The 71613-nt window shown below is 34.1% G+C and overlaps 7 protein-coding genes across 12 annotated transcripts; 4 read left to right on the top strand and 3 right to left on the bottom strand.

Moving 5' to 3' along the window:
* The first annotated feature begins 6651 nt into the window (after window positions 1-6651).
* Window positions 6652-10399, top strand: LOC132037623 (transcription factor PRE6-like). Its single transcript, XM_059428164.1, has 2 exons — window positions 6652-7014; window positions 10010-10399. The coding sequence occupies exons 1-2, from the start codon at window positions 6886-6888 to the stop codon at window positions 10160-10162; spliced, it is 282 nt and encodes a 93-aa protein (XP_059284147.1). The 5' UTR covers window positions 6652-6885; the 3' UTR covers window positions 10163-10399.
* Window positions 10400-14462: 4063 nt separating this feature from the next.
* Window positions 14463-15237, top strand: LOC132047590 (secreted RxLR effector protein 161-like). Its single transcript, XM_059438614.1, has 2 exons — window positions 14463-14937; window positions 15020-15237. The coding sequence occupies exons 1-2, from the start codon at window positions 14463-14465 to the stop codon at window positions 15235-15237; spliced, it is 693 nt and encodes a 230-aa protein (XP_059294597.1).
* A 16670-nt stretch (window positions 15238-31907) lies between these two features.
* Window positions 31908-37295, top strand: LOC132037641 (binding partner of ACD11 1). 5 transcript variants are annotated; one of them, XM_059428182.1, is made up of 5 exons: window positions 31908-32042; window positions 33270-33427; window positions 34005-34080; window positions 35812-35925; window positions 36563-37295. In XM_059428182.1, exons 2-5 carry the CDS (start codon window positions 33312-33314, stop codon window positions 37028-37030), a joined length of 774 nt encoding a protein of 257 aa, XP_059284165.1. In that variant the 5' UTR covers window positions 31908-32042; window positions 33270-33311; the 3' UTR covers window positions 37031-37295. The 5 variants fall into 5 exon arrangements, with proteins under 5 accessions (XP_059284165.1, XP_059284194.1, XP_059284172.1 ...); XM_059428211.1 differs by having other exon boundaries at window positions 36566-37295; XM_059428189.1 differs by lacking the exon at window positions 31908-32042 and adding an exon at window positions 32051-32132.
* LOC132037632 (uncharacterized protein At5g39865) lies at window positions 37126-39012 on the bottom strand. Its single transcript, XM_059428173.1, is given in 3 exon segments — window positions 37126-38318; window positions 38320-38673; window positions 38675-39012. Coding segments are annotated over 3 exon segments (981 nt in total). The 5' UTR covers window positions 38924-39012; the 3' UTR covers window positions 37126-37940.
* Window positions 39013-43641: 4629 nt separating this feature from the next.
* On the top strand, window positions 43642-46381 carry LOC132048049 (homeobox-leucine zipper protein HAT7-like). Of its 2 annotated transcripts, none has more exons than XM_059438995.1 (3): window positions 43642-44120; window positions 44629-45005; window positions 45597-46381. In XM_059438995.1, exons 1-3 carry the CDS (start codon window positions 44000-44002, stop codon window positions 45903-45905), a joined length of 807 nt encoding a protein of 268 aa, XP_059294978.1. In that variant the 5' UTR covers window positions 43642-43999; the 3' UTR covers window positions 45906-46381. The 2 variants fall into 2 exon arrangements, with proteins under 2 accessions (XP_059294978.1, XP_059294977.1); XM_059438994.1 differs by having other exon boundaries at window positions 43653-44120; window positions 45591-46377.
* A 1078-nt stretch (window positions 46382-47459) lies between these two features.
* LOC132048051 (ubiquitin-conjugating enzyme E2 2-like) lies at window positions 47460-50760 on the bottom strand. Its single transcript, XM_059438996.1, has 5 exons — window positions 50595-50760; window positions 50425-50462; window positions 49718-49798; window positions 48666-48754; window positions 47460-47675 (listed from the first exon to the last, which is right to left on the bottom strand). The coding sequence occupies exons 1-5, from the start codon at window positions 50723-50725 to the stop codon at window positions 47547-47549; spliced, it is 468 nt and encodes a 155-aa protein (XP_059294979.1). The 5' UTR covers window positions 50726-50760; the 3' UTR covers window positions 47460-47546.
* A 2699-nt stretch (window positions 50761-53459) lies between these two features.
* On the bottom strand, window positions 53460-56958 carry LOC132037669 (probable WRKY transcription factor 72). The gene is made up of 3 exons (XM_059428218.1): window positions 56452-56958; window positions 55102-55644; window positions 53460-54366 (listed from the first exon to the last, which is right to left on the bottom strand). The coding sequence occupies exons 1-3, from the start codon at window positions 56542-56544 to the stop codon at window positions 53611-53613; spliced, it is 1392 nt and encodes a 463-aa protein (XP_059284201.1). The 5' UTR covers window positions 56545-56958; the 3' UTR covers window positions 53460-53610.
* Window positions 56959-71613: the final 14655 nt, after the last annotated feature.

A 71613-nucleotide genomic window follows, 5' to 3' on the forward strand; every position in this document is an offset into this window, starting at 1 on the left:
CTCAGAACAATATTTTGGGTTTCTTAAGACATATGTTCTTTCTGTAGATGTTAATTCTCTACCTGTTGATGATGCTTATTCTTCGGCCAACTTTAGCATGTAAAATCTACAACGTCTTGCTAGCATTCTGTTGTTTCTTTTCTAATCCTTTTTACGGCATGCTTGCATGTTTCTGGACCTACTCGAGGCATGGTCATTGAGTACCTTGTTGGGATTTGAGCGTTGAGATTTTTCAAGTCACGAACAAGACGTTCTGATTCGGCATGCCGATATGCCCATTCTCGGCGTAATTCACAATAATATTCTCGTTGATCTGAATATTTCACGCTGCAAAAATCATCATTACACTCTATAAGAAGGCGGGGTTTCAATCGATTAGTTTGAAATCATTGTTATCAAGAAAACTTGTTTCACTGGATCGGAATAGTTGCTGTGATTTGAACTAGTCACCACTCCTATTCAAATCATTTGGAAGGAATAAAGACCAATTTACATTTCTACTACTTGACATTGAATATGTTGTAGTCTAATAACAAATGAAAGGCTACTTATATAGTTGCAAACCCCCAAGTACCCTCGGGGGTGATCATTATGACCCTACCTACTTACTTTATTATAAAAAAATATTAATCTTCATCGGAAATCTCACAGTCCGAATCCCACTTGGATCTGAATCTTACGTAACCATGTTGACCATATTCTACCCTTAGGCAACGTATTTTCATCCGATTGTTCTCTTCGTGAAAAAGGTTAAGAGCAAAATTCAACTCTTGTGGAGTGTCCCGATGCATTGACATAACACCTTTTTTTGGGCGTTTAAGCCCTAATGACATCAAGTTTTGTTTCAGTGCTACAGCCTCCCTGACACGCCAATCTCACTCCTCACTCATTGTATTATTGTATTGTCGATTGAATCTATTGTTCGGGCTATTTGAGTATTTAAAATCATCATCTAGTTCCCATGTCCTACCCATTGCTTCGAATATGTATGCTGGGGTAAAACATGTAATAGAACCAACATCAGTAAATTGGGTATAGAATGACATGATAACTCGTTTTAATGTGAATGCTAGTTGTTCGTCAATCATGCTATATACTACTCCTTGATTTGACAACACTATGCTTGATTTGACAACACAATGCTGCATTATTTGACCGCTTTATATGACACTTAATTATATTGCGCAACATTTAAATGCGCAAAATATGAATTTTCAGAATGACATGCTTCATTTGACAACACAATGCTGCATTATTTGACCGCTTTTTATGACACACCATGCTTGATTTGACAACACAATGCTGCATTATTTGACCGATTTTTAAGACACATTAATATTGCCCAACATTTAAATGCGCAAAATATGAGTTTTAGAACAAAATGCTGCATTATTTCAAGAGTATTATCCTATTGCGCAGTGTTTTCATGCGCAGTAGGAGTATTGCGCGGTGGTTTCCTACGCAGTAGGGATCCCACGTTTTTAAAATGTTCACTTTTGCGCTCAAATTTTTCCTATTTAATATGAATGTTGGATGAGGTAAAAACTCATCCATTTCATAAGTTTAAGTCTTTTAAGTTCTTGAAAAAAACCAAACTTCAGAGAAAAAATGTCTTCTCCTCCTTCAACTGTTAAGGTTTCTTTATTTTGGGATGAAAATATACTTGATGAAAATAATACCGTTCGTTATAGTATCAAACCATAAGCCCATGTAAAGTCTCCACCAACCTTGAATTACGAAACATTAGTCAATTATATACACAAAAAAATGGAAACTAATCACAGTCAGTATGGAGTATCTGTAATAGGCAGTTATTCACACACCGTTTCACAAGGTTTAGTGCTTTATGGTGTATGGAATATCAATGTTGATGACTCTTTGAGGGATTATTTGAGGGCGCCGGAAGAATATAGGGATTTAGTTGTCATCTTGAAATGTATATCGAAAAGATATCTCAAGAAGTCCTCAAGTGCAGCATACCCATGGTAACACTTATGGAGACTTTAGTTCTTATGGAGACATTTTGAGTGGTTAAGTGCCGCTGGAAACTCTAAGCCAGCAATTTAATCAAACTTACACTGAAAATTGGTAAATATCCATTTTTGAATAATTATTTTATGTAGTAGCTCGTGTTTATTTTATTTATTGATAAATATCCACTTTTTGTATCTTTGTAGGGGTTATACACCTGATACGAGTAATATTGGGCAATCCTCTCAGTTCGGTGGAGTTGATCTTTATCCAAACCAGCAATTTAATCAAACTTACAGTGAAAATAATTCACAAAACTCGCCAGTGGTACCAAATGTTGATTTTGGGAAGTCCTCTCAGTTCGGTGGAGTTGATCTTTCTCCAAATCATGGCAATATAGATCAATATCGGTAGGTTCATCACCTTGATATTAAATAATCCATATATATTTGATGTTGGTATTTAAAATATATTACTTTTCGTGTAGGAAAAATTTGAGCGCAAAAGTGAACATTTTAAAAACATATTATTGTGAGACATCATCAAGTGATAGCGAAGAATCACTAAATAATGCATAAGTAACCGATGATGATGATGATGATGATGACGAAGAGGTCGATGCTCAATCTGGTATGCAGCAAGCACATTTAATTGATATGATGCAAAGTCCGATGCCGGAAAACCCAACACCCGAAAGCGCAATGCAGTGGCATTCTGACAATATTCCATATCTTGACAATCTTCAAGGTCGTGTTGATGCCTCTGTCTTCACCAGAGAAGATGATCAAAGTCGTCAAAAATGTGGAAAGAACCGGCCAATCTTATAAACGATGATTGCTACCTTGAAAAAGGGATGATGTTCGAATAAAAAAAGGCATTGTAAAGGACAATAAAAATCTATAGCTATAAGGAAATGAGGGAGTTAGGGTTGATGATTCAACCAGAAAGATATGGAGACTAATTTGTAGACGACAGTATCAAGGCTGTCAATGGATGCTTCGGGGCATTGTTAAGCCCGATGGTATGTGGGTTATCATAAAATTCCACCAACGTCACACTTTTGATATGGGAGAGAATCGAGCAGATCATTTTAATTTAGATACAAATATGATTGCTCAAGTGCTACTTAAAGGAATTGCCGAAACCCCAAGGTAACCTATTCGACCTAGTTCATTCTAATTCTTACATCAATTAAATTATCATTGCTAAATGTTGTTTGCTTAAACTTGTGCAGGATCCCCATCAAAGATTGCATTAGAAATGTTAAGAAAGTATATCATAAAACGATAAGCAAGAGAAAGGGATATCTCGAGCGTAGGCTGCTTTTGAGATGATTTATGGAAATTGGGAGGGCTCTTTCCAGACGCTTCCGAGGTATATGGCAGCTCTACAAAAATTCAATGCTGGTACTGTTGTAGAGTGGAGGCTTCTGCCCGGTAATATTTTCAACTTTGTGTTTTGGACATTCAAACCATGTATTGATGGTTTTGCTCACTGCCGGCTAGTCATATCCATAGATGGAACACATGTATATGGTGTATACGAAAGCTACTGATTGCAGTAGGAATGGATGCCAATGGGATGATATTCCCTCTTTCTTTCGCGCCAATGGGTTGATATTCCCTATTGCTTTCGCAATTGCCGCTAACGAGAGCAACGAGACATGGGGGATGTTTTTGACACATTTGAGGCGGTATATTATTAAGGATCGTTTGGGAATATGCGTGCTATCTGATCGACATCAAGGCATATTGCACAATATGTCTACTTTGGTGGGGTGGCAGCCTCCATTTGCTTACCATCACTATTGTTTAAGGCACATAAAGGCAAATTTTCAAACGAAGTTTGGAAATAGCACACTAAACAAATTGATGTGGGTGGCTGCGATGGAGCATCAACAAAAAAAATGGCTTGTAAGGATGAAGATGATCAAGGCAGTGAGTCCAAAAGTATATAATTGGTTGAAGATAATTAAAGTTGAAAAGTGGACATTACATGCTGCTGAATGCAGGAGATGGGGGATGCTTACAACAAACAGCTCGGAGTCATTCAATGGTTTGTTAAAATCTGCTCGGGGATTGGCCGTTACTGCAATAGTGAGAATGAGAGCGGTTTGTGACAAGAACAAAGCATGCCAAAACCTAAAAAAATGATGGAGCATAACAGGAAAAAATGTGAGCTGCACAAGATGGTCGAGTATAATTATGCTGAACGTGTGTATGAAGTCAGGACAGGTTATTACGAAGGTCGGGGAGGAAACTTATATAATGTTTATGAGGGCGCGAGAACGTGAAGTTGTTGTAAGTGGCAAACATACCACATGTCGTGTTCTCATGCCGACAAGTGTTTCGAGGCAATGGGAAAAATGGTATCAAGTTATGTGGCATCGAAATACAGCGTCAAAAGTTACCTTAAAGCATATGCCGGCCACTTCTAACCACTTGGTAATCAAGCTTATAATTGGCCAAACGAACCATCTTCAATGGTTGCTAACAAGGAGTATATCCGTAAAATTCGTGTTAACGCACGAGCTCGGATTCACAATCAAATAGATGTCAATGATAGGACATACTCTCACAGGTTCTCTACGTGTAAGGAGTTTAGCCATGATAAGCGTTTGTGTAGCCTATGAGGCCGTGGTGGTGGAAGTACGTCACGTAGTGGGAGAACCTCTCATAGTGAAAGAGCGTCTCGTACTTGAAGTATTATTTTAAATATTTTGTTATTGTAAAGAATGATGTATTATTTTGTTATTGTAATGAATTATTTTGAACCTCTCGTATTGGACGAATTATTTTTGAATATAATATTTTTATTTGTACATTCGAAATAAAGTAATGCCTTGACTAACTAATAAAACACTTAAATCAACACCTTATAAAATAAAACACTTAAACCTAAAGATAACAAGATTCAAACAAACAAAACTTACTTCGGGGCACATTACAACCCCTAAAACGATGATCCAAACGTTTAGGTATACTTGATGTAATGAGCCGACATTATTGTCCACAAAAAAAGATATCAAGTTCTATATAAAATATTGATATTTTAGAGTTTTGAAACATGACTAATCTTTGGTCAAAGTATGAAAAAAATGTGAATTTGAGAACTTTAAAATTGTACAAAAAAAAAAAGATAACACCTATTGCGCACTAATTTAGTGCGCAATAGGACTAAACTGTAAAAGTGCAGTTTAGTCTTATTACGCACTAATTTAGTGCGCAAAGGTTAGTTTGATTACTTTTTTTTTACTGAGTTATTTTTGTAGGGAAAGGGGACGAAGAGAGCAAAAACGATCACATGGTGTTGTACATGGGGACATGCACAAGAAGGGACACCTTGTTAGTACAATAACAAACATATTTAAGCCCACTTGAGATCAAATCCAATCTTTGAACACACACAAACACCTACTTCAAATCCAAGTTTAGGCCCCCAGCAAAGTGTCCCTTACCCCGTTCCCTCTCCTCCTTCCTCAGTGTATTTAATTCACATATTGATATATAGGTTCAAATTAAATTTGTTAAAAATATACTCTTAGCAGTTTTAGTCTTTTAAATTTAGCAAAAGTGAACATTTTTTATCTCTGTCAAATATCAGAAAAACTCTGTCTGTTAGATTTGATAACAACTATGAAAAAAAGAATTTAGCACGAACTCACAATTGGATGTGCAATTTCTACTATTTTTGATTTATTTTCTGGAGTGTATTTTTTTTTCTTTCATATTTTCACTCAAATCTAACAGACAACAAACATGCATAATTTGTTAAAAATATTTGACAAAAATAAAAAATGCTCACTTTTGTTAAACTAAAAGGACTGCTATAGAGTATATTTATGGGACTTCTTTGAACCTACCTATAATATATATATATAATATATATATATATATATATATATATATATATATATATATATATATATATATATATATATAGACCTTTCCTTTTTTTATCATTTTCTCTTTTTTTTTCCCCACATATTTCACGTCAATTGGTTTTGTGACCCATTATAATTTTTTTGTTTAAAGTTTTATGCCGAATATATCAAGAGATTTTTACATGTAAAGATTTTAAAATAAAGTACAAAAGATCTTACACGGCTATTCTCTTCTATTCAAATTGTAAAGAGTTATGTCGAACCATTTTCTCATATATTTCATGTCGGGATTTTTGAATTTATGAGTTTTGGATTCTAAAAACGCTAGCTTATTGAGTTCTGAATAAATTAAGTGAATTTATTAATACAAATTCAAAATACGACCAAAAAACTATTAGGTTCTTTAAACACTGTAAGTAGAAGACCGGATAACTCTACCCCTCTTTCATGTTGAAACTATTAGGTTAAATTGAACCATTGAATATAGGTTGGCTCCTCGTCTTGGTGAGCCTCTTGTTTTGAAGTTAAAAAATAGTAGTACATTAATACCAGAATACCAGTAGTTTTTTAGCAGAAGTATAGTACTCTTAACCCCCCCCCCCTCACCCCCCCCCCCCCCCCCCAAAAAAAAAGGTATAGTAGTCTAGAAGGAAGTGGTAGAAAAGTTTCAGTGACATAACAGGAAGGTTTCTTGGGCTGCTTTTTCCCATGCACTTGTCTTCTTCACATACAACATCACTGTCTATGTTTTTGTATGTGTACGTACCATCACTCTCTCTCTCTCTCTCTCCTTCTAATTTCCTCCTTTCGTTGTTTGTGGTCCTTACCCTCCTTTATAGCTTGATCATTACCACTTTTCCTCCTCCTCCTATTTTCTAACTACCAGTACCACTCCTCTTTACTACTCATACTACTACTACTACTTGTTCTTCCACTTCCCACTTGCTATTCAACACAAGCTTTAATTAACCTATATTCATTTGTATCAACTAACAAGAAATTAAAATATTACTTGCTAGCTGAAGAGAATTATGTCAGGGAGAAGGTCGGGGCAGTCATCAGAGGGAACGTCGTCGAGGATTTCAGATGATCGGATCATTGAACTCATGTCCAAATTGCAGCAACTTCTTCCTGAAATTCGCAATCGTCGCTCCAACAAGGTTATTTTCAATTGTTCTTACATTTTCTCATCTTGTTACCGTATACGTTTTGTTTCTTCTCCTTTAATTCCATGTTAATTGTCATAAATCTGAAGTTCAGTTGAATGTTTATTACTTGCGTCATATTAATCTTGTATGCACTATATATACAGACGTCCTCGAAGTTCTTTATAAAAGGTTTCAGTGTCGTACTCAGAGATTTTGTGCGAGTGTAGTATGTTGAAGTGTGTAATCGTCTCACTAAAAGCTTAAACTGTTAGAGAAATTACACTTTGGTTAGTAGTTGATTATGTCTTCCACATAGTCGACCTATATCATAATTTAGCTTGTATGTTGGTTTGAGTCTGGAGTTGTAAATGTTTTAAAATTTAATTCTTGTACTAAATTGATGTTTTTTGGTGAACGAAAAAAATTTATTATCACCTGAATAAAAACAACACAGTCTCCTCTGTACAACTAAATAAAGCATATGCCAAGAGCAAGTGGCATCCCACTGCTCAGGCCAAACTTCCTATTCCACTATTGCTATCTATGTATGTGTTATATTGTATAGTCCCTGTATCCAGTTCCCCCTTAGTGCTATTTATGTTTCTATCAATGTGGTTATATACTTTGATTCTGCAGTACCACATAAAATTTACTTTGCTTTATTTTCAAGTGATATGGGTCTAGTAAACTATATACATAGAGAAAGATGATTTTTTTAAAAGAATATGTTATTTATGTATATATGTGAAGTTTTACTGCAAAATGACGTTGAAAGACAAAACATGTAGAAGAGTGTATCCTAGAGATGCACTGTAAGAAGTCTTACGCAGAAATGTCAGTTAACCGGAGTTAAAAATATTTGGTGTCATATGGATCTTTGATTTCTGTGCTTTTACTCCCATTGGTTATATTGTACTTGAACGAACAGCTTATTAGCTAGTTTAATTTATCAATCAGACATTAAAACTAAAATTTAACTTATATACACTAATATAAGTATGATTTAACTTGATATAGCATATTGTCTCCGTTATTTTTTCAGGTAGGCTGTTCCACCGTAGACCTTTTAACTTATTGTCAAAATTTAACTTATATACACTAATATAAGTATGATTTAACTTGATATAGCAGGTTGTCTCCGTTATTTTTTCGGGTAGGCTGTTCCACCGTAGACCTTTTAACTTATGTCTATTTGGTACTCCCGTATTTTATCTAGAAATGACAACCGCTCACCGCTTTTCTACCCTGTCTTTGAAATAACCAGTATATGAAATTTCAAACTCAACAGATGAAACTCCATAACAACAATGTCCGGAAGTTTCAACTGTCTGAATTTAAAACTCCATTACAGGGATTACTTTTCAATTACTAAGTAGGTTGAAAAATGGCTATTTGTGAATTCTACCCATTTTTCCACATATCGTAATTTGGTTTACCAAAAAAAGAGAAAAAAGGAACACTTTGTATGGTAGAACATTAAATCGCCGCACACTATTAGAATACTGATTAAAATAGCATGGTTTCTTTCGCTTTTCAAGTACAATCTGAAAAGAGAAAAAGTTTGTCGTTGAAAAGGCACTACAAAAAAATAGAGTAATTTGTGGAGGTTAAAAGTTACAATTTGCGGGAATTTTAGCCTCCGCTAATTGCTTGAGGAGGCGAAAACCCCCACAAATTGTAACTTTCAACCTCCGTAAATTACCCATTTTTTTTTATAGTGAGGAGAAAATTATTAGGTTCATGGAGTAATTTTTTCGTAATACCAGAATGATTGAATGATGCTTTGGGTCCCAAAATGTACAGACATAGAGCCAATTTAGAATGTAAGTCAAGATTTGACTTTTTTTTCAAAGATCTGCAACAACCTCGTTCCACCAATTAAGGCATGTTTTGTCTACGAGTTCAAATTTTGTTGCACTAATATCTACATGTTTGAGTAAAAAGTGGATGCATGCTTTAAGTTCAGTTTTTATAGTAGAAATCCATATTGAATTTGCGAATCACCAGCAGATCCACGTTATGATTTTTTGGTGCGCGTGAATCTATCCTACTTATACATACAAGTAAATGGAAAAATATTCCTTATAAAGGTTTTCATGTTTTCCTATATAGTGCAGAAGGCACCCATCATCAAAGTTAGGCATTTGGTGCCCTAGGTTCAAGACCCTATGACACATATGATATTTTGTTTTTAGCTCAACTTTTCTTCTGTTTTTGCCGTTTCAATATTTTTTCTCTTTTGCCCTAAATAGGTTTAAGATAAATATTAGTATTCACTGATTGATTATACCACCTCCGTCTCAATTTATGTGGCATTCTTTCTTTTTTAGTCGTTCAAAAAAGAATGATACCTTTATATATGTGGATAATTACAACCCAATACCGTTGGGTGATGTAATTTATAAAATAACTAGCAAATGTTTATTTATATCTAAATATACATATACTATACATGTACTATACATATAATATACATATGCTATATGTATAATATACATATCACTGTACATGTTTTGCATATTTGGGCTACTGCCGGTAATTAAGTTTGGCTGAAGGGACATAAATGAAAGAATTTTTTTATATATTTAGTAGCAATTTAACTTTAAGCTTCACATTTTACCCTTAATGATATGATATATAGCCACACATTTCTTTATGGCTTGTTTTAAACCACACGTTTCAAAAGTTTGCCTTGTTTTCCTTAAACTTCGTGCGCAGTCAAACACCATACATAAATTGGGAAGGAGAGAGTAATTGATAGTAATATTAATGAGAAATAAAAATAAGATTAACAAACAGTTATCTCTTGGATAATATTATCAAAATTAATTATAAGTCATAAAACACTAAAAACAATTCACATCATTTGACAATATGACAATTTTATGCTAGCATCCATGGTGTACCCATGGTCTTAAAATTCTGGATCCTCATGAATAGATTAAACATTTGGTAAGACGATATTTGATTAATTACTCTCATATTGGTTGATAAATTGATGTTGCAGGCATCTGCATCCAAGGTGCTACAAGAAACATGCAACTACATTAGAAACTTGCATAAAGAGGTGGATGATCTCAGTGATCGACTTTCTCAGTTACTGTCCACCATTGATGCTGACAGTCCTGAAGCTGCAATTATTCGTAGTTTAATTATGTAACTTTCAATCATATTTCTATTATATATTGGATGCATTCTACTATATACCTAGTTCTGTCTTTCTTCTTCCTCTCTAGACTTTGGTCAATATTTGCTAGACCAATCTCATTATTTAGAATTTAAATATGCAGTAGTATATATATTGGACCTAATATCTATAATCTAATGTATGTTCTCCTAGCTATATGGACACGTGCTTGTAATGATGTTTCCCAATTTTAATTATGGACTTGTGCTCTCTACGGTGTTATTCTTTGCTCTATTTTATATTTTTTAGTTTCAGTTCAAGCCTATCGAAGCAATAAAGAAACTTAGAAGCAGGAGGAAAAAAAATATATACACAAAAAAGGAGAAGATATTGCATCAATCATCCCGAAGAACGTCTCAATGAGAATTGATCTCTAGAAAGAACTAGCAAAATCAACACATCCGTATAACTTCATGCCAGACGAAGATTGAATTAAAGAGAAGAAAAATGAAGGCATGGATGAATAGCGTATGTATGACCGTGATCATTGTTTATACAGAATAAACATTCATTTCAAGAATTTCTATGTAATCAGCTGTTAGAATATGTCCCAAAAGGGTTTATCGAAATTGTCTCATTCCAACTGGGATTCGATAATTGTCTCATTCCAACTGGGATTCGACTTGGCTTGTCCCATTTCAACTGGGATTTTGAACGTCTTCAACCCCTATTTAAAGGAGATTTTCAGCCAGAACATCAAGAAAAAGAGAACAACTATCAAGACTATCAAGACTACACACAAGACTAAATTCCACACTTAGGTTAGAGAGAGTTTTCATTGAGAGATTGTAATCTTTCGTTTCCTTTGATCTCTTTGTGCTTCGACACCCTGTTGAGATCATTTTGTACTCCTCACCTTATAGTTGATTTCTCTGCTCTTCGCGCCCTGTGGTTTTTTCCATCTTGGGTTTCCACGTAAATCTTGTGTTCATTACGTTTATTGCTTTCTTGCATTATTGTTCTTGTGTTGGTGCATCCTAATCGATTCCGCTGCATCGCTCGTTTAATTCTTAACAAGTGGCATCAGAGCGTTCAAGATCCAGGATGTCTACCATAACCAAGTTTGATATCGAGAAGTTCAACGGCAAGATAAGCTTCAGTATCTGGAATGTTCAGATGCAAGCCGTTTTCACCCAGAACGGATTAAAGAAGGCTCTTCTTGGGAAATCCAGGAAACCCGAGTCTATGACATATGATCAATGGGAGGAATTGGACGAAAAGGCGCTTTCAAATATCCAACTATGTCTATCTAAAACGGTTCTTCGTGAGGTTATTCATGAGACTACTGCTACAGGCCTCTGGCTGAATTTAGAGTCTCTCCACATGACGAAAAGTCTCGCAAATAAAATTCGTCTGAAGGAACGGTTATACACATTCTCTATTGTTGAAGGTGACCCCATTCAAAATCATCTTGATGAGTTTAACTCTGTTATTCTTGACCTAGAAAATTTAGATGTTAAGGTCGAAGATGGGATAAAGCGTCTCCCTATCCTCTACGTATAAGCACGTTAAAGAAATCATACTATATGGTGGTAATGAAACACTGAGTTACGAGGATGTCAAATCTAATTTGTTGTCCAAAGAATTTTTTTATTTTGAAGTGCATTCTGAAGACAAAGGACAAGGTTTGTCTGTTAGAGGAAGATCCCATGATAGAGGGAGTAATAGAAAGAATTTTAGGTCCAAGTCTAGAGGCCGTAAATTCAACAATGATAAATTCTGCAAATACTGCAAGAAGACAAACCACGTAGTTGGTGATTGTCATAAATTGAAGAATAAACTAGAGAGAGAAGAAAATAACAAAATGCTGCAGAAAACCGCTGAAGCAGGAGTTGTTGAAAGTGATTCCGAAGGTGATGTTTTGATGGCTATCTCTGCTGATAAGAAAAATTCTTCTGAATGGGTTTTTGATTCTAGATGTACATATCACGTGTGTCCTTATAAGGCCTGGTTTTCAACATATGAGAAAGCTTATGGTGTTGTCCTAATGGGGAATGATGCCCTATGCAACGTTGTTGGGATTGGTACTGTAAAAATTAGGACCCATGATGGTGTTATCAGGACCTTGACCAACGTTTATCATGTTCCTAACTTGAAATGAAACCTTATTTCTCTGGGTACTCTTGAATCTCTTGGATGTAAATATTCAGCTGAAGGTGGAGTTCTCAAGGTTTCAAAAGGTGCTCTGGTCTTGATGAAAAGAACAAGACGTGGGACTCTCTATTACATACAGGATTCAATTATGACAGGGTCTGTAACAGTTTCTACTTCATTATCCGACGATGATCTCACCCGTTTATGGCATATGCGTCTGGGCCATATGAGTGAGAAAGGTATGACCATTCTGAGCAAAAGAGGTCTTCTTGGAAAACTGGTACGGTAAACTTGACTTTTGTGATCATTGCATTTTTGGGAAATAGAAGAGAGTTAGTTTCTCTATACCAAAACACTGTAAACAGAGCATTCTTGATTATATTCATTCGGATTTATGGGGTCCCTCCAAAGTTCCTTCCCTCGGAGGAAAACGTTGCTTGTTGACTCTCATTGATGATTTTTCTCGTAAGGTCTGGGTTTATTTTCTAAGACAGAAAAGTGAAGCGTTTCTTTATTTCAAGAAATTCAAAGCCCTTGTTGAGAACCAGATAGGCCGAAAAATTAAGAAGCTCGAACTAATAATGATTTGGAGTTCTGTAGTAATGAGTTTATGAGTTCTGCACTATTTAGGGTATTGCTAGACATAAGACTCTCGTTCATAAGCCCAACAAAACGGAGTTGCAGAACGTATAAACAGAACATTACTTGAGAGAGCCCGTTGTATGCTCTCAAATGCTGGTTTATGGCACCACCGTGATTTCTGGGCCGAAGCCGTTTCTACGGCTTGTTACCTCGTCAATTTGTCTCCACATTCATCTATTGACTTTAAAATTCCCGAAGAAGTTTGGTCTGGTAATCCCGTTGACTACTCTATTCTTAGAGTTTTTGGATGCACTGTTTTTGCTCATGTTAATGATGGGAAGCTAGCCCCCAGGGCTGTTAAGTGCATGTTTCTTGGTTATGCTTCTGAGTCTAAAGGATATCGTTTGTGGTGTCCTAGCTCCAAGAAAATTATTCAGAGTCGGGATGTAACTTTTAATGAAGTTGTTATGTTATCTTCTGGGAAAGAGTCTGTTGTTTCCTCTATGCGTAATGATGATATGAAAGATGCCAGTGAGAAGGTGGAGGTAGAAATGAGCCATGAAGCTCACGAAGTTGGCCCTATTTCTTCTACAATTCCTCAGGCTAGCAAGGAGGCTCCTGTTGATGAGCCAAGTACTAGTACCACATGTCTCGTCGAGCCACAGGTGGAGGATGATCATGTTATTGCTCGTGATAGACCGAGACGAGTTATAAAGAAGCCCGCTCGATATGCTGACAATGATGATGATGGGCTTATTGCTTATGCTCTTGCAGTTGCACAAGAAATTCCCGAAGGAGTTGATCCTTCTACTTACTCTGAGGCAATTTCTTGTCCTAATTCCTCAAATTGGTTAGTGGCTATGCAAGAAGAGATGGAAAGCTTGCACAAAAATAATACATAAGAGTTATGTGATCTGCCCACAGGCCGTCGAGCATTAACTGCAAAATGGATCTACAAACTAAAAGATGGTATTCACGGGTTGAAGAAGCAAGATGGAAATCTCGCTTAGCGGTTCGTGGTTGCCACCAAAAGGAAGGTATTGACTTTAATGAAGTTTTCTCTCCTGTTGTTCATCATACCTCCATTAGAGTGTTACTTGCTATTGTTGCTCTTTTTGACTTGGAGTTGGAGCAACTTGATATTAAAACTGCGTTTCTTCATGGAGAGTTGGAAGAAGAAATTTATATGAAGCAATCCGAGGGTTTTCTTGTTCCTGGCAAGGAGCACTTTGTTTGTCAGTTGAAAAGATCTCTTTATGGCCTTAAACAAGCTCCAAGACAGTGGTACAAAAGGTTTGATTCCTTTATTATTGGGCAAGACTACACACGTAGTAAGTATGATAATTGTGTGTATTTTTTGACAATTTTCTGGTGGTTCCTTCGTTTAGTTGTTGTTATATTTTGATGATATGTTGATTGCTTCGAAAGACAAGTCTTTGATCAACAAGTTAAAATCTCAACTTAATTATGAGCTTGGGATGAAGGACCTTGGTGCAGTTGAGAAGATTCTAGGTATGGAGATTCACAGGGATCGAAAATCTGGGAAGCTTTACCTGTTTCAGAGGAAGTATTTTGAGAAAGTCCTCATAGATTTAATATGTTTGATTGTAAACCTGTTTCTACTCCGTTTGCTGCTCATTTCAAACTGCAAGCTGACTCTTCTCCTAAGTCTGAGGAGGACATTGAGAGGATGTATACTATCCCGTATACTAGTGCTGTTGGTAGCCTTATGTATGTTATGGTTTGCACTAGACCTGATTTAGCTTTTGCACTAAGCATGGTGAGCCGATACATGTATAATTCTGGAAAGGATCATTGGAATGCCGTGAAGTGGATTCTTTGTTATGTGAAAGGGTCCTTTGATATTGGTTTGGTATTTGATAAAGCCAAGGCATCGTCTTATGATGTTATTGGGTTCGTTGATTCTGACTATGGTGGTGATCTCGATCGTACGAGGTCTATTTCTGGTTACAATTCTTCACTGTGCTCTGGTGCTATCTCTTGGAAAGCACAATTACAGTCTATTGCAGCCCTTTCTAGTACCGAAGCTGAGTATATCGTTGCAACTGAAGGTGTTAAATAAGCTACATGGTTGCGAGGTCTCCTTATGGATCTTGGTGTTCAACAGGGTACTACCATTGTATTTTTTGATAGCCAAAGTGTTACTCATCTTACCAAGGCAGATTCTCATTGCTCGAAGACCAAGCATATTAGCGTTAAATACCACTTTATCAGAGATACTATTTGTTGCAGGGGAGATTGTGGTAAAGAAATTTCACACGTCAGAGAATTCCGCAGATATGTTCACCAAGCCGCTTGCTATTACTAAGTTTAAGCATTGCTTAGACTTAGTTGGTGTTCTTTATGCTTAAATTACCCTTCGGGGCTTTATGGGGTGACGAGTGTTGATGTTGATGTATTTTGGTCCAAGGTGGAGATTGTTAGAATATGTCCCAAAAGAGTTTATCGAAATTGTCCCATTCCAACTGGGATTTGATAGTTGTCCCATTGCAACTAGGATTCGACTGGCTTGTCCCATTCCAACTGGGATTTTGAACGTTTTCAACCCCTATTTAAAGGAGATTTTCAGCCAGAACATCAAGAAAAAGAGAATAACTATCAAGGCTATCAAGACTACACACAAGACTATATTCAACACTTAGGTTAGAGAGAGTTTTCATTGAGAGATTGTAATCTGTCGTTTCCTTCGATCTCGTTGTGCTTAGACACCTTGTTGAGATCGTTTTGTACTCCTCACCTTATAGTTGATTTCTCTGCTCTTCGCGCACCGTAGTTTTTCCCGTCTTGGGTTTCCACGTAAATCCTGTGTTTATTACGTTTATTGCTTTCTTGCATTATTGTTCTTGTGTTGGTGCATCCTAATCGGTTCCGCTGCATCGCTCGTTTAATTCTTAACATCATCTTATTTCTTCGCTTAAGGATTATTATCAACGACTATATTGGGTAATTTACAAGAATGAGCTTGAAGGTGGTTTTGAACTTTTAACCTTGCTTGTCCTATGGGCAAAATTTCAAGGTCAACAAGTTTTGCCTTTTGACAGGTTCGCCCATAGGGCAAACGATGGGTCAAAGTTTAAGACCACCATTTCCAAAGTCATTAGGTGTAATTTCTTGAACTCTATTTAAGTAAGCCTTGGTTACCTGGTAATTTACAACACTACTCTATCTAGCTTAACGTCGTAATCCTCAAACCATTCAGTTCACTATTCTTATAGAGACTAGATGATGAAAGCCCGTGCTAGCACAGGCCCAACACAAAAAATAGTACCACACTTTTTTTTTAGTTTGTCTTAAAAAGAATGATATATTTTTATGTTTAGAAATCATTTAACTTGAAACTTTCCCTTTTACCTTTAATGAAATGATTTAAATCCACACAAATATCTATGACTTGTTTTAGACCACAAGTTTCAAAGATCTTTCCTTTCTTTTTTAAACTTTGTGCCTAGTCAAACTATGTCACATAAATTAGGACAGAGAGAGTACATTTTAGTAATATAATTATGGAATTTTTATTATAGAAAGTATTATAATTCAATTAATTGAAAATATCAATAAATTATTTTACTCAGTCCGCTTCTCCGATATATGACTTTCCTGGTTTAGTTCTCCAATTGAAAGATTTGAAATACACCTTCTCCTATCGAGTTTCATGCCATCAGCTCTTTCTACTCAACGACGCTAAAAAGAGCTTTCATGTGTTAGCACGTGTTGTAATCTTAAATTTTTAAGTATAGACCAACTTCATCATTTTAAGAAAATATGTGTATACGTTTCTTGATCGTTTATATTTCGTCTTCTTGATGTTATTCCTCATTATTTATGTGAGACGTATGTGTCTAAACTTATACCTAGGTATAAGTTTTAAATCTTTTGGTTTTATGACTTCTTTAGCAGTTTTTGTGTTCAATTTAAATCGTTATTTCTTTTTTCATGAATTTCTCTTCTTTAAATTTTCTCTAAGCATACCTTTACTATTTTCTGAACTTATTATCATTATTTAAATATCTTTTTTTTTTTTTTACAATTGTCTCCTACTACTTCACGTGGAGCCCACCTTAAATTTTTTAATTTTTTATTTCTACTATTGTAGAAGAGTGAACCCCACCTTAAATTTTTTCTCCTATTTCTTCACGTGGAGCCTACCTTAATTTTTTTTCATTTTTAATATTGTAAAAGAGTGAGCCCCACTTTAATTTTTTTTATATTTATTTTAACTATATTAGAAGAGTGGGTGGACGACGATCCAACCGACTCTTCTAATACAGTAGAAATGTCATATTCAAGTCCTTTGACAGCGGCATTAATTAACATTTATATCTAGAAGTCTAATGAACAATCTAGCTAGTAATAGATCTGACGTAATAGAGTGATTAGATTGGTTTAATTATCTCGTCATGATGTGGGAAAATGACTTGGTAACTAGACCACATCAGAGTCCACAGTAAATTACTCTTTTTATGATTAAAGTTAATTAAATGAAGGAAAAATATATTTGGCACAACTACAAATGGCACAATTTGGCACAACTTTACCTTTTTAGGGGTATTAATGTAATTCCACATAGCTTTTGAGAGTGTACTAGTAAATTTCTCTTTTTTTTATTCCATTGATACCCTTCCTGAAAAGTTAGAGGGAAAAGTCAAAATAATTCAATTTTTACTCTCTCTTACTTCAAGACCATAATTACTCTTTTCTTCCCAATAACATTCAACAAGAAAAAACGTGCAATACACCTATTCCACGTACATATTTGCATGCCTATTTTTTTTTAAATACGACTCTAAAAATATCTTCATTGGATAAATCAGATAATTATCATATGCAACATATTGTTGACATGTTGAAAAAATTCAAGCTCAATCCAATGGCTAAGTAATTTTTTCTTCCTTCTTATAATAATCGTGGTGGTGATCAGATGCTTCTCACTAACTTTGTACCGGCTAATAAGACTGATGATTTTCAATATAACAAAAAGGGTATATATTTCGTTTCTTTGTTATTTTTTTTTTTGGAAATTGATGTTTTTGCCTGTTTTGTTTTATGGGTTGATTCAAAATTGAATTAGTGCAGATTAACTAAGATTAGATTAGGATTGAGTAAAAAAAATTGCTAAGTGTTGATTAAATTTCGTCAATTTAAAAAAAAATGTATGTAACAAGTAGTCAACACTATGGTTGAGACGAAAAAATGAATCAACTAGAACATAATCTAATCTAAAACCTAACGTTCTCTTCTCTCTCTCTACACGGAGGCCTAACGGCGTAGCCATTGCTGCCACAACTAGTTGACTTTAACTGAAACATTAAATTATCGCAATTTAGCTAAGATTAGATATAATTGAGTAATAATTAGCAAGTTTTGATTTAATTCAATAATTATTATTTTTTTAAAATAGTGGATGTAACAAGTGTTCAACACTATGGTTGACTTTAATTGAAATATAGGATTGATTCAATTTAGCTAGGTATTATATAAGATTACATAAAACAAGTTGATAACTATTGATTCAATTTCATCAATTTAAAAAAAAAAAAAAAAAGTTGGATGTAAGAGTTTGTCAACACTATGGTTGACTTTAATTGAAACATTGAATTATCTCAACTTAGCTAAGTATTAGATAGAATTAAGTAGCAATTAGTAAATTTAGATCTAATTTAATCAATAAAACAGTGGATGTAACAAGTACTCAACACTATGATTAACTTTGATTGAAACATTGAATTGTTTCAATTCACCTAAGTATTATATAAGATTGAGTAGCAATTAGCAGCTTTTGATTTAATTCTATCTATTTTAAAAGAAAAAAGTATATGTAATTAGTAGTCAGTACTATGGTTGACTTTAACTGAAACATTGAATTATCTCGATTAGTTAAGTATTAAATGGAAAAAAGTAACAATGAGCAACTTTAGATCTAATTCAATCAATTTTTTTTTTTAAAAAGAGTAGAAGTAACAAGTAGTCAACACTACGGTTGACTTTAATTGAAACGGGAATTATCTCAATTTAGCTGAGTATTAGATAGAATTGAGTAGCAATTAGTAAGTTTATATCTAATTCAATCAATAAAACAGTGGATGTAACAAGTAGTCAATATTACGATTAACTTTAACTGAAATATTGAATTGCTTCAATTTAGCTAAGTATTATATAGGATTGAATAACAATTAGCAACTTTTGATTTAATTCAATCATTTTTTAAAAAGTAGATGTAGCAAGTAGTCAATGTTATGGTTGATTTTAATTGAAACATAGAATTATCTCAATTAGTTAAGTATTAAATAGAATTGAGTAGCAATTAGCAAGTTTAGATCTAATTCAATCAATTTAAACAAAAATAAAGGATGTAACAAGTAGTCAACACTATGGTCGACTTTCATTGAAACATTGAATTCCTTCAATTTAGCTAAGTATTATATAGGATTGAATAACAATTTGCAACTTCTGATTTAATTCAATCATTTTTTTTAAAAAGTAGATGTAACAAATAGTCAATATTATAGTTGACTTTAATTGAAACATTGAATTATCTCAATTAGATAAGTATAAAATAGAATTGAGTAACAATGACCAAGTTTAGATCTAATTCAATCAATTTAAACAAAAAATGTAGATGTAACAAGTAGTCAACACTATGGTTGATTTTAATTGAAATATTGAATTGCTTCAATTTAGCTATGCATTATATAGGATTGAGTAACAATTAGCAACTCTTGATTTAATTCAATTAATTTTTTTTAATAAAAAAGTAGACGCAACAAGTAGTCAATATATGGTTGACTTTAATTGAAAAATTGAATTATCTCAATTAGTCAAGTATTAAATAAAATTGAGTAACAATTGGCAAGTTTTGATCTAATTTAATCAATCTAAACAAAAATAATGAATGTAACAAGTAGTCAACAATATGATTAACTTTAATTAAAACATAAAAATTATCTCAATTTAACTAAGTATTAGATAGAATTGAGTAGCAATTAGTAAGTTTAGATCTAATTCAATCAATAAAATAGTAGATGTAACAAGTAGTCAACACTATGGTTGACTTTAATTGAAACATTTAATTGCTTCAATTTAGCTAAGTATAGGATTGAGTAACAATTAGCAACTTTTGATTTAATTCAATCAATTAAAAAAAAAGAGTAGATGTAACAAGTAGTCAATACTATCGTTGACTTTAATTGAAATATGAATTATCTCAATTAGTTAATTAGTAAATAGAATTGAGTGACAATTAGCAAGTTCATATCTAATTCATTCAGTTTAAACAAAAATAGTGGATTTAATGAGTAGTTAACACTATGATAATGATTGAATTTGATTGGAATATTTAATTATCTCAATTTAGGAAAGTATTAGATATGATTGAGTAACAATTAACAAGTTTTGATTTAAGTCAATTATTTTTAAAAAATATGGATGTAACAAGTAGTCAACACTATGATTGACTTTAATTGCAATATTAAATTATCTCAATTTAGTTAAGCATTAGATAGGATTGAACAATAATTAGCAAGTTTCGATTTAATTCAATTTTTTTTAAAAAAATAGACGATATAACAAGTAGTGTCTCTTTGTAGATATTCGATAAAATTGAAACGATGCAAAGAGACGTAACAAGTAGTCAACACTATAGTTGACTTTGATTGAAGTTGAATTATCTCAATTTAGCTAAGCATCAGCCATTATTAAGTAAAAGTTTTCCCAAGTTTTGATTCAATGCAATCATTTTTTTTTTTTAAAAAGGTGGGTATAACAAGTAGTCAACACTATGATTGACATTAATTGAAATGTTGAATTATCTTAGTTTTTCTAAGAGTTAGATAAATTTGAGTACCAATTCGCAAGTTTGATTTAATTCCATCATTATTTTTTTAAAAGGATGTAACAAGCAGTCAACACTATGGTTGATTCTAATTGAAATATTAAATTATCTCAAATTAGCTAAGTATTAGATATGATTGAGTAACAATTATCGGCTTTTAATTTAATTCAATCAATTTTTTTAAACAATGGATGTAACAAGTAGTTGACATTGAGATTGACTTTAATTAAAACATTGAATTATCTCAATTTGTTAAGCATTATATAGGATTAATTCGAATAGATATTTTGTAAGTGCTGATTTAATTCAATCAATTTAAGAAAATAAAAAAATAGTGAATGTAACAATTAGTCAACATTGAGTTGACGTTAATGGAAACATTGAATTATCTCAATTTAGCTAAGTATTAGATAGAATTGAATAACAATTAGCAAATTTCGATTTCCTTCAATCAATTTTTTGTTTTTAAATAGCGGGTTTAACAAGTAGTCACACTATTTTTGACTTTGAATTAAAGATTTATTCTAGCAAGAATTTAGATAAGTATTAGATATAATTGAGGAACAATTAGCCAGTTTTGATTTAATTCAATCAATTTAAAAAAAAAAATGACAAAAACTGGATGAAACAAGCAATCAACACTATGATTTACTATAATTGAAATGTTGAATTACTTCAATTTAGCTAAATATTAAATAGGATTGAGTAAATATTTTTACTAAGTTTTGATTCAATTCAATCCTTTTTTTTATATAAAATAAATGCAACTTCGTCAAAAAATTAGACAATTTTTGTATGTAATTTAGGACTTTTTTTCTATTGTTTAAAAGATTTTTATAGGGTACATTAACTTGTAGTTTGTATTGCTAGACCGTATATATAGGTTGACTAAATAACTAAATTAGGTGTATGTATAAATTATATAAAAATATTAGAGGGAAAAAAATTGAAGTGAATCTTTATCCAAGATAAATTTATGCGTTCTAGGTGTTGAAAGAATGAAAAGCTTAAGCATGCTATGTGTAATAATTGCTTTGTCTTGGAGGAAAATATCACCTATTGATGCCAAATCTTCATTAAGGATAATTAAGACTTTTTAATAGGGTTGTGTCAAGTTGTGCCATTTTGAATTATCTTGAAATGGGTTCTAGGTGTTGGAAGAATGAAAAGCTTAATGCACGTCAATAAACTGGGAATAATGCTAGGCTGCATATAGAAAATCGATGGAAATATTTGTAGTGCACTTTTATCGAGAAGAGAAAGGGACATTGGCTTTGTGTTTCATCAAAAGGGTGTTTTGGTGTCTTGAAATATGTCTTATTCAAATACAACATATGCAGAGATTGTGAAAAGGGTGAGCCCTAATTAACGAATTAAGACTTTGATATTGCCCTTACCTTTATGTATGGTCACCTTTGGAGACGACAATAAAATCCAGAAACCTGTGTCATATCACTTTCCTTTGTTGAAAACTGATCCCTCTTGACTGTGTCAACAATTCTATTATTGCATTATAGATTGTAATTGACACATCCATATTTGGAATATTAATCAACTTTGTGGACTTTACCGTTCAAATTATTGGCCAGGTTCTAACTATCTATGAATTATATAAATTACTATTCTACAACTAGCTGTGCCAAGAGTATTGGACGTTAGGAATGTGTTTTGCATAAAAGAAATGATTACTTTTTCTTATCCCGAGCTAAAACTGAAAGGTATACACATGACAATTGACATGTACATTTGTTCTTTTATGCACATTTTTTTCCTTCAAAAACGTCAGCCTGCATGTACTATAGATGGGGAAAAGGTTGCAACAAAGCCAAATTAATTAAACAAAAGAAAATATAAAAAAGGGAATTGAAAATCCACAAATAACTAATTTAGCTTTATCGACGGAGGCCCTGACCTAAAGTTCTTAGCTTGATCTAGCAGAACTCTACCCTGGCTTTGAGCTATACTCGGGAGAATGACCCAGAAGAGCAAAACAAGTCTGAAGATGGATCAAAGTAACTTGCCTGCTAAGCTGATATAGGCGAAGGGCTGAAGGATGGAATGTGCAAATAGATCGTGCAATTGTGACTAAATTGCAACTTCGACCTGATTTAGGTATCAAGTCCTGTCCAGTAGATTCTTGAGTCTAATGAATGGCCAACCACCTTTTAATTAGAAGAGCAAAATAACCTGCGCATAGCATGATAAATCAATGTGAATGAATGTAAGCGTTCTTGTTTGAACTCGATTGGTATATGTTGACCGCGCTAGGTGCTATTGTGGTAACAAGAGAGGCCAGACAGTGACAATTTTTGTCACTGAGCATCTAATCACACAAAAAAAGAGGTTAAACGGCAAGTCACGACCATGGCATGCCTGTTTGGTTCCTCGTGGAGTATAGCTCACAGCGAAACGTTTGATTGGGAATAGGCAACACCTATGAATCGCTCCATGGTAGTAAATTTCACTTTAAATGTAACACTCTCCTACAAGCGAGTTCGGAACTTAAATGACCCAAAAACTAAGCAAGTGAACCAAAATACCCCCCCAAAAAAAGTTACATTACTACCTTTTGCGCAGGAAAAAAAAGTTACATTACTACCTTTTGCGCAGGAAATTCCTGCGCAAAAGGACTTAACAGTTAACGACGCTGTTAAGTCCTTTTGCACAGGAATTTCATGCGCAAGAGGGGTTAATTATAAACTCTAACACTTCACCATTTTCAAGTCACTCTTCGCCTCCTCCATTTTCACTCTTTCATCATACTGTTGTTGTTTATTATTTCTATGTGTTTATTAAGTTTGTTATTTCTATGTATTTTTTTGTTATTTTTATGTATTTTGTTTTTACTAGTTGTGCGTTTTTATGTATTATGTAATCGACACCTTTTATGTACTAATTTATTTCTGTCTTCTTTAAAATTGTGAATTGTTGAACTTTTTATGTATTATTAACTCTAAGAAGCTTATATAAATTAATAATAGACTATAACAATCAAAGCAAATTAAAAGCATGCTAATTTTCTTCAAATTGATGACTTAATCATAAATTAGAAATACAAACTAAATCATGAGTCCGGAACTTAAATGACCCAAAAACTAAGCAAGTGAACCAAAATACAAAAACTAAGCAAGTGAACCAAAATAACCCCTAATCATCGTCAGAATAGAAGTCCTCAATATCGTCCTCAGAACAATATTTTGGGTTTCTTAAGACATATATTCCTTCAGTAGATGTTAGTTCTCTAGCCGTTGATGATGCTTGTTCTTCGGCTAACTTTAGCATGTAAAATCTAACAACGTCTTTCTAGCATTCTGTTGTTTTCTTTTCTAATCCTTTGTACGGCAACCTTACAAGAATGTGGACCAGTTCGAGGCATGGTCATTGAGAACTTTGTTGGGATTTGAGCGTCGAGATTTTCCAAGTCACGAACAAGACGTCCTGATTCGGCATGCCGATATGCCCATTCTCGACGAAACTCGCAATATTATTCTCGTGGATCTGAATATTTCACATTGCAAAAATCATCATTACGCTCTATAAGAAGGTGGGGTTTCAAATTGTTTATCTTGATCATTGTTATCAAGATAACTCGATTCACTGGAATAGCTGCTATGATTTGAGCTTTCATCATCACTGCTATTCGAATCATTTGGAAGGAATACCGACCAATCTATATTTCTACTACTCGACATTGAATATGTTGTAGTTTAATAACAAATGAAAGGCTACTTATAGTGTTGCAAACCCCCAAGTACGCTTGGGATCGTCATTATGACCCTACCTATCTACTTTATTATAAAAAAAATATTAATAGGATCACAGGGAATCATCTTCATCGGACATCTCACAGTCTGAATCCCACTTGGATCTGAATTTGACGTATTCATGTTGACCAATTCTACCCTGAGGCAACGTATTATCATCTGATTGTTCTCTTCGCTAAAACGGTTAAGAGCTAAATTGAACTCTTGTGGTGTACCACGAGGCATTGATGTAGCATGACTTTTTGGACATTTGAGTCCGAGTGCCCACAAGTTTTGTTCTAGCATTTCAACCTCCCTAACACGCCAATTCCACTAAGCTCTCATTGTATTATTGTATTCTTCATTTATCTGTGGTTCGGGTTATTTGATTATTTAAAATCATCCTCATCTAGTTCTCATATCCTACCCATTTCTTCGAATATGTTTGCTGGGGTAAAACATGTAATAGAATCATATAAGAAAATTGGTTCCAAATGGACATAATAACTTGTTGTAATGTGAATGCTAGTTGGTCGTCATTCATGTTATATACTACTCCGTGATTTGATAACACTATGCTTGCTTTTGACGGCTTTATATGATACACTTATATTGCGCACGATGCGCAAAATATGAGTTTTCGGAATGACATCCTTGATTTGACAACACTATGCTTGCTTTTGACGCTTTAGATAACACACTTATATTGCGCAACATTTTGATGCGCAAAAAATGAGTTTTTGGAATGACATCCTTGATTTGACAACACTATGCTTGCTTTTGACTGCTTTATATGACACGCTTATATTGCGCAACATTTTGATGCGCAAAATATGAGTTTTCACAATGACATCCTTGATTTGACGACAATATGTTTGCTTTTGACCACTTTATAGGACACACTTATATTGCGCAACATTTCAATGCGCAAAATATGAGTTTTCAGAATGACATCGCTTTTTGAAATGTTAACTTTTAGCTCACATTTTTTCTATTTAATATGAATTTTGGATGAGGTAAAGACCTATCCATTTCATAAGTTTAAGTCATCTTTTTTCAAGTTCTTGAAAAAAAAAAACCCAACTGCAAAGTTGATAAAAAAAATGGATTCTCCTCCTTCAACTATTAAGGTTTCTTTATTTTGGGATGGAGAGATTTTTCATGATAATAATATTGTTCGTTATAGTATTAAACCACAATACCTTGTTAAGTTTCCAACTACCTTGGATTACGAAACATTACTTAATGCCATACACAAAAGAATGAAAAGTAATCGTGAGTATGGATTATCTGTAATAGGCAGATATCCAATATCCATTGCACCGCAAGGTTTAGTGCTTTATGGGGAGTGGACTATCAATGATGATGAGTCTTTGAGGGAATATTTGAGGGTGCCGGCAGAATATAGGGGGTTAATCACGCTCAATGTTCTTGAAATGTATGTTGAAAAGATACCTCATAGTCGTAGTGAAGTCTTGACCAGGACTATTCAGGAAGTTCCTCAAGTTCAACCTACTCATGGTAACACTTATGCTGAATTGAGTTCTTATGAAGACATTTTGAGGGGTCAAGTGCCGCTGGAAACTCTAAGCCAACAATTTAATCAAAATTACGGTGAAAATTGGTAAATATCCATTTTTTAATTATTATCTTGTGTAGTAGCACATGTTTATTTTATTATACATATGGTAATAGTAATGTTATTTTGTATCTTTTTAGGGGTTATACACCTGATATGAGTAATATTGGGCAATCCTCTCAGTTCGGTGCAGCTGATTATTATCGGTAGGTATACTTTTTATTAATTAAATAATATAAGTGTTTTGATGTTTAGTATTTACAATACTTGAACTGCCTCTGTAGTGAAAATTATTCACAAAACTCGCCAGTGGTACCAAACGTTGATTTCGGTGCAGTTGATCTTTCTTCAAACCCTAACAATATTGATCATTATCGGTAGGTTCATCACCTTGATATTAAATCCATATATATTTTGCTGTTGGTATTTAAAATATGTTACCTATTTTTCGTGTAGGAAGAGGCCTTTATTAGATGGTGATGATTATCCAAATCATATAGAAACATCATCGAGTGATAGCAATGATATACCGAACGCAAAGGTATCCGATGATTATGATGATGACGATGAGGTTGATTTTCATCCTCATATGCAGGAATAACATTTAGTAGAAATGATGCAAAGTCGGCCAAATCAGTAAGAACCGTTGGCAGGAAGCCCAATTCACCAGCACGTACCGATGGCCGAAAGCCCAATTCAGTGGCATTCTGACGTGATTCTATATCTTGACAATCTTCAAGGTTGTGCTGATGCCTTTGTCTTCATAAAAAAAAATGATCCAATTCACCAAAAATTGTGGAAAGAACCGGTCGATCTTGTAAGAGATGAAGTTTACCTTGCAAAAGGCATGATGTTCGAATCCAAAAAGGCATTGCAAAAGGGCCGTCAAAATTTATAGCTACAAGGAAATGAGGGAGTTTCGGGTTGACGACATCATGTGTACGGGATATATGACATCAAGCTATTGATTGCGGTAGGAATGGATGCCAATGGGTCGATATTCCCTCTTGCTTTCGCCATTGTCGCTAATGAGAGCAACGGCACATGAGGGATGTTTTTGACACATTTGAGGCAATATGTTATTAAGGATCGTTATGTGTGCTATCTAATCGACATCACGGCATATTGCATAATATGTTTCATTTGACGGGGTGGCAGCCTCCCTTTGCTTACCATCGCTTTTGTTTTTGGCACATAAAGGCAAATTTTCAAACGAAATTCGGAAACAACACACTAAACAAATTGATGTGGGTGGCTGCAATAGAGCATAAATAAAAAAAAGTTTCTTATGCGGATGGAGATGATCAAGACAGTGAAGCCGGAAGCATATGATTGGTTGAAGGAAATCGACGTTGAAAAATGGACATTACATGCGGATGAAGGCAGGAGATGGGGGATGCTAATAACAAACAGCTCGGAGTCATTCAATGGTTTGCTAAAATCTGCTCGGGGACTGCCCGTTATTGCAATAGTGAGAATGACTTACAAGCAAGTTGTGGAGCGGTTTGTTACTAGAACAAGACATGCTAAAGCCATATTAGCAGATGATGGGAAATGGATGCCAAATCCTGCAAAAATGTTCGAGCATCATAGGAAAAAATGTGAGCTACACAAGATGGTAAAGTATAACCATACTGAACGTGTGTATGAAGTCAGGACAGGTTATTACCAAGGTCGGGGAGGAAACATTCATACCGTTTATGAGAGCACGAGAACGTGTAGTCGTGGTAAGTGAAAATCATACCACATGCCGTGTTCTCATGCCATCAAATGTTTCGAGGCGATGGGAAAAACGGTATAAAATTATGTGGCATCGGAATACAACATCAAAAATTATCTTAAAGTATATGCCAGTAGTTTCTATCCACTTGGTGATCAGTCTTATTGGCCAAACGAGCCATTTTCAATGATTGCTAAGAAGGAGTATATTCATAAAATGCATGTTAACGCACGAACTCGGATTTACAATCAAATTGATGTTCCGGATAGGACATACTCTTGAAGGTGCTCAACGTGTAAGGAGTTTGGCCATAATAAGCTTTTGTGTAACCTACGGGGTCGTGGTGGTGCAAGTACCTCTCGTAGTGGAAGAACCTCTCGTAGTGGAAGAGCCTCTCATGGTTGAAGAACCTCATGATTTTATAAATGTATTTTAATTCTTCTTGATATATTCGAATTGTCTTGAATTATGAATCTTAAGTATTTTGTTTGTAATGAATGATGTATTTTTTTATTTTTTTTTAATGAAGCATCTTGAATTAGGCATTTTTAAAATGTGAGTTTTTTTAACCAAATGAGTTATATAAAAGTTCTTAATCGAAAGAGCTATATAAAAGTTCCGTTCTATAGATGTGTCATATTTTGCGGTCAAAATGTTGCGCAATATAACTGTGTTATATAAAGCGGTCAAAAGCGAGCATAGTGTTGTAAATAGTAAATAATTAACCCCTATTGCGCATGAATTTCCTGTGCAAAAGGACTTAACAGCGCAGTTAACTGTTAAGCAAAAGATAGTAATGTAATTTTTTTTTTTTGGGGATATATTGATTCAGTTGCTTAGTTTTTGGGTCAACTAAGTTCCTGACTCCCTACAAGCTCAAGAGCAAATGTTGCCGCGGGGAAGAGATTTAGTCATTTCGTCTAGCAGATTAAAAAACATTTAAATCCTCTATTCTTTGGTTATTTTTTTTTTCCACATACTTATTAGAATGTGTCTTCGTTATCAAATAAAAGAAGGGCAAACTACATAAATGACAAAGATTTGGGCTTAACTCAAGCCACATAGCATATGTTTCACTAATTACATTTTATAGCAATAATCAGGATCCATGCGCGTGTATACAAATTCTGATTTGTATACAACAATTTTTTTTTTCCTGTTTTTTCACTGTATTCATGAAAATGACTATATGTATTCATAAATTGACTTGTTGAATTCATAAATACAACGAGTCAAATGAATACATAAAAACATATATACACAAAAAATTAACAAAATCATATTTTCTGATATGTATACAACAAATACAAGGCATACAACATAGATACACCAAAAAATTAACATTGTATACAACATGGGTACACCAAAACATTAATGAATACACTCAAATACTGAATACAAGAAATAAAATCGACTGTATTCATTTGTATACACTTCAAATTTACTGTATTAATTTGTATACAATAAAGATCTTCGAAAAACGCAAAAAATATTATATACCAGTGTATCACTGTATGTATACACAGATATGGAAAAATTTTCGGTCAAATCTGAAAAATTCCGGTATGTCTACGACAAATACAAGTGAAAAAAACGTTGTATACAAGGTAAATACAACAAAAATACAGCGAAAAATCCGGACTGAGCTTTTTTCCGGCGTAGATCTGAGCTTTTTCCGGCGTAGATTTGAGTTTTTTTTTTCTTTTTGCTTCCAACAATGCTTAGATCCGTCGGCTAAGCAAATCTCCGGTGGAGGCTACGGTGGTGGAAGACGTGAAGGTGGCGGCGGTGGATACGGTGGAAGACATGAAGGAGGCGGTGGTGGTTAGGCTGCGCATCCATAGCGGCGTCAATATTCTCTTTAGCTCTGTGATTAAAGCCCAAATCCATTTCGCCGGAGCTCCGGCAATAGTGGCTGGCGGCGGAGCAGTGGGGAAGAGGGGAGAGAGAGATGGGAGGGTTGGGTTGGGTTGGAAGTGAGTAATGTGATGGGTATTCTATTTTGTGTGTGTATATATATAGTTACTAAATGTCATTAATAGATAAATATTTGCTATGAGAAGTAATTAAGTTAAACTATAGCTACTAAATGTCAATAACCATTATATGTTTGTTATGTCATGTAGTTTTGTTATGTCATGTAGTTTCCCATAAAAGAATCTACGGAGTATCTATCTAACTGAAAATCTTAAATTCATAATGAAAATTTTATTATAAGCCCGATTAAATGTACTTACATGATCGATGTATTCTTTACGTCAGGTCATTCACACAAATGCCCCTATTTCTGGATGGTCTTTAATTTTGCCCTTCAATTTGTGGTCTTTAGTTTTTAATTTGTGGTCTTTAGTTTTTGCCCTTCAGCATTATATTCTTGGCGCTGCATAGTTTAGAACTTTAGATTTCGTTCGGCGAAGTTTGCATTTAGCTCGGGCATATGTATCATAACATCCCAGAAGTTATGTCAGATAAGACAAAACTTTCAAACGCTCAACATAATCTGAAAAACATCATATGTTTAGATTTCACTCGGCAAAAATTTCATGTCACTTGGCATATGTATCACATCCACACAAATTATACCCGAAAATACAAGTCTTTCAACACTCAACATAATCTGAAAAATACTACACAACTTATGCTGATAACTTAATTCTTACAAAACTTGTGCTGAGTGAGGTAAAAGTTCTGTTTCGAAGAAAAAAATATTACAGAGCTTATGCCGAGCGAAGCATGTCTGAAAATTTTCAAATTAAATGAGTCGCAAAGACAAAAATTAAAGATCACAGATATACAGGACAAAATTAAAGATCACAGATATGCAGGACAAAAATTAAAGACCAGTACGTTTGAAGGTGCAAAAACTTCTTGCAATTATAATTTTTTTTTTTATATACATACAGAACTTTTTTGCCAATTGGTAGCGTGCAAGAAGGGATGGGCCATTATAAAGGACAGCAGTATCAGTCCAATGTAAATGGGTGATTTGCACGATTGGCCTTCAAAGGCACTAGTCTTTAATTTTTGTCCATCAAATTGGTTGTCTTTAATTTTTGTCCTTCGCCTAATATCCCCAAGTCCTGGGTTCAAACTCCGGCTCAATAAAAAAAAATAAAAAAAAATAGCAAGCCAGAGTTTGGTAGCAAAATTAGGCTTATTCGGGCAAAAGTTAGGCCTTAAGACAGAGTTTTACAAAATTTCAACTGAATAAAAAGAAAAATTTGCCTTAATGCAAACCTCTACCTTAAGGTAGAGTTTTGCCTTCAGGTATAAGACAAAACTCCTCCTTAAGGCGGAGTTTGTTTTGCCATGCCTGAGCAAAACTCTACCTTAAGGCAGAGTTTGCCTCTAACGATTCCTGAAGGTAGCAAAACTCTGCCTTGCGAATTTGTTTTAATTTTTGACTAAGCGGGGGTTCAAACCTGGAACCAAGGAGTTTTTAGCGAAGCCCAAAAATTAAAGATTTCCAATTTAAGGGACAAAAATTAAAAACCAGTGCCTTTGAGGCCATTCCGCACAAAAAAATGAATGTAAATTATGGCAATTATGCAACTAATTGTGAACGCAGGGTCCATTCTCTGGATTTGTCCTTAAGTTACCTTTTATAATAAGAAAATTACTAATTTTATTTAAGTACAACGAAAAGTCATAAGGAGGAAATACATACTTTTTATGATATTTAGACAAATTAAGTGACCATTTTGTTGTTAAAAGTTGTTAAGTGACTTCCTATGGTATACTTATAAAAGTTTGTTACTCCTTCCGTCTCAAATTATCTGTCGTGATTTCTTTCTAAAAATAGTTGTCTCAATATTTTTCATTTTAGAAGTTCAAAATAAAATTTATTATTCTTTTCCCAATGCTCTTAGTGGCAATTCTTTTTGAAGACTACAAACACTTCAATTACGGAAAGATGACAGAGAGTAAGTATTAAATGAAGAGAGACTATCTTAAGACATAAATAAGGATAAAATAGTCAAACTTCATCCTTAATAGTAATATTTTTTAAGAGGCGTGTAAGAGAGAAACCTGACAGATAATTTGAGATGGAGAAGTAAGCAATTTCTTATGGTGCTTAAATAAAATTAAATAATTGATTATTAAACAGATAGTTTATTAATTTAAAAAATATGATAAAATAAAAATCTGAGGGTAACTTTTGGCCAATAGTTAAGCCCTTCAAAAGGTAGCAGGCAAAACAGGTGGCCACTCATAAATACAGTTAAAAAAGAATTACCTTTTGCTTTAATCTCTCTGTTCCGCTTTGACCATCTGTTCAGTATCAGGTGCATTTCTATTTTAATGCGTAAATTCCCTTTATCTGTTTGTTTATTTAACTTAGATGCACCTGTAAATTCAATCATCCTGTTTTTAAGGTTTTGTTACTACTGGAATTTCTTTGCTTTACCCTAATGTATGAATTGTACCAAATTCTGTGAACTTTTCACATTTCGATTCTTTTATTTGAATTTAATTGCGAATTCTTGCAAGTATAAGATTCTGAATATCTCTGCTTTTATGGAACCTTAAGTAGTTTTTAAAGTCAAATTATTTGATATTTTAATGAAACGGGCTTGAATTGTGCGAAATGAATATTAAGGATAGATATAAGAGGAATTTTCATAAATAACAAACTGTTTAGAGTCTTATTAAGATACATAGCGATACTGTGTAACCGCGCATTCAAAAGAGCTGTATCAGTGCATACATCGCGCTCAAAAGAGTATATCATCGTGCGGAAGAACTGTATCAGCGCATACAGTTGTGAGAGCGTATTGTGTGTTTGCTAGGTTTCGTATATACAGTCTAAATATAACTACGTTTCGTAATTTTTTTTGGAACTATAGCTACGTTTCCTAAATAGAGTCTAAATGTTTGCAACGTTGCGTAATTTTTCCTAAATATAACGACTGACTATGAGGATCTGTTACTAGTTCTTTAGTCTAAAAACTGAAGTGTTTTTCATATTATTTGGAGAACTAACCGAAGTTTGTTATGAAATCTTATGAAGAATACTTGTTCTCGAATCTATAGTTACGACTTCCTATTTCAATAGCCAGAATTCACTTAGCTATAGTTAAGGGAACAATGTTGCTTTAAGCGGAAAATATCATTCATCTTAATACATACATTCTTTTTTGTTCTTCTATTTCAAGATAATTGCAGATTCACATCCTAAAGCTTTATCTAACCTGATAAGAAAATATTTCTGATGTAAAGGAGTTTTGGAAATGAATATCATGATCATACATTATTTCATGTCTACATAAGGATCGTAAAGATTGAATGTGTTTAATTTTTTCAATGTTCTTTTCCTTAAAAGTGGCCTTGTCAAGCCATAAAATTAGAAGTATTGACGTAGTGATAGATCAATGGACTTGGTTTAACTTTCATTTTTAGCTCTTAAGTCTTATCGGTTCTGAATGATTTATTCTTTTCTAAATAATCAGTTTAAGTTGTTTTAGTTTTAGCTCTTATTGTTTCTGAATGATTATTCTTTTTGATATCATCAGGTTAAGTTACCTTTACTTGGGATTTGAACCGTGTCTATATCCATGTATTTGGGTCATCACACAGCAGAAGTCACTAATCTTTCTCCGGAAGCTACAGAGAAAGATGTCTATGAATTTTTTTATCACTGTGGTGAAATTGAGCAAGTAGAGATCATCAGGTATCTTTTCATTTGTTTGAGTTCTCCTGCAATTTCTGCTACAACATAGTTGTGGTTTCGAGTTGATTCTTGTCGGTGCTGTAAATTTATGCTTGGCAATTTGTTTCCAGAATTGTTCTATCTAAGCTGTAAGAGTTGATGCACATGCCTAATCAATAGTATTCTGTTTGCATGGCATAGTACAATTCTTCCTTATGAAATATGTCAAATAAGACATGTCTTGCCACTTTTTCCACTGTGACTTCTTCGGAGCATCATGAAATATAAACAAGAGTTTTTGTGTTTTTATAATTTCTGAGATGTTTGCATAGAGACAACAAGGTCAGCATCCAATAATGTTCGATGTTGACAAACCCATGTGCCTGTGCCTCTTGTGAAAAGTGAAGCATATTATCTCATTGTCCTGATACTACCAGGCATTCCAAGCTTTCTCCATCAAAAGGATGTTTAAACTTTAAACATTTTAAACTTTAAACAAAGGAGCTGATAGAGAGATTTTAATGCTATTTAGCTGTGTGAGAAAAGATAAATGTTCTCTACCCTTCCTGATTTCAAGTGTTGCCTTTATTGAATGCAGATTGAGTGAACATGCTTCTGTAGCCTATGTTACATTCAAGGATACTTATGCACTGGAAATTGCTGTGTTACTCAGTGTAAGTTTCTGCTTTACTCCGCTGTTATGTTAGTTCTATGTAGCAGAAAGAACCTGCAAGTTGAATGATGTTACATATTCAATGCTGCATGTCTATATGCTATTAAGTCAAGTTTATACGTGTCATCACTATGATGAACATCAATACAATCCTGAGGAATTTCTGTCAAATTATAGGTTAACCATATATACTTTTTGACCAAAATCTTGAAAAGATTTTTTCATTGGCTTGCTTATTGATATCTCCTTCAAAGCTTATAGTTTCTTTGTTTAACTAGGGAGAGATTAGTCAATTATCTACCAAAATAAGAGCTTGCAGTAACTTTGTAAACTCAAGCTTTAGAAGCATCAATGAAAAATACTATATTTATACCTTCCCCTCACCAGTAGGCTTTTCAGTCAAAGCTCGTCAGGCTAGGCTTGCCTAGTGCGGTTTACATCTCCTGTGTGGTTTGTGAGCTATTTCACAGTGAGCAGGTTACCCAGTGCGCACTCAAAGAGTAGCGGCTGCGGGTTCCTCTGAGGGTTCCAAAAAAAAAAAAAAAAAAAAAAAAAACTATATTTATACCTAGATTCCTAAGATATGAATTTTCTTTGTATTGCTTGAGTTTCTGATTAATATTGTTGTGTCGTTCTTTTCACCTGTAAGTGTTCGAGCCGTTTGATTTCTAGCTGATCACGAATTAGCAGCCTTTGTGCAACACCTGGAGGGTCCTTTTATAGAGCTTTGATGGGCTATCCTATGTGGATATGTTCTTATTAGATATATATTTTATATCTGCAACAAAATGCAGCGCAGGGCGCCGCAGGCTCCCTCATTTAATCTGTTGTGCCCCTTCGTTAAATCTAATATCTCTCTTAATTATGAGATCAGTTTTATCTCTGACACAACATGCTGTATTTAAATCCAATATCATTTCGTACATTACTACTTACAAGGTTGCTATCAGTGGCGGAGGCAGGATTTCCATCAAGGGGTTTCAAAAAGAATCATGCTAATAGTGCTGACAAATAAGCGGGTCGGTTCAAATATGAGCGAGCTTATATACACCTTTCTAACCAGCAACCAAACGACCCCTTAGTCCCTCTCAGACCAACATTAAGTTTGTGTTTTTCTTTTCAATTCATCTTATGGCAAAGGACTCGGCATAAGTATAAAAAATGTCGTTGTGTAACCATGCAAGAAAAAATTTCGATTTGTTACATGCAAGACCTTAATAAATTATAAATTCGATTTGTCATAGCGAGACCTTAATAAATTGAATTACTTTTTTTGCATAGCAACGGAAAAGGAGGCTTTGATTAGGATACAAATTAGGCTTTGAAAATGGCAATTAGATGAAGACAACTATTTTTGAAAAAGCTGTGACTTATTTGTGTACCCACCCACCAAAGAGGAAGTAGATAATTGATTCTAAGACGTGGGAATATGCAAACTAGTCTTTATGCGATGTCATTTTTTTTTATTCACTATCTGCATTTAGAGACGTCGTGGTACTGGTGCTTGAGTTATGTATACCAGTTTCCTGCTTTTATATAGTTTTCTTGTCGTTGTGCTCTTTTTCTTCATTTTCCTTGTTCTCTCTGTTTTTAGTTGAGCGTATGTGCATCAAGTGAAATGCTAGATTTATTTCTTAGGTGCTAGTACTGCATTCACTAAATTCATACGGCTAATTTAATGTTTCAGATTTGTACCTATCAAAAAATTCTTAACCTTTTAGTCTTGATTTAGGGATCCACTATATTAGATCAATGTGTTCGTATCTCTTGCTTGGAAGTTCCACTAGATGAAGCCAATCCTTGGAATAGCTATATACATAAGATGGAGAATGGAAGCAGCTCTGCGGTAAGCTTCTTCATTTGATTTCCTTTTTAGTTAAAGTTTGCCATTTGTTTGGACAATCACTCTCTTATTGCCTGTCCATGAGGGTAAATGAAAATAAAGATGTTATATCAAACATGGGTAAATTGATAGGAGCGTGATCTCAGTGGCAGTTCCGCTTTTGAGATCAATTAGCCCCTAAGGGACAGTCTGCATGGCAAAGAGTATCCAATTCGTGTGAACTGAGCTTCTCATGGCTTTCTTTCTTTGTTGAGCCCTAGAGCTTTCTTTCTTTGTTGAGCCCTAGAGCTGAGGATACATAATTAATATAGCTTATTTTACTATTCTTATTTTCCTTTTTGTTATTCTTTTCTTGATAGACGTATTTGCACATTATTGTAATTATTGAGTTCCCCGAAATTCAGTTCGACTCTTGTTAATTAATTTGGGGAAAGTTCATTCAGAAAGTTATAAACTCTATTGATTGAATGATCTCAGTGGAGATGTAAGAACAAAGTAATTCTTCAAACAACTCACTCCTCCCTCCCAAATAGTCTTTCTTTCTTCTTTTTTTTGTTTTCTTTTTTGTTCCGCTATTTTCCAGTTTTCTCTTTATGCTTAGCTTCCCTGAGGCCATTTTGAAATTTTGCTGTAAATTTAGCAGCTCAACCATACAAATCAGTTTGTGTCAACTCCTGGAGAAGCTGTGACCGTGGCACAGCAGGTAGTTGTAACCATGATAGTGAAGGGATATCAACTAAGTAAGGATGCGCTGACCAAAGCCAAAGCTTTTGATGAGTCTCATCAGCTCTCATCTACTGCAGCAGCAAAGGTGGCAGATCTCAGCAAGAGAGTTGGGCTTACTGATAAAATTCAGTCTGGCATGGAGACTGTTAAATGTGTGGACGAGAAGTACCATCTTTCTGAGGTTACTAAGTCCGCTGCATCTTATACAGGGAAAACAGCCGTAGCTGCTGCGACTGCTGTTGTTAACAGTAGTTACTTCTCCAAGGGAGCTCTTTGGGTTTCAGATGTTCTGAATCGGGCTGCCAAGGTCGTTGCTGACTTGGGTAATAATGGGGTAAAAAAAGAAACAGTTCCTATGGAAATGGACCAAATTGGTAAATAAGGCTGACACAATGTTTGCCCACATGGAATTGTGCAAAGGTGTAAGCTTTTCATGGGGACATGAATGTGAATATGAACAAATTTAGGTAGTTGAAGCAATCTGTGGTGTTGAATGGGAGGGTGCAACATGGTTTAATCAATTTGATTTCCTTATGGGAGTACAATGTAAGTAATAGGCTTGACTGGATTGCATGTTGATCATACATGTCATGTTTTTCAGCGGGCTGGTATTTAATCATTAGTTAATGAGACGTGTTATTGACAAAGGTATCTTGCATCATCTGTAATTGCAAGCACAGTACTGCTTTGAATGTGCCTACTTGCAAGTCCTAGCCCGGGAAAAACTGGGAAAGAGATTGTTACTTTCATGTGGTTTCAAATGTAAGAACTACCTTGAGATACTAGTATTAATAATTCAGATGATTCAACTACTATCAAATTGCCTCCGCCTAGTACAGCATCGTCATCCATCACAAACAGAATCCTCCATTTTCTGCCAAATGCTTGGAATAGTCGTTTGTTTGAACCTTATCAACCATGTTTTTCAGTTAGATAAGTGTTACTACTGCTACTAATGTGCTGAAGTGGTAAAAAATTGGATAATCTGGTGGCTAGTTGATATTTGCATCAGTTTAGGTGCTTGAATAGAAAAGTTCAGGATCTAGAGTCAGTGAGTTTAGAATGAGTATGATCCTATTATATGTACATATTTTAAATTCTTTAGCATATGTACACAAAATACGAGCTAAAGCAATGCGTTCGGTTGAACCCCTACAACCCGTCTTAGATCTGCCTCTACCTATTAGTTTAGGCTTGAACCTTGCCCATCTTTGTCCTGGTAATACGAAACTGGTCATGTGAGAAACCACATCAATTTTCTCAATTAGAGAGCACCATAGATCTGATGAAAGTTAATCACAACAAATCGGGCATCGTGTAAGGCCATTCTCATTGCAATCTGGGCATCGTTGGAAGCCACACTCATCTTCTTCATCATAGTCTGCTTCATAATATATTTTACAACTCCCATAGCATGTCTCACATGGTACCAATCTAATATCTCCACAGCTCTCACAAACTCCATCTTTTACCCTTTCACAGCTTTCTACTACCTTTTCAAGCTGTCCATCTTCATGCATTCAGCTTATTTCATCAACCCCACCAATGTATTTTCTCCCTAGAAATACCCTTCGCATCAAAACCCCACCACTGTATTCTTACCCTATTAACTCTTTCAATTCCTCCTTGAACATTGCATGCATTGATACATCTCTTTCGTCGATCTTAACAGTTAACACCTAGTCTCTTCAAAATCATCCGAATATGACAACAATCCTCGTACGTTTTTCTCACCCCTCTCAGGCTTGTGAAGTAAAAGACCAGCTTGTCTTTACCATGTTGGACCAATTTATGCTCTGTTAGTCGGGGAGTAAGTTGATCATAAGGATTGGCGAAGAGATGGAAAGAAAATCTAGGGAGATGATTGGGAGGTTTAGCATCTTTGAGATCTTCTGTTAATTCCCAAACATTGACACTCTCTGGCTTACCAGGAGGAATTGTAATTGGTGTTTTAGGAATCACTTTGGGGATTTTCTCATTGATCATTTGAGACCATGTCTTTGCCTCAATCAACCCCATTTCAAACTATTTTTTTACTAAACTTCCCTTCATCACTGTCACCATTTTTGAACAATAATTGATCATCTTTGACACTTTGGTTTAGTTGATCAAGTCTCAGAGATCCTAATGTTGAGGAAGTGAGAGAGACTAGATGGAAGCTACACTCTTCTTTATCAATAGGAATATGTTTACTCATCGAGTAGCTTCGATGCACTGGAGAATAGTGTGACTTGCATTTTTGGCATATCTTTGGCTTCGAATTTGTACAAGCCATCTCTGAAAATCCAGCCTAGAAATTGACTGAGTAGAACAAATGAAGAGTTGTTACAGCAGTGGATGGAAAGAGATCTATCAAGATTGTATTTTTATTTTTGAATATATATATTGATATGGAAAGAAGATTAGAGGAACATTCCCAGACGAATGCATGGGTAATGGATTGCGTGAAGATTTCTAGAGATTAAAGTAGACAAATCGAGGAATTTAAAATAGAGGAATTGTGCTAACGTTTCAAAGATAAAAAAAGAAACAAATCGTAGTTTTAAATTAGTAGGAGTATTTAAGACAAGTGAATCACTGAATTAATGGTAAGCATCATACATCAAGTCTTTTGCTCTTTTTATTTAAGGCATTGACACAGTTCATACGAAAGACAACGTTAATTTTGTGCATTGATCAAAGTACGAAGAAGAAGATGAGAAAGACCCTAGCCGTTGATTTTCAGAATTAATGAGAGAAGAAAGAGAGAAATTCCAGAAAATGGGAAAGAGTAGTGTAAGTAAAAAAGATGACCATTTTTAGCAACTATATATATGGCCTTTCCATTCATTCGCCACGCAGACTAAATGTTATAATTGTCAGCTGAAAGTGGATAAAACAGAGGCAGGGTGGTTGTTGGATGAGTGAAGTTAATATACTTCCTAGATAGATAGAAAGAAACAGTTTTGGGCAAGTCAATTGGTTAAGGAAGTATGAGTTTCAAGTAGGGCTAATTTGTTACTCCTAATCAATTGGTCTGAGGAACGACAATTGTAGTTCCCCATTAGCTGATCAAACACTAACAAAAATTACACATGTTTGATGTCTATATCAAGTAATGAATATATAACATGTATCTTCAAGGATTGACTTTTGATATGTAAGTCAAATATATGAAAGTACCAAGATTGTCACTTTTAAATGAGTGGTGGTAAGAGTTTCACATGTCTTTTTATTTAAATGATGATGAAGATCCCCATGAGTCATGTCATTAAGGGGTAAAATGGAAAACTTAAAATTTAATAGTTTGTAAAAAGAGAAAGAACATTATTACCTTTAATTTATCACATAATTAATTAAATATCACCGGCAAGTAAGCCACTTTAGACTTAGGTTTAGAGATGGAGGCATGAAAATATATTCGGAGAATGCGGAAAATCATTGCTTGATTGCATCAACAACAGGATAAGGGAGTCCCCGCTTCTTGCGGCCAAAGCTTTGAGTAAAATTTGTTATGGTAAAAACTTATCTGGGAGTTTATGTCAAATCAATTCGACTTATTGTGATTAGCTGATTTAATGAAGAGAAAATTTACATTAACCCTAATTAACCATGATTCAGCAACAACATACGTAATTAACCATGATTACGTAATGATTATATATGTTCATTAATTTGATGTAAACACCCGATAATTTTCCATTTCGGATTCATTCATCCAAGCTGTGAGACAAACAAGGGGGTGGGGGGAAGGGTTGGTTTGAAGTCATTCATTACTTTATTGGCCCCTTTTTAGTACTTTACTTCTCTAAGTGCGTTGGCTATGAGTAAATTTCTGATTTCAGTAAAATGTTTCAGTAGTTAGAAATTCGCAGATGAAATCGTTACGTACATTATTATAATTAGTACTTAGTAGGAGTTAAACAATAGGAAGTTGTTCTTTTTTTTAAATTTATTATTATTGTTTTTTTTTTTTTTTTTTGGTAGAAAGTAGGGAGTTGAATTCACTCAATAAGATATACGTATGTTAGAAAAGGTAATAAATCCACATAAATGAAGGATCAAGGTAGAACTTAACATATTGTAGTTGGGTACCTGTTTTATTTTAAAGTTACTAATTTTACTTATTATAAATCATTTATAATTGTCTTTTAAGTAACCTTATAGTGTCAAAATTCTTTATACTGTTAATGTACATAAGTTATACCGTGTTACTATATAGTGTCTAGGTGGTAATTCCCAAAAATAGTGTCTAGGTGGTTTAAACATGAAGACAGACTATGTGAAAGTTCAAAGTCAAGAATATAAGTTAATGAAACCATGTGAGAAACAACCCATGATCATACGGATCATTAAAGATTTGATTTTGAAGTCCAAGTAACAATTTTATTATTTAAAAATGCACTGCAGGTAATAAAGCCACCAAGAACCGATTTTATTGCAGAATATATAAGATTTGTACCTATTTATCAATGCTTGGAGTAGATTCTTGATCCATCTTTCCAGTTTCCACTATGTTTTGTCTTTGTTTATGATGGATCTGCTTTGAGTCTATTTGAAACACCAAGACCAAGTGGAAAGCCCACAAACTCGTAGAGATCCTTTATATATTCAGAAATTTTCACTGGCCATCCCTTTTTGGAACATCTGTTTTAGTAATTTTTTTTTTTTTAGTTTTTTTTTTTTAAATTGATGGATCTTTTAGACCATGGTTTAAAAATCTCTTTTCAGCTGACTGAAAATCTTATGAGAAAGACATTAGACCATAGTCTAAAATTTTATGTTATTAGAAACATCAAACTAATGTTTTGTCTACAAGATTGTGTGATATATACGCAAACATTAGGCTCGAATATAATTAACGTTATCTGAAAGGGTATTTTTTTCAAGGACTATATTTGCACAATTTTTAAAAATAGGGACAAAATCTAAATAGCGATCTAAAATAGGTTCATTTTCATAAATCAGCCATATATATTCGCAAGAAAAGGTTAATAGGGTTGCTGCAAGCTGCAGCAGCCAACTGTGTAGAACATGGCAAATAATAACAATAAACCAGCTACAGAGTAAACATTTCTCCACACATAAATACAATTATTTTTAACTATTGGCTAAACAAGAACCTTGTTTAATCCTTACGTCTAGAAACAAAAATATCAAACCCAATGATAGCTAGTCATATCCCCGTGCAATGCAAGTACATTAGATATTTCTAATAGAAAAAGTAAACTGCAGGCTTAGTTAGATTGCAACCCTCAGGCTAGTGACTTGGTTTGTCATTAGATGCCCAAACCAAAAGCTTGGTGTCATCTATGGTCGACACCATAATCGGTCATTTAAGTTACATACACTTACAATAACATATCTAACTTGTGATAATAAATATATTAATGTTTATAAGTGATCTCATTGTACAAATATTTTTATGACAGTCGATGCATACAAATTAAGCTTCTTGAGTCAATTTTACGTAGAGTTGGAATAGCAGAGCAAAAGGCTAAATTTTATTGGGTAGAACCTTTCTCAGAGCTAAAAACTGATAGAAAAGTGTGTGAGAAAGAGCTACCTCAGCTTCCTGGGTGATAGGTCGTGGTTCCCCCCTCCCACACACACACAACCACTCCACATTACAAGATTCCACTGTGTAATAATAGACTATAGGTTCCTAAGTTTACTTGTGTTCTCATATTATATGTGACAATAGTTTAAATAGGTAAACAATTTAAGAAAGAAATGAATATTTTTAAAACCTATGATCTTAAATAGGTCATAATATTTGTATAAATGTAAAAGTTTTTCATTATGGGTAAAATATTGTAAGATTTATTTTCCATGTACTCTCCCTATTTCAATTTGTTTTTCTGGTTTTGACTTGGCACGGACTTTAAGAAAGTAAAGGAGATATTAGAATCTTCTGGTCTTAAATTAATTAAAGATATGTAGAATGTACTAAAATACCCTTTAATCTTGTAGTCTTAAACATGAAATGTAAAAGATTGGAATTAGAGGATTGACAAAAAGGAAAGAGACATACTTCTTGAAACAGACTTAAAAAGAAAGTAAGACAAAAAAAAATTGAAACTGACGGAGTACAATTTTATAGAAGCGATTTGAGGTTATACTATCTTTCTGTTATATTGTATTTCTTGCGATGATTACAGTCTAATTCCCCTTTAAATTTTCTTGATTTTCTCTCTGTTTATGAACAAAAAGAAAAAATAAAATAAAATCAACCATGGTTTTCAATTTAAAAACTTACGGATGTGCAGGTATCTATCTAGAGATCTGCACCAAAAGAGAAAAAGCATATCCAAATTATTGGCAATGCCGGCCCTTAGCTTTCTTCTTATTTTTCATGGCAAGGCATCAACCAATTGCGAGAAGTATAACTATAAACATGGCCCAGCCACATGCATTCTTCAGATTTTGCGGCAGACCATCATCTTCTTAATATTATTCCATTCAATTCACCTAATTGTATCAAAGAACATCATCAGTTACAAAAAACAATTTACTTCATACCAAACATGACCTTAATTTCACTAATTCTCCTTTAGAAGATTCTGATGTTGACTTCAACTACGGTAACTAATTATATTTCTCTCATTAAAAGAACACTCCTATAACGTTGGTCAGTCTACTAATCTTGAACATTCTAGCGATTGACTTTGTGGAATACATTGCTCTAGCATGTTTAATCATTGTATTTTTCTGGGCAACTAATAGTATATAATTAAAGACTTTAATGAGATAACAAATAGTTTTATGACTTTAGCATTGATATAACAAGTAAAGCTCAGTGAATTTAATGAAACAAAGAATACTTTTGTGACCTCACTGATGCAGCACAAAAAGTTTAGTGACCATGTGTGAAATTAATCCCGAGAGTTTACATCTTAGACAATTGACACGGTAGCATTTTTTTTTAAAGAAAATTTAAGAAATAGATAAAAAGTTGGACTTGTGATCTAGATACCTAAAGTGCAAGTCATAGGAAAAATAAATTAAATAAAAGGGCATCACATTGCAAGTAAGGAGAATATTTGTGTGATAATAAATTTAATAACATTTCACGTTATGTGCTCTTAATTCTTAACAAAAATAATTAATAAACTTCGCTGGCTTTCCAGTGTTGCCATCTTGCCACCCCATGTTAATGTTCCCCTTGGCACCTTCCATGTTCCCACTTCAAAACCTCTCCTCCATTAGACTTTCTCACTTATTAACAACTCCCCCTTAGCCATCACAAGAAGAAAAAGAAAAAGAAAAAAAGAAACAAGACATAAGATTTATATATATATATATATAGTTGATATATGACTTTAATTGGTTTACTTTGTGCATAAGATTATCTCCCTGTAGATATAATAACATGCTTTTTAGTAATACCGGTACCATGGCTTTTGTTCCTGCAGGACCTGAAGAGAATGACCTCCCTCCTTCCTTCCCTAGTGTCTTTCCCACTTCTTGTGCTCCTCATCAAGAATTTCAAGGTTCTCTATCTCTCCCACTCTACTCAATGTATTTTATATATTGATGGTGATGAATTCAAGATTTAGAGTCAATGAATTCTATTCTTCATATGTGTTAGAGTAACTTTTTTCCCCACACATACATAGTCCAAGCTAAAAACATGGGTTCTGTCAATTCCACCACATAAAGGCGGATTCAGAATTTATACTTGATGTGTTCGATTATTTCATTTTTTTCGTGATGAATCCATTGCACTTTTAAAGTTATAGATTCAAAATTTGATTATTTTTGGAAATTTAGCACTGAGCATATCGCACTTTTGAAATTATCAGATTAGATTTTTTTTGTTGTTGAAAATTTAGCTATTTTTCACACATGTATATCTGTGCTTTTTGTCAAAAAAAGATGGATTCAATTGAACCTATTCACTTCTCATTGCATCTGCGTCTTGCATGTTGCGTCTAGTCTAGATCCGTCACTTGTGTATGATGACATTTTAGTTTATTGTGGATATTGTGACGGATGCAGGAATTTCATCGGTTTTGATGAGGAGAGCAATGTCATTCGACCATCAAGATTCACGAGCGGATGACATAGACATGTCCGATGATGATGGCTCTTCACAATTACTTGGGGAGAAGAAGAGAAGGCTGAATATGGAGCAAGTGAAGGCACTTGAGAGAAGTTTTGAGATTGGTAACAAACTTGAGCCTGAGAGGAAAATGCAATTGGCTAGAGCTTTAGGGTTGAAGCCCAGGCAGATTGCAATTTGGTTCCAGAACAGAAGGGCAAGGTGTAAGACTAAGCAATTGGAAAAAGATTACGAAATATTGAAGAGGCAGTGTGATAAAATTAAGGCTGATAATGATGCACTCAAGACTCAAAACAAGAAACTTCACTCTGAGGTACGTATAATTGCATATTACTTCCTCAATTGCATGGCATACTGTACTTCAATTGTAGTTTTTAATATGTAAAATTTAAACATTCTCCTAACTTTACATCACATAAAGTGAAACGGAGGGAGTATCAAATATGTAAGTTGCGCCACATTGCATGTTTAGATGATTTTCCAAGACTTCTTAGCTGAAATCAGTTTAAGTTGAATTTCTGGAATTGAATATCATCGGCGTTCTGGAAATTAAACCACAATCACTTATAGTTCTATTAAGTTAATGGTGGATTTAAGTTACACACACTGATAACATAAAGAATTATTACTATGTTAGTGTAATTTAACCTCTTATAGCAAATTATTTTTGCTTTATTTGTCAGATTACTAGATCATGCCATCATAAACACCTTTTATTGCATGTAATTTTATGAAACGACACAAAGAAATTATACATTGTCAGGCCACAGCAATAAATCAGTTTCTTATACTTCTTTCTCGTGTTCAACACAAAATTATTTCCCTTTTTTTTTTCCTGACTACTTCAAGTCCCAATATTTTAAATTTTGTATTTTGTATTGATCATTTCTGATGGCAGTTGCAGTTACTGACTCTGAGGAACAGAGAATCAGCTGGAGGTACACCAATATTGTTTAATCTGAACAAAGAAAACGAAGGGTCTAACTGGAACAATGGAAGTGGTGATGAGAACAGTACAATAATAGATGTAAATCTTGGAACCACAACAAGAACATCATCAACAAGCAGTCCACATAACAACCATGATGTTTACCCAACAGTTAATTATAAAATAGAACAAACTGTCCCTGAAGAAGGATTTTGCAACATGTTCACCAATGTCGAAGATCAAACTAATTTTTGGCCATTGCCAGTGCAGCAACACTTTTACTGAATTTTAGTTTCTTTTGAAGTTATTCAAATTAAACCATTTTTTCTTGGTCTTATTGCAATTGTTTATTAATTGATTGTGTGTATAGTGAAATGCACATATGTTACTGTACCAGAATTATCACGAAAGACTTGAAAGTGACATTGTAAGAAATTGGAAATTGTTATTAGTATTTTAATTTTCATTATTGAGAGAGACAGGTATTGTTTACTTTGTTTGTGCAAGGTTGGACCACTACGGAGGAGAGATTATAATAATTTGTCTAAGCAGATAATAAAAAAGATTCATGTTCTGAGCAGTATAAGGACCTTGTGGTGTGGGGTCAACTTCTCTGGCTATGGGAGTACAATTTGGAAAGAGGAAAAAAAAAAAGGGAAGATTCTCTCCTTGCATTTGTTTTTTATGTTGCTTCAGATATGGAGCCTTCTTGTTCCTTTCTTTTTCTTTACATGTTCTGTTGGTTAATAACTGAATATTATTCATAATCCCTTCGTCTCATTTTACGTGGTGGTATTTATTAGCTTAAGTATAAAAAGATTATAAAATGAATAAGGTATTTAGAAGTCTCGAAATGCCAATTTTTATCAGGAATCCATGACATAAGTCATGATATGTGGTCATGATATGTAACAAGGCAAACATTAGTGTATAAAAAGAATGTGCATGTTGTGCGTGTAGATCACTTCTACCTAGTATTCACTTGGTTCAAGTGACACTACTAATACAGATGTATAAGCAATAGCACTTCAAGCGAAAAAATATTGCTATGAGATATTTTCTCTCTCATAGAAGTCCTCTCAAAATTAAAGGGAATATAGATTCACACAATTGGATACAAGAGATCATATTTACAGTCTCTCATAGTTAGAGCTGTCAAAATGGGCTGGCTACCACCATTCAATGCAAAGGGCCAAAAATTAAATGGGTTAGGACGGTACCGACCCTTTTAATTGAAGAGGCATAAAAAATGGCGGCGGCCGAAATTTCTAGCGGGTTAGGACGGCCAGCCCTTTAAATTTTTCCGTCTTCTGAAATAACATTTTCTAAGTGATTTTTGGTACAATTTGGACATGAAACTTTTGCAATATAAAATAGAATCTTCTACCACCCATTCTCGCGCAAATCCATATCAAGAGAATAAATATAAATTATTATTTTTAATCACTAATTCAAATCACGTTCAAAAGAAATTAAACATAATATAAATTCTAAGACTAAAAAGTATTACTCCAGTTTGTAATTACTATTTAGTAGTAAGTACATTCTTTTTTCTCATTACTTTTTATCTTTTTGTTTAATTTACTTATATATTTTTTAAAAAATTATTTATTTATTATTCTTTTCTAGCCTCAAGGGCGATCCCACCCAAACCCTTGGAGCAAGCGGGCACAGAGGCGCCTTTTCACATGTATATGGTGAAAAATCTTAACCCCTACCTACTTAAATAAAGGGTTGGGTTGGGCGGCTCATGGCCAGCCCGTATATTGACAGCTCTACTCATAGTCAAGAAGAAGAAAATCAGAGCTCTTAATAGAACCAAAAAAGACAGCGTTTCATGTAGCGAAAACACTGAAAAAACATCTTAGTTTAACTCAGACAACTCGATCAGGGGAATGCCATGTAATATATTTAGCAACAGAGAAATTAGTCTTCTGTCCAGCTTTGCTCAACTATTTCACGCACCTTCCTGTTGAAGACGTGCTTATTCACACCGAACAGGTGTGCTGCTACTGCATTAGCTGAGAAGACAGGGTTTGGATCACAGAGTAAAGACTGGACTAGGAAAAGCCACATATCATGGATTTACCAGCATAAATGCTTATGGTATACTTGCACGGATTTCACCTAGAAGATGCTGAAAAATGCTAGTGATTTTTTTGATCCAGTTAATTATAAGAATTGACTTGATTTATGTTGTCTATCATCAGCTGTAATCTACTTACTTTTTTGAAGATTTAACAAAAAGGAGAACAATATAACCACCAATTGAATTAAGAAATGCTGAGATAAATCATAGCCGGAAAAAGCAACTTACTCACTAACCAAGGGGAAATACATAGCAATTATGTAAATACCTGCAACTACTGAGAGTATTTCTTACATGAGAATTGAACTCGTGCAAGGAATTGCTTATAGTAACAAATAAGGTTAGAGAACATGAAGAAAGACTTGATTCTGTGGGCTAGATTATCAGAACTACACGCGCATGTTCAAAAATAAATTTCATAGCCTACTAGTAATCTCAAGATAACTGAAAACTTGTTGAGCGGCATCAAAAATAGTATCACTCGGGAACACATCTATGATCTATGTTATCTTAAGAGCAACAAACAAGAACCAGTCTGCTTTAGTGCATTTCTATTGATGCTTCTTTTCTTCCTCTATTCATATGTTCAATTTAATATGTTATTATTTATCTTTAATTTTATAAAGGTGTTGTCTAGTCAACGTGCATGAACATCGCTTAATCCACCAGATACCTCCTACATTCTTGACTGATCTGAAATAATAGAGGCATAGGTTCTTTCCATAGTATACTCCCCCCCTCCAAAAAAAAATAAAAAAAAAATAGAATAAGTCTAAACAGAGAAATGGTGAAGGAAATGAAACTCGTTCAAAATGTATGTGTGTGTTCATTAGCCGGAGATCACCAGCCTACTGACCAATGAAAACATTATGTCCTCAATAGTGATGGACTAACAGTGCAAAATCTAAAGTAAGAAAATGAAATTCACAGCTAGAAAGCAGAACATCTTATAATACCTGTATTGAGGTAAGTATAGCAGCGACATCATATAGAAGACTCCATTGATTTTGCAAGGTGTCCAAGAAAATACTTCCATCAGCATGAACTGAGCAACAATAAGGAAAGGCATAAGAGATCAGCAAAACTATACTTTGCATGCAGTACGAAAAAGTAGATAAACAAACTAATGCTATGTAATACTGGAAAAAATGAGAGGCAAAAACATCGATTGGAGTTGGAGATCTTGGATTAGCTGAATGTGCAAAAACAGATAGAAACTAGAAACAATTGGAGTTAGAAATAATTACATATATTTGTGAAAAGTGCAAGCAGCACATATAGGATAAAATAAGAGAAGTTCATTTGAGATGTTTTGTCATGTCTGCCTAGAAATGTGCAGAGGCATGAAACCATGATGGTCGATAGTGTCAAAGGGGATGAGATAGACCTAAACTTATATGGAAGGAAGTTGTTTCAAAAGACTAATAATCTTTTCGAAGTCATGCAAACTTAGCGAAACATAAGAGTACAATGGTAGAAAAAGATCTATCAAAGCATTACCAACTAGTTGCGATCAAGACTTAATTTTGTTGGTATAGTCACATTAGTCCAATATTTGTTTAGGAGTCTATTTGATCTTGTTGAATATTTGTACATCAATAGAAAATGAGAGAGAACTTGTAGGGTCTGAGAGCCTAATTTGCTGTATATTGAAACGAGACGTGTCTAAATGAAACAAAATGGATAGTGATGATTTATATAGCATCCCAACTAGCTTAGAATTGCGTCAACCAGCTTTAAATTGAGTCTTAATTATTTTTGTTTTTGCGGAAGGCTTGACAATGCTGCAATGATTTACACCTACCAACGTTTCCCTCCCATACATAACAGTACGCATACACAAACACACACATATATACATCTGTACGAGAGAGAATGTGACTAGATTTTATCCTCTCATAAGAATTTATATAGTGAACGGTATTACCCTCTCTAGGGATTACAATTTTGCTAAGAACAAAGAGGAGTAGAGAAAAAAGGTGGGGGTAGATTTACTTGAGCTACTTACTATTTGGATGGAACATTCTGGAGATAAAGCGCACTCTTGGTGGCTTGTTAGGATAATCCTCTGTAAATTGAAGTGTAAGCAAACAACATAACATAACAGTCAAAGTTGGGCGAAGATATCTACGAATTGTAAAAGCAGTTGTCCAAACAAATTAGACAAACCCCTGATGCTTCACTTTATTGGAAGAAGTAAATGGAAGAGGAAAAGGAAACAGCAAATGTAATGACCACAGAGATTGACATGAAACTAGAAAGCTACTAATGAGACAGTGAAATATAAGAAAAGGATCAATTGCTCTAACCATCCGCATAAGGCTATAGGAATATCTAACACAGCAAAGGGCACTGGTTATGAACGCACTACCTATCCTAGAACACCTTCTTCACTGAGAGGATAAAACAAGAAAATCCCAGCATTAAAGGCACAAAGCAAAGCACATACAAAGATCCCTGTATTACAATTACGCAACACAAATTCGACCATATCCACACAATAATTGTTCATAGATGCAGCTAACTTTCCGATGTGCTAGTTAAAGGGCACTTTATTTGTTCATAAATCACACAGATTTACCAAAACAAAAGCAGGAAAGGAAACAGCAAGTTCCAAGGCATAACTAAGTCTCAGGAAGCATATTTATGCCGAAGTGATACTCAACAAGAAGGTTTCGATTCCTATCACAAACCAAAGGTAGTCACAGAGCAACATTGTCTCACCTCCATCCCACGGAGTGTCATCAGGATTGCATTTCAAGGGAAAAAAAGAAAAGAAAAGCTGTAAGTACAAAGATACTGCAGTTTGGGCAGGAGAACAATAGCTACCAAGTTCAAATAGTTATGGAACCATGATTTTCATTTAATTCCAGATGCCATACCTGAATATAACAACATTCCATAGCATTATAATATTGTTGTCAACAGGTGCACCATTGATGCCAGCAGGAGGATCCTGGTGCAACCGCTTGAGATCCCTCATCAATCTCTCCCTCGCCGGTGTTGACATCCTCATTGTCTAATTAACAAATTACAATACAGGAACACAGATTTTTTTTTTAATTTAAAAATAGCCTCATTTTCCAAGAGTAAAAGCTAAGAAATATAACACAATTTCCCCTCTGTGACCAATAGGCAGATCCAACATTTTAAACTAGTGGCTCTATAGTATATAATACCACTGCACTCACTACTTTTTCTGTGACAATGGATATGGACTTTGTATAAATACATACTCTCTCAGTCTCAATTTGTTTAGATATCTTTCGAAGAAAACTGTACCTTTCTAAATGTGGAATATACTTAACTTTAACACTCTCAGTTGTCACTGAGATTACTTGTTGCATCCCCACAAATTGTCTGTTACAAGGGATTTTAGTGGTTTGTTCATATTTAGGTGGTGTTTGGATTAGTTTGTGTCAAACAAACTACCTTTCTTTCCTAAACTTGGTATTTAGTCAAACTACATCAAACAAATTGGAAAGCAGGGAGTACATTTAAAAATATTCAATTACATTGTGTAAACATAGTAAAGACATATACATGTATATTATGTTAATTTTTCAACTATAATGAGCGAGCCGCACGTGCCTGGCAATTTGCCACAAAACTTGCTGGAATGAAAAAATAGAAAATTTCTGCTGGAATGAAAAAATTGAAAATTCTCTGTTTTGATTCAATTTTCGTGAATAGTGCTGAGCATTGTATCCTAATTTATACACAAGTGTAAAGGAATCTAATCATGACAAATTGCCATGTGTCTATTTCCTATTTGCTATTCTATAACAAACTAGTACTAGAAATTAACTAGCAAACAAAATAGGATCTGTACAAATATTTACAAAGAATGAAATCTGGAGGGTTTGTTTAATGGGCCAGAATTTCTATTGTATCAGTGGCCCAACATAGTCTTCAATAATTCTGGGCCAAAAGAGGAAAGAAATCTGATGAAGTAATGAAGCCCAATACTCAAATAAACTTGTTCAAAAATATCAGAACCATTTGGAATTTTCTGCCCCTTTCTCGAACTGTTTGACTAAGAAAACCCATTGACCAAATCCATCTTCTTCCACCTCGATCTTGCTCGGAAATTATGACGATGAAGTTCCAACAAAACTATACAGGTCTATATATGAGGGCATGAGGCAATGTAATGCTACAAAATTTAGTCAAGGCAAAACAAAGAGGACGAAAGATGTAGCTCTAGATCCCCGGAAAGAAATTTAACAAAGAGTATTACAACAACTACGCCTCAATACCAAGCAATGACTAAGAGTATCGGCTCGCATAAAGAAAAAAATGTCAATTCAATTCAATAAGGTTGATGTGAAAAAACCGCACAACACATAAACCAATCACGTGAATTGATGCAGAAAAGCATTGGTGCAATGGAGATCGATATACCTGAAGGAAAAAGCGGCAATAATTTGAAAGATAGGGGACGGTTTTTGAATTTGAGATGGATAACTGGCCGCCCTGGTAGGTTTCCCCATGCAATGTACTTATGGTATGGTATGGTATTGCATTAGTGAATTGAATATTTGGATAGAGGTATATTTGTTGTGGTTTAATAACATTTTTGTTGTTTGGTTTGATTAGATGGTACTGTATAATAATATGCAAGTTTACTAAAATACCCTTAATCCTTAATTACGAACTAGTTTATATATATTAATAAAATTAGAGTAAAGGATAAAATAGGAACTTTAAAAAATAAGTAGGTGGTGGGGGTGGTGATGGTTGGGTGGGTGGTGGGGCGGTAGAGGGGTGTGGGGTGGGTAGTTGTGGGGGTGGTGGTGGGTGCGGAGATGGGGGTGGAATGTACCTCTTATATAAACATAATATGTTGCAATTTTTACTGTTGAACCAAAAGTTTCCGAAACCTGTACCACAAAAAAAAAAAAAAAAAAGAGTTCGGGAACAAATATAAATATTTTATATTCATTCCTATGAGATATATCCTAAGGAGATTAATAGTGATTCATCATGATTACTTCTAATGTCACACCAACTCACAACCAACTGCTTAAAAGGAGACAGTTCCATCAAGAACTTTAAAACTATAATTTGTTAGTGAAGTGATAGAGTTGTATTTGTGCAATTTGAGGGAAAGAAATTAAGTTTGGGTGGAGAAAAATTCTTTCTAGATACAGTACTGTCACAATCCTTGCAAAGAAACAAACAAAAAAAGAATCTACTTCGGCCATAATTAAAAAGTTATACGGTACACATTGTATATGTAAGTTTTATCTTTCATTTAGTGTAGTACCAATGTATCGACAGAGTTTTTTAAGAGTAATATTAGACCATGCATATCAAAATTACTTCTTCAAAGATAAGACAGTAATGCCTCTGGGAACCAAGAGATCTCAGGTTCAAATTCTAGCAGAGACAAAAAACACTAAGTGATTTCTTCCTATCTGTTCTAGTCTTGGTGGATAGAGTTACTTGATACCTGTTACTGGTGGGATGTGGCAAGTATCCGGTGAAATTAGTCGAGACGTGCGCAAGCTGGCTCGGACGCCACAGTTATCAAGAAGAAGAAAAATCTAGCTAAAAGATTGCTTGGCTAATTACCATGAAATAAAGCTCATCAATATGATTTCAGAAAAAGGTTGTGTGAAGTTTAAGTCATGAGTGAAAAAGGCTAATCCAATCAATCTCCAGCTAGAGGTGTAACTTCTTTTGTGACCTGAAGGGGGCAAAAACTGTGTAACAAGGCCCAAGAGCACCATTCATATAATAAGGTCTAAGATTAAAAGTCATTGTGATTAAGGAAAACAAAAGGTCAATGAGTTTACATTTGTGTATATATGTATCAAACTTTATCAAAGGACAAAAAAATGTCTAATTAAAATATGTCTATTTCACTAAACTGAATTTTCTCATCAAATCTTCAATTCAGGTTTTGGTGGCACCAACCATTGATGAAATAGCAGCAGCTAGCACTGATTGAAAGCTAGGATCTGATGTAATTGCCTTTGTCAACGTTTCAGTTAGTGCCTGCTGAGAAGAATCCTCCTTCAATTTATTACAACTAGTGTTATTATTATCCTTTCCAATAAATGGTTGGTCAAATTGTTTTTGGGTTGAGCCAGTGTTTAAAAGGTTCTTGTGATACGGTAATGTACTAGTAGAATCATAATTTAGACCCCCACTGCCTAAAATTTCGGGTATTGTGGCCGACTCGGGCGAGGAAAAGTTCAAGCTGTTTGAAAGAAATCCCGAGCCGGATTGGAAATTGGAAGGAAAGTTGAAACTAGTGAATGATGAAGTGGTTGGGAATGTGGTGAAGTCTAACGTGATGGTGGGAAATGGATTCGAAGACGAATTGGATAAGTAGAGAGGCGTTGTTTTCGAAATATTAGGCAAATTTCTAAAATCTTTGGCTGATTGAGAACTTGATGATGAGCCAGAAAGAAGCATAGAAGCTGCAGCAGAAGTGGTAGAGGCCATGGCAGTTGCCTCAATTGGAAGTGAATGATTATGTGTTCCTTCATAAGTTGTGATCAAAACTGACATGTCTTCGAGACATCGTTGGACTTGTTTTCTCACCGGGCATAATGGAGCGACTGAGCACCGATAATATGATCGTGGGCACGGGTTACCTCTAGATATCTTTTGTCCATATTTCCTCCATTGACAACCGTCGTTTATCTGCCATCAATAGAGTAATCATGAGCTCCAAATGTTATGAACGGGAAAAAAGGAAATAGGGTGTGGAAGAAAATATGTAGTCAAAACTAAATGGACGAGCATGAAAGAAACTAGAAGTGAATTCAGAATCTAAACTTTATGGGTTCGAGTTCGGAATTCAAACCTATGCACTAGGTCTGCCTCTGCAAAAGAAAACAAAGGCAAAAGCCTAAGAAGCGGTCCTCATCTTTTCTCTCCCGGAATTTAATTTTTGTGCACTAACCATATATAGAGGAAATGAGATCTCTTGTCCTCTTACAATTTGAATAGAAGAAAACGGCCTGTTCCAGATCTCTTATGTATTTTTTTCAAATCTCTTATGTGTAAAAAATGTAACTTAAATCCATTTCTGAATCATCTTTTCCCTCCTAGTGAGTTCCTACATGAAGTGAAAAGGTTATTTAAGTGAAAAGGTTCACAAAAATAACGTGAAATAAATTGTACGTAAAAAGTCTAGATAGTATGCTAAGCATGAATTTGTATCCTTGAAAGTTAGAAAACAAGGTGAATAAAAGTTTGGAATTGATCTAATCAACTAATTTTGTATAAAAAAACTTAAATTCTTTTGTACTAGACTTCAAACTAAATCAATGCTCCGATATGAGGAAAACAAGAATTGAACTCACACCTATTCTGTAAAAAGCTGACGCTAATATATTAGACAATAAGTTTTGGTAGTTGAATTTTTGTACTTACTGTTGGGTAGTCGCATTTTGTCCGAACTGATACTCGAGCTCTCTTGACATTAGGCTGGGAAGCTTCATCATCACCAGCTGTTTTGACACTTCCATCATCACTTCTCATTGTCTTGACAACTTCACTAGTTGGGCCTACTACCTTAACAGGGCTTGGATCCATATTGGGCTTTATAATATCTGCTTCAGATATTCCACTACTGTAGTCCAGCCCAAGTTTAAGCCCATCATTGGACTGATTACAAGAATGATATTCCTCTCTCGTCTTGTCGTAGCTTCTTTTCTTATCAACTTTCTTGGCCTCATTTGGACTCGGACTACGCCCCAATCTAAGTGAGACCAGTTCAGATTCTTCTTCATCTGCAATGTTTTCAGGAGTACATGTTGGGCTGACACTCTTCTTCGAATCTGGTTGACAAATATTGAAGAAGCGAGTTTGGAGAGAATTGTAATCCTTCTGTATTTGCTGAAGCAACATCTTTAATCTTGCGTTTTCTAGTTTGACTTCATTCACTTCTGCTATGGCTGACTTATATTCATCATCCTACATTTACAATTGTACAATTTAGTCAAACATTGTTTTCCCATATAGGCTCGTTTTGCCATAATTAATATTTCATATTTACAAATAAAGTATATGTGAATATTTGTTGATATCAATATCAAATACTTAACTTCGGTATTTGAAATACAGCTGAACATTGGAATTTGTTTGATATGAGTATTTTAAGTGAAAGAACGATTCAACTTTTACTTTTCTGTGTAGAATTCATGTCTAAACACAACTAATCGTCTTTTCATATATATGTTTTTTGAACCTTTTTTTCCCAATTCAATCCAAGCATTTCATAGAAATTGAATAAACGCCAGATCTTTTACTGCTTTGACATTAAATGAAAGGCAATATATACTTAGTATCGATTGATTAAGAAGGATAATCAATTTCGTACTTGACGGTATCTAATACACAAACTCCATCACTGATGCATGTTTAATAGTATTTAAGTGACTCTTTATTTTCTTTTGAACAATTTGATCTAAACAGAAATAAATATGTTAAAAAATACACACACTCAAAAACAAGGGTGGCAATTAAGTCGTTGGAGATAGAATTCATAGTTGACTCGAAACAAATCTGGGAAACTAATGAATTTTCTGCCAAAACTACGTAGAGGTCAAATTCCTTATTTCGTTTCTTGATTTCCCATTTAGTTTCTGATACCGCTTTAGGAACCAAATCAAAATAAATTTTATTGATAGAGCTCAAACACGAGACCTCAAACATCAAAAATGAATTGGGTATCAACAGCACATAGAATGAAGAAAAAGGTTAATAGAGATAGTGACTTACCTTTAAGGCTTTTCTGATATCTTCTTCATCATGATTATGGCCTTCTCTAGCTACAGTAGCTCCTGAGATGGAGTTATCAATTTTTTTCTCCATTTGCTTATTTGAAAGCTTTTTTGGGTGGACTCTTGAACAGTTATTGAAGGTTTTTTATAGTACTAATGCTTCCTCAAAGGACCCTTTTGTCTTCAAACTAATGTTATTATTAAATTCACTTAAATCTAAGTCTCCTATCGCTATACTCACACACAAAAGTTTTAAATTTATTTTTTGAAGTGACCGCCAATCATCTTGTGTATAATATTCGTTATTCTATACACACTCTGTTGATGACCTGACGAATGGAAGAAAAAAAGAATAAAAAAAGAACAGTTGAAGTTCAAATTCAACGCTAGTGACAGACGAGTTTTGAAGACTTTATGAGAAAACAACGTATATTTGGGCTGTCTCTGATCTTGATATATATGATTATGTTATATATTTTGAAATTGTGTCCTTCGTTGAGTAGTAATAAGTTTGAACTTTGAAGCTTCGTACGAAATGAAAGGTCACATGGCAAAAGGGTCAACGATATCATACTGTTAACTTAATTTGCCATGGCCGGTGACCAGATAGATTCGTAGGATATGGAGCTAATTAGCTAAAAGGAGAGACAAAACACTTCTCATATTTAATTTTTTACTATTAGATATCTAAAATGCACTAATTCAATTAATCTTAATTCATGCTAATGGGTGCACAATATGTACTTCTCTAATATGAAAGATTCTTCATTTTGAGAAGTCGAACACGACTGACTAAAGGTAAAGAAATTCTAATTATTCCATGAATTACTTATATATACCTAATATTTACACAAAATCAATGTATTCATAATGTGCATTATTTGTCTTTTACATAAACAAGAACAACAACATAATTGAATTTTTTTAAATGTCTGTGATTATCCCACCAAAAGAAAACAAGAAAACGGGGAGAAAAGTCAAATACCACAAAGCAATGTGAAAATGAAAAAAAACAAGGGCAAAGAAGTCATGATAAAACCATCTTAGACATTAAAAGCGAGAACATAGGGCAATAAAAAGTTAAAGCTACGCTTAAACCAAAAAGCGAGACTACCTACCGAGCCCTCCATGCCTCCTATCTAAGGTCATGTCCTCGGTAAAAACGTGCCAAGTCTGCCTAATCACCTCTATATTTTTTGGCCTTCCTCTACCTCTCCTAAAAACCGTCCAAAGCCAATCTCTCACACTTCGCACCGGGGGCAGCTATGCCTGCCCTCTTCACATGCCCCAAACCATCTCAACCTCGTCTCCCGTATCTTGCCCCTCTACACCATGCCACTCCCACCTTGTCCCCCGATGTCCTCATCTACCATCTCCAAGTGTGCCCACACATCCAAATTCTCATTTTAACGACTTTCTCTGGAGAGTTCTTGACTCGGCCAAACTCGCCCCGTACAAGGGTTTTTAGAACTTGCCCTTAAGTTTGGTGCACTTTCTTGTCAACGCACTCCGGAAGCGAGCCCTCCGTTCTTTACGATGTGTGACATCATATATCCCCATTTTCTTGACTAATACTTACTTGAAACTTCCTTTCTTTTGAATGGAACCAAGCTTCACTTTCACGTTAGCCTCCCGAGGTACACCAAATTAAGTACTCTTTTGGTCTCAACTTGAATCCTTTAGACTGCTAACGTTTGTCTCCAATCCTACAAAAGCTTATATAGTCTCGTTTATCAAAGACTTTGAACAACATACACCATGGCACCTCACCTAGATTTGTCGCGTCAATCCATCCAACCAAGGCAAATTAAACCCATCGAATGGGAAGTGCTCCGATCTCCTCCATAGTCCTCACTCTCGGTCTTGGCTCCATGATACATGTCCTTTTCTAACGTACGCCACAAGTACACCTTTAGCCTTTTTCTCCACGAACCTCTTGATTTATCTAAGCTTTCAGTCGATGAATACCATGTGCAAGTCCCTTTTCCGCTCCCTATACCGCCCACCAATCTCCTAATAATATGAATGGCTTTTAGAACGCCCCGCATGAATCCGAACCGGTTCTACGAAATAGACACGTCTCTCTCACCTCATCTCTACCACCCTTTCCCACACTTTCATAGTGTGGCTTAGCGCCTGATACCTCTTATTAGCTTTGAATGTCGCCTTGTTCTTGTACAAAAGGGATCATTGTGCTTCCATTCTTCGGGCATCTTCGCCGTCTTGAAAATGACATTAAACAATACGGGGAATCTCGTTTTCCGGTCGCTTTTCCCTGCGCATCCTACGGACGGCGCCTTCAACCCTTATACTCACAATCTTTTACATAAACAAGAAATGTGATAATTTTTTTTTATTATCCCACCACGGCACCACCACCCCTCTTAGTGAATTAAGAACCTACAATTAATTACGGCTTAAACCAAATGAGCATTAAAAAAATGCTTAAGTTATTCCGTAACATCTACCTTGTTAGGATTTTGCCCAGATTTTCTACCATAATTAGAATTCCTTTCTTGGTGGAAAAGGTTTTTTAGGTGGAAAAGATCTTTTCCATATTTGACTAATACTTACTTGGAGGAAAAGTTTTGTATTTCTATAAATTAAGGATTCTTTCTTCACACAAAAAATACAATAACATCCACAATGTAGTCACTAAAGAGTCTTGTTTATTGGAAGATTATTCTCTCAATAGTTTTCATCATTCTTTTATATTAGTTTTTGATTTGATATGTAGGCCAGTTGGCCAAACCATATTAAATATTATGCTTCTTTTAGTAGAGTTTTCTTTGTCGTCTGATTTATCGTCGTTCAAGATTTGCATTATTAGCTTCTGTATGACGATCGTTTATTTCGATCCCAACAAGTGGTATCAGTGCCAATGGTTCAGCCAATGATTCGGCGATGTTCAGGATATGTTCAAGACGGTTTCAAAACAAAAGGAACCAATATCACGATAATGAAGATTTTATTTAGGAATACTACATGTAGAGATTAATTTGAACCATAATTTCAGCATCCCTGCTGCTACATTTTTTAAAATAAAGCAAAATATTTTTAAACCAATTTTTACCCCATAATATTTTTAACCTTATTTTTAACCATGGCAAGCAGCATTGATGAAAATTATGTGAAGAAGACGGATCAAGTTTTGTCAAGAAAATTCAGGCCAAAACGGGAGATTTGTTAGGGTTTTGCTAAGATTTTCTACCATAATTAGAATTCTTTTCTTGGTGGAAAAGGTTTCTTAGGTAGAAAAGATCTCTTTCATATTTGACTAATACTTGCTTGGAGGAAAAGTTTTGTATTTCTATAAATTAAGAATTCTTTCTTCACACAAAAAAATGCAATAGCATCCACAATGTAGTCACTAAAGAGTCTTGTTTATGTGAGATTATTCTCTCCATAATTTTTAATGCTTTCTTTTATATTAGGTTTTTTAATATGTAGGTCACTTGACCAAACCATATTATAATATTATCTTTTTAGTATATTTTCTTTGTTGTTCAATTTATCGTCGTTCAAGGTTTGCAATTGTAAATTTCGGCATGACGCCCAGATTATTTCGATCCCGACATACCTCTCTTTTTTCTTCTTTTCCTTATCACTCTTTTCTCAATGAGGAGATCAAAGAAAGACCTTTTGAGAGAAAAAGTGACTCTACAATGAAGACGCAAGAAAATTAGCCACTCTTTTTTACAAATAAATATGTTTTTCGACATATTGCATGAAAATTTAACTCACGTAACCCCAGATCTTTCATTTAATTTGACAGTGAAATTAAAAAAAAAAAAAAAAATAGACAGTGAAATTGACATTGCATTAGATTAAAAAGGATTATGACTTTTTCTTTTCCAATTCTTGACACTCAATACATCTGTCCCCCAAAAGTATTAATGTATTATAACGTTAATAACGTTGAATTATTTCGACAATATGGATCTAATCATGCTCTATTTTAATTAGAAGATTTGTTCATTAATTTTCAATAACAGATAATTAATTCCAATTCGAAAGAGAGTAATGACAACACAACCCTTTAAATAAGACTCGTTGACCTAAGATCTAACTGTACCTGTTAAGTGCCACAGATACAAACATTATATAGTAGCAACTAACTCAAACAAGAGAGATATATTTTTTTGGGCAAAAAACATATATGTACATACTAAGAGGTTATATTTACGGAATATAACGATACTTTTCAGTTTACAAAATATATCAATAGATTTGTTACAAAATCTATACAAATCGAAAATTAAAAAGAATTAAATAAGGTAAGGAGATTGCTTTCATTATTTTATCCAATTTTCTCTCTAATAAAATTAAAATATATTGTTACTTGATTTTCTCCATGATTTCATCCACTTTTATCTTCCCATTCAAAATTAAGAGATATTGTTCTCTAATTTTCTTCAACTTTTATTCAAAAAGTCAATACTAATGAAAACATATATGTATAATTTTTATATACAATATGTATAACCTATTTGTTATAATTTTTGTATATGAAATATGTATTAAAATTATGTGTATTTTGATTATGATAAGGTGCATATAAATTGTATAAAATTTAATCAAAGTATGTATAAATTTTGAGAAAATATGTATAATAAATTTGTAATTGATACAAACCGTATTCCATACAAAGTTCATACACCGGATTTAAAATAAATTTGTGTAAATTTTTGTATGCAATATGTATAAATGTATAAATTCGTTATAATTTTTATGTATGAAGTATGTATAAAAGTTGTATGTATATTTTGATTATGATAAAGTATATAAATTGTATAAAATCTAATCAAAGTATGTATAGATTATGAGAAAGTATATATGTATATTAAGTTTTTTGATTGATACAAACCACATTCCATATATATAATTTTCAACATTTTTTAGATTAATTTATATCGAATTTGTTCACATTCCATACACACTATGCCATATATCTAAAAAATGATAGTATATAGCTTCATACACATTTCATACATATACTAGTTTTCAACATTTATACAGATTTCAAACACACAATGATCGCACATATCTCAAAATGATACAAATCAATTTTTATATACAATTAATACACATGTCGGTAATAAAAAATTGTAATATTAGTTTGAAAATTTATATTCATGAGAGAAGATGAATTTTAGGTCTAGAAATGGTGTCTATCATATAGGGGGAGAGGGAGAGAGAGAAGAATCTTTTAAAAAAGGAGAAGAAGTTGATTGGTAACTATTCTATAATTAAGTCCACATTTAAAATTAGATTTTTTTCCTTAAAAAATGCCCAAAATCGTGGGTATCTCATTAAGTCCAAATCTGATATTCTATTTGGTATACTTTGTAATTTGTTGGTATGTTTTGTAAATAAGAAAAAGATTCTTTATATTTTGTAATATGTAGTATTATTAAGTCATTTTCCTATTTTTTTTCAATCCGATGTCCAGTGCTCGCTTGGACCCAATTAATCTGTATTTGCATCAAGAAATTCTACGTTGGAGAAAAAGCACAATCTATTAAAAGTAATTTCATTCACATGATTCGAACCGAAACCTCTAATTAAGGATATAAGATAGATTTACACCTGACAACAACGTTTGGTGGTAAGGGAGAGGTCTTTGAACTATTATAACTTATATATCATGAGGACCACCTGATTTTTATTTTTCTTTCATCTTTCCCACCTCCCAACTTGGTCATCAATGAGCTGCTGTAATTAATTAAGTGAACTATATTTTTAAATTGAACATGGCATGACACCAATATCTTAAGAGATTCCCTTTTTTAATACACCTCAATTACTGTGATTCTTCAAATTTGTTGAACTCCTAATTAGCCTACCGTTGAAACAAGACATCTCTGATCTCCTCATAATCCCTCTGGTCAATCTCTTGAAGACTGGGTACTGCATTTTTTAATATTTTATGTTAGTATTTAACTTATATACATTGGAATATAATTTATTTTTTATACTATCAATTTAATTTAACTTATTATAACATGTTTCATACATATTATGAACAATTAATTTAATTATTTTTAGACTATCTGATAGTGTAAAGATATTTTTATACTTTCAATATATATATATGTCAAATAATATGTTTCTCACTGTATTATAGTTACTGCAACGACACTCTTGGTCACATAAAGGGCCTGTAGGTGCACTTTGAATATTCTTTGGTATAGAGACTTTATTTCGGTAATATGAGCTGATTAGTAATGATATTTTGCCAACTCAAGTTGAATATTACTGAAATTCTCGTTGTTTATGAGTATTGATGAAATCGATCGTGACTTTAAACCCAGATCTGGACCACAATTGGTAAACAAATGCAAATTGAAATAATATCCCACAAGATGGTCAGCTGACCTGATTTGAAAAGTCTGAAAATTTGGTGTAAATGGCTTCTAGTTAAATAAAAAGGAAAAAAGAAGAACGAAAAGGATGCAAACTATGGAGTCTAATTCTTGATATGAGATTACACAAAAATATTTACACACTATCTGTCTGGTAAGAGTATAACATTCACGCACCCCCCCCCCACAACACCCCCCACCCCAACCACCAGAAAAAAAAAGTCATGCTTTTTCAAAAACTCTCTCTAAGTTTAAGCAATTTATTGCCCTGGATTAGGATAATTATTTTTTCAATGAATATCTTTAATACCACGGTCCACGAAGAACACAATAATTTACGTACATCCTTTTAAGAGTTCAAATGAACTTTTTTCTGGGCTTAATATATAGATGACCCCTCAAAATTGCCAATAAATTATGTTTAGACACTTGAATTACTGGTCTTTTTCAATTAATTAAGCAAATGAAGATACGATAAAGTGTTCTTACTAGAAACTTTCAGTTTAAATTTTGATTTTTTTTTTTTTTTTGTGTGTGTGTGTGTGTGTGTGTGTGTGTCTCAAATGATCATGTTGTAGATAAGTTAACCCCCAAAAATAGGCAACCTCCTTTAATTATATGAATTAGTCTCAATAAGCTACAGTAAAACCTCAGGCATATTCCAATTGAAGATGCTGTGTGTAACTAAATAAGATGATATATTTTAAGTAGTTAACTTATCTACGTATACGTAATGGACATTTGAGATCCTACGAAAAAAGAATTCAAAAATTTGAACCGAAAGTATCAAATAGGAATACTTTTCATGTGTTTAGATGCTCAATTGAAATAAGTCATAATTGGAGTGTAGCCAAGTTTGAGGTGCTGAAGATGAATTAAGCCTTTTTTTCTAGTTGCTATTACATGTATTCCCTTTTGAACTCCGACCAGGTACAAAGAGTTCGTTAAAGAAGTAGTCTTTTACAAGAATTAACTACCTATCGATCATATTCAGAAGGAAGAGAACGGTCCCCAAACGTTTCCAATTTAAAAACTTTTTCTTATTTTTTATGAAACATTACTTTCTACATGTTAAAGATGTCATGCATCTAATCAGACAAAATCTTAGACCTTCTCACTCAAAAGTCTAAGTCTTAAAACTCTTAATTTGTTTTCTAGCGTAAGTTGTGAAGCATGTACATTGTACCGACTAAACTATATTTACATCAACGTCTGGCAAACCACTCCAAAATTTAAATGCTATAATAGTGATAGCCCACAAAACCAAAAATATTGATTTTGGTAAAATGTGGTGATTGATCTCACTTTAGATTAAGTCTTGTTGGTAGAGGGTGTTCGGATCGATTAGTTTATAAATTGATCAATTTAGTTTATATGTATTTTTTTTTTTTTTTTTTTCTTCGTGTTTGGTAACATTAAAAGTGTTTATAAACTAAAAAAAATTGTTGTAAGTTGGTCACATCAAACTTATAATATTTTAGCTAATAAATATTTTTAGTTTAACAACAAATTTTATTATTTTATCCTGTATATATTTTTTTAATTCTCAAAAATACTGTCTAAAATACAAAACTCTCTCTCTCTCCAGCTAGTTCCGTAGTTCGTTCTTCTCATTATACATATACTTTTTAATTGCTAATTCGTGAACACTTTTATGAACATGTTAGTCATTTAATAGAAAACTAGTTAGTGTTTCATCTCCTACTCTGGCTTCATGATGTTCAACATTTGAGTTTAAAAAAAAAAAAAAATCTCAAGTTATAATTATATAGAATATCATGTAAATATTTCTTATGCAATTGGGTAGATTAACATGTTATAGCAAGTTAGTTATTATATTTATTAGGTTAATTATTGTTATTATTCATCATATAAATTTATTTATACCTTATAAGTGAATCGATTACGCAAATACTTTTTACAATGTTAATGCACAAAACTTGAACTAAAACAATTAGTGCTCGATCTTATAAACATTTGAAAATATTATTGTATTACTTAATATATAATATTAAAATGAAAGTAATTTAGTGATGAATCAAGAAAGGGAAAACGGTGGTCCTGCCAGAATCCGAATGTGAAGACACGTTTCACTATAATCACTAAGTGCAGACGTTGAGGCCAAGTTGGGTTTTTCAATTGAATTTGGGTCAATGATTTAGATTAGGCATTAAGTCGGACCTGAACAGAAAACCAAAAAAAAATAGTATTTCAACTGAGGATGATTACTTAAACATCTAATTAGAAATTAAGAGCAGTTGACTGTAGAAAAAGGAAATTTTAGAAATGAAAAAGACTAGTAGAAAACGAGACTGATTAAAAGCTTTGACCTAAACCTTTGACGTTTCATGGAACCAGCTCCTTCAAACCATTTTTTAAAATGGGAACCAGTTCTTGTATATATATATATACAATTTTAGACTCAATAACTTTTTGTAATAACTTTAGATTGTTTCTTTTAAAAAAGAAAAATGGGACATGATTTATTAACATATGTAACTATGATTGAGTGGAACAATATTTCAAACTATCAATTTTCTTCTCTCACTTTCTAAGATATTGTTATTTGTTTCAAATGAATTAATATGGAAAAGTGATCCAATTTCATCAACACTATTGATATTTACAACCTATTGGAACTCAAGTTATTTATGGTTTCATAATGTATTGTTTTGCATTGTATGGTTAAACTTGAAATAATTATATGCATAGACTATATAGTTAATTAATGGCTATTTTATTTCTTATTTGGTTTAATTACATTTTATTGTTCAATAATTGATAAGCTTACAAAATGTCCATAAATACTTTTACGAGTACAATTCTCATCCCATAACAGAAACAATTCTTGCAACATCAAGACTTTGAAGCTTTGTTCAAGCAATTTCCAACTGATGAAATTTCACATGATAAAAGGTTCATTCTCCATCAATTGCCCCCTTCCTAACGATAAGAAATGAAAAAGTTTTTTCTGTAATAAAGGAAAGTTCAGTTCTATCATTATGAAACAAGTACTGTTGTCCAAATTAATTCAAAATAACATAAACAGAATATTCAGCACCATCAAGATCTAGATATAATGCGGGACTATATTGGGGGTCTAATTATCACCTTACATAAAGTTGCGCATGGTGAATTTAGATGCTTCAGTTTTATCGATGATTTTCGACCAACATACTTTGCCTTTTATATTGGACCTTGGTCCTCTATTATTATACTTTGCAAATAAATGTTCGTGACATTCGGATTTGGAAGCCGACCTTGCGGGTCAATAAGGTCTTCAATCTAACTCGGTGTAATTACTCTCTTCCTTTGATTTTTTCATGGCCAGCCTAACTAACTTGTCACTGCTGACTTATTAAACGTGATGTAGGGATATTGTACAATTTGGAAGAATTAGGCCTGGACTCTGAGTTACATTGTCTAGGTCATGGGAAAGTATTGTGATTGCTTGTCCAAATATTGATGTTCTTGCAAAAACTGCACTATTTTGAAAAATGATCAGTCCATCACCAATAAACTTCATATTTTCTGAAAAATGCCGAGCCTACTTGCGGAAAAATTATTCCTGAAAACTGTCAAAACGACATTGATAGTATGAAGCTAAATCGTGAAAAGGAGAACTGGTCAATGCAGCCACTTGACTACCTATTGCTCCAGCGGTATTTCTGATTGACATGCTCCAATGAAACTCTTGCTGTAAACATCTGTTCAATCAAATATACTAATGTTACCATCTTAATCTTTGATAAATAGATCATTAAAGTTCATAAGTTAGTTTAATCAGAGACAGAGCTAGAATTTTAAGTTTATGGGTTAATTTTGGAACTTTTTTTTGCGCGGATTGCCCTTTATTTGGGGTGGTCTTTAATTTTTGCCCTTCAAATTGGTGGTCTTTAAATTTTACCCCTCGCCTAATACCCCAAGATTGTGGATTCGAACCCCAAATTCGTTAAAAAAAAAATAAATTACAAGGCGAATTTGCATGAAGTAATACTGCATGTAAAGCACAGAGGGCAGGCGAATTTAAAGACCACCATTTTGAGGGGTAAAAATTAATGACCACCCCCAGCAAAGGGCGATCCTACAAATTGCCCATTTTAGAAAAGACCTGGGTTATAGACAAATTATTGATACATATTAAAAAGATCTCTAAAAAAAAAAAAAAAAAAAAAAAAAGGTTTAGACCAAAACTATTGAATTTTGCCAAATCCGTAAATGGATTTATAGCTCTGCTCAGAGTTTAATAGCCTTAATCATAAAAGTTTCATTATTTACCTGCACAAATATCTCAATTAATTCCTAAAATATCCGTAAATTGCTTAAAGGAAGAACTTTTATAAAGCAAATTGTGGGAAGTAAGTAGTCTTTACAGTGCTGGAGTAGATCTTAACGATGCTATCCCTAAAATATCGTTGTTTAGCAATGACATTACAAATAGAGGAGGAACATTAAAAAATTTTGTTTCTCCCTGTCAGTGCTCGCCATCCATGCCAGTACTTCCATGAGTGGCCAGTGAGTGACACTTGTTTCCTTCTCGGTATACATGCTTAATTGGGGGTTCTCCGGGGCTTGCTGGAGGGATCAGCAGTTGTCAAGTATATTATTATAAGGTGAGTGCTTAAAGGAGGTGAGATTAGGTGTACTCACACCTGAAAATCTAATTCCACTGTGAGGGGTTTTAGATTCATTGTGAATATCAATTGTAGGTCCTTCAGTAGAAAATGAATTTCTGCCTGTGATACAATATTAAAATGCTAAGGGAACCCTCAATTTCCACTATTATATATATGTATATATATTGGATGAAGGTTTACAAAATCACTGTATATGATTTATCTCCAAGGATTTCTTTGATATTAGAAGCCTTAATCACTTCCCTTGAGCACAACATAAGTTGTTGGGATGTACGTGGCTATACATACATATATATCCTCCTTCTCTAAATTTTAATCTCTCTAATTCCATTTTATTTTTGTCACGCCCCAAAACCCACCCTACACGTAACATGCATCCGATGCTATGGATAACACCAGAAGCACCTTATGAATCAATAAACATCTAATCCTTCCTGTTAAACAACCAATCTAAATAAATATGAAACAAGTCATTAACAAATTGGATAAAAGAATAACTATACTTAGAGATAATTATGCGGAAGTCAAATCAAATACTTAGTTAATAAACGTGGCAAAATGCCCCAACGAGTCATACGAGACTCCAACACACTACCCATAATCTGACAACTATCTATGGAGCTTCTAAGATGATGAGTAAATGTCTAAATCATCGGGACGCAGCCCGAAAACTAAAACACGAAAAGTAAAGCTAGAATGGTGCCCCACGAACAATCATGTAGGCTTACCGAATAGTCGCGAAAGAAGCAAGTTCTCCTAAGTCGTAGCTGTCACGACCCAACCAGAGGGCCATGCCGGGCACCCGGAGCTAACCTACTGAGTACCTCTAAGAATACATCTCATAATCATTTCTAGGTGGACCCCAAAGGTAGCTCATGGTTGTCATAACCTGTAAGGACTGTCATACCCTATTTTAACCTAAGTCAAAATAGTTTATAACATCCCGGTAATTCCGGGGTTATTTAAAGTTAAGGAGTCGCCACCTAATTATTTACGGTGAATTAGGGCACCTAAGGTTAATTAAAGTTATTCTAAAGTTAATTTGTTTTTAAAGTCTACGAAACCAAAAGATTCTAGGTACGGGTTCAATTAACCTAGAGGGAAGGTACTAGGCATCCTCTAAGTTCCATTAATAATGGTTAATCCGACCGGACTTAAAGTTAATTAGGCTTAAGCGTAGATATAACGTTCTAAATGTTTAGAAAATAACTTATGAATATTGCTAAAGTTATAATGGAAATATAAACATACTATTTTAAAAACTTGTAGAAAGATTTGTACAAAAGGGGTTTCAAATATTGCTTGAAGTGAACTATAAATACAGCTATGCTTCAAATAATAGTATCATTTTAAAACGAGACTTGCAAGACGCAACGATTTGCATGGGAATAGAAACCTTTTAGGAGAAGACTTAGCCAATTTGGACTTGAAATCACATTGTGTGTAGAAAATCTAGGATTATTTTATAGAACACAAAAGGTGATAGAGTTTCCTTTCTCTCTTTGTTAACTTTGTTCAACAATATTCGCTTAAAATTATATATAAGATATGTATGGATTCCTATTTGCACACTAACGACATCCTAAATTTCGAATACGTCAAGAATAAGCCACGAATCTCTTTAGCTCAGAATATATATAGTCATGCCATTTTGGAAATCAATTGTTTAATCCAAATAAATATTATAAGTGCTATCGATAATTTGGGTATCAAAGGGAGAAAATAAATCTTATGGAATTTCCGATCTACTACCTATTGTACTAGAATTAATCTCACCAAATCCGCTACGGTTCACCTAAACTAGGGAAACAAAGTAAGACGAAATGTTAGTCAAGCAATCGAATACACAAAGAAAATAAAACAAAGATAAACCAAATCAAATGGAGCGACCTATTTTGGGGTCATTGCGGTCTATAGCCATTATTGGGCTTGGCCCAAAATTTTGTTTTGTAGGCGGCTGGAAACGGGCGGACTTGAGCGAGATTACGTTGGGCTTTTAGCCCAACTCCAAATGCGGGAGAGGAACGAGTCTCTCGGACTCATATGTGGTGGTCATGCAAAAGGAAAAGAAAAGGAAGGATTAGTAGATAATCGATAAATAAGATTAAACACGTAAAACATAAAACTCGAAGCAGATTGGTATATCTTATGTATTTCTCGTATATACATGGGTATCAACATAATGCAAGGCTAAGGATGATAAGCAGCTAATACTCAAGTTGGCACATAAAATGATTTAAAAAGGGAAAAACTAAACCAACTAAAGATGGCAAGTTACTGTAAAGCACACACTAGTAGTTAGGTGAGTCGAAGGTAATTAGAGATGATAGATATTCCTTCAATTTTCTTTTTAAAGGTGTTCCCGGATAGCGATGTGCAGTAATAACTAAAACAGGGGTTTGAAACAGATAGTTTTTTCAAGATTTTGTATATGAGCAGGGTTGGAACCTCATGACTATAATCAAACAGATAAACACAACAACAATACCCATGTTCACATGATACCAAGAGGACTCCTTAAAGGGGAGAGGGGGGGCTAGCTAATGTTCTACATATAAATACTAAGAAGGAAAGATAAACTGCTCGACCTTGAGCGATCAAATAAACTTCACACGAAACAGAAACATAATTGAAATTAAACTAACTTATTCCTTGAAGAATTAACCATACTCTAAATCAGATACAGCTAAAACCTTGACACTTAGCAAAACTATCCACACCTGAGGTGTTTGTCCGCACGAAACTAGTCAAAACACAGATTATAACACACCATGTTCCCGCGCGGTCGAATTTTCGGAAAAGTGAAATGATAGGAAAACCGATCCGAAAATACGTGATCATCTATTCACACATGAACACACAAATGAATTGAAAAATATTACCCGAACATACATGCTTCAAGCCTTAAGCGTATTTGCAATACGATAAACAAGTAGTTTCATCCTTCGTTACCGTAATATCAAGTTAATTTCAGGCAAGGATATACTCTGGTTACTTATGGGAAAGGAAGGGAAAAAGATTCTCTAATGCCCTTTCCTTTAACAGGAACTTAATGACTCAAATTTTAGCACACCAACTTCAAGTAGGAGCAGATTATGATATAGACTTGTTCGAATAAGATCAACAACCATCATAGACATATTGTATAATTATTTCGTTATATCTAAACCCAAGCAGATTAAACTCATAACAAGATATACACTACTGGGAACGAATAGAACAAAGAAAGAAAATACCGACCCATTTTGATCACACACACAATATGCCTAAGATATACACCACGGTGTGCATACCAGATGTATACCGAATGTATATCTTCTTCTTACCTTGATAACCTACTGTATATCCTATGTATATCCGACCTTAAAGTAGGTTCTAAATCCTGGAAATTCAGTCCAAACATTCAAGCTACTGTATATGTCTTTCAAACTCATTTTAGCAGTCCTCATCCTATCCTAACAACTCCCAAACACCACGCAACTAGTATGACGACAGAGAATTACATACCACTGAAAGATATAGCAGAACCAGCTAAAATTCCTAACTAAGCAGAAATTAAAGACTATAAGTAACGAGCGTATCGAAGTTTACCTTTTTTGTGTGCAGTGAACTGGGTGTCGATGTCTCGGATTTATGCTCGAACTCGAACGAACCCGAACTCGATTAAAGTAACTAAAGTTTCAAAAAATGAAAAATAGAGTAGTTGTTGACTGTTTTTTTTTTTTCGAGTGAGGCTCTCTATATTTCCTTCCAAATCGGATCCCCAGAAAAATCTCCTCCTTCGGCTGAGCTCTTAACAAGATATTTATAGGTGAAGTCAGTGTTAGGGTTTCGAGGTTTTGAACTCACGATTTTTGGCTCCAAACAAAGTTGAAGGAGCCGTTTGAAATCAACCCGTGAAGGAATCTTATGCTCAGATCACTGAAAAAGTTGCTCTTTCTCCTTCGTAATTTCGAGGGTGTTCTTGGCCATTTGTGTTGACTCGAACGTTGAAGATAGGAGAGAGAGATATTTGTAATGAAATGGCAAGACCAAAATCGCCATGGCTAAAGAAAAATGGATACTTGTTCGAAAAGGAAAGAGGTGAGAGGGCATTTATTAGATATACGAAAATGGCATCTGTTTTTCTGCCATGGTTGGAAAGGGGACTGGGGTTTG

The sequence above is a fragment of the Lycium ferocissimum genome, chromosome 2, assembly GCF_029784015.1.
Source record: "Lycium ferocissimum isolate CSIRO_LF1 chromosome 2, AGI_CSIRO_Lferr_CH_V1, whole genome shotgun sequence".
Lineage (NCBI taxonomy): Eukaryota > Viridiplantae > Streptophyta > Magnoliopsida > Solanales > Solanaceae > Lycium > Lycium ferocissimum.

What these genes read in the sequence shown, in the direction of transcription:
- LOC132037623 (XM_059428164.1), top strand. Translation starts at nt 6,886, where the DNA reads ATGTCAGGGAGAAGGTCGGGGCAGTCATCAGAGGGAACGTCGTCGAGG. An exon ending in GCAATCGTCGCTCCAACAAG is followed by an intron (nt 7,015 to 10,009) that starts GTTATTTTCAAT and finishes TTGATGTTGCAG; the next exon opens with GCATCTGCATCCAAGGTGCT.
- LOC132047590 (XM_059438614.1), top strand. Translation starts at nt 14,463, where the DNA reads ATGTTTGATTGTAAACCTGTTTCTACTCCGTTTGCTGCTCATTTCAAA. An exon ending in GTATATCGTTGCAACTGAAG is followed by an intron (nt 14,938 to 15,019) that starts GTGTTAAATAAG and finishes ATTTTTTGATAG; the next exon opens with CCAAAGTGTTACTCATCTTA.
- LOC132037641 (XM_059428182.1), top strand. Translation starts at nt 33,312, where the DNA reads ATGTATTTGGGTCATCACACAGCAGAAGTCACTAATCTTTCTCCGGAA. An exon ending in GAGCAAGTAGAGATCATCAG is followed by an intron (nt 33,428 to 34,004) that starts GTATCTTTTCAT and finishes TATTGAATGCAG; the next exon opens with ATTGAGTGAACATGCTTCTG. An exon ending in AAATTGCTGTGTTACTCAGT is followed by an intron (nt 34,081 to 35,811) that starts GTAAGTTTCTGC and finishes GTCTTGATTTAG; the next exon opens with GGATCCACTATATTAGATCA.
- LOC132048049 (XM_059438994.1), top strand. Translation starts at nt 44,000, where the DNA reads ATGCTTTTTAGTAATACCGGTACCATGGCTTTTGTTCCTGCAGGACCT. An exon ending in TCCTCATCAAGAATTTCAAG is followed by an intron (nt 44,121 to 44,628) that starts GTTCTCTATCTC and finishes TGACGGATGCAG; the next exon opens with GAATTTCATCGGTTTTGATG. An exon ending in ACAAGAAACTTCACTCTGAG is followed by an intron (nt 45,006 to 45,590) that starts GTACGTATAATT and finishes TTCTGATGGCAG; the next exon opens with TTGCAGTTACTGACTCTGAG.
- LOC132048051 (XM_059438996.1), bottom strand. Translation starts at nt 50,725, where the DNA reads ATGAGGATGTCAACACCGGCGAGGGAGAGATTGATGAGGGATCTCAAG. An exon ending in CAGAATGTTCCATCCAAATA is followed by an intron (nt 48,755 to 49,717) that starts GTAAGTAGCTCA and finishes ATTGTTGCTCAG; the next exon opens with TTCATGCTGATGGAAGTATT. An exon ending in CTATACTTACCTCAATACAG is followed by an intron (nt 47,676 to 48,665) that starts GTATTATAAGAT and finishes TTCCTAGTCCAG; the next exon opens with TCTTTACTCTGTGATCCAAA.
- LOC132037669 (XM_059428218.1), bottom strand. Translation starts at nt 56,544, where the DNA reads ATGGAGAAAAAAATTGATAACTCCATCTCAGGAGCTACTGTAGCTAGA. An exon ending in ATATCAGAAAAGCCTTAAAG is followed by an intron (nt 55,645 to 56,451) that starts GTAAGTCACTAT and finishes TTGTAAATGTAG; the next exon opens with GATGATGAATATAAGTCAGC. An exon ending in CAAAATGCGACTACCCAACA is followed by an intron (nt 54,367 to 55,101) that starts GTAAGTACAAAA and finishes TATTGATGGCAG; the next exon opens with ATAAACGACGGTTGTCAATG.